A 71,640-nucleotide genomic window follows, 5' to 3' on the forward strand; every position below is an offset into this window, starting at 1 on the left:
TGGCGGATACTCTCACAATCAAACCTAGCCTACTGGTGGAGACTATCTGTTTTTGGAAACTTGCATATGACGGACACGAGCACAATTGCTCTGCATATACACCACTTTTGCGAACTACCCTAATATAACTGTCAAATATACTGCTTACATTTCATTCAACGTGCACTCTTTATTTTACACACTTGCACTATTTTTTTCCTACATACTTCATTCTTTGTGCTAGCTTCTGATCCTAGTTTTGAAAAACTATTTTGCCTGTATCTTCATACCACTCATTAGATTTATTTACTAGTCATAACCTCCATACCCCCAACATCCCTTATTGTATTCGAACATGTAGGTGTTCCCCCGCAAGGTCGAATTTTCACCTGTCACAGATACAGAACTTGCGCACCAAATGAAGGAGTATTTATACCATGAACATACCAAACTTTTGTGTTTGTTTAATAGTTTATACCTTTGTATGCACCAACTCCTTAAACACATTTCCTTAGACACGAGTACCATAACTAAAGAACAGAGCCACTTACCTCATTGTATAGTGATAAAGGTTAAATGAAATAACACAGATAATAGACTCAATGTATGAATGAATTCACCAGAACTCTTTACTCAGAGCTTTATCTACTCTACAGGTTCCTTTCCTTTGGCACTGGGACTTTCTCTCATTTCTTTGGCTAAAATAATAAAACGACTTCTTTAAACATCAAAAACAACCAAAACTTTATAAAATAACATGAATCTGTAGACATGCAAACAATTTCTGGATAGAAGTTTCCTTGCTATCCAGTAACTAAATGAAAATCCTATTGAACCTATCTTACAACAACTTCTTTCTATCTAGTAAAACTTAAAGAAAAGTTTAAAAGTTTACTGGGAGATAGCTTAAGACAGAAGCTCAGACAGCACCTTCGTTAAAGATGAAGAACTCTTCTGGTTTTCTTCGATAATAACAAAGACTAGCAGAGAAGATAAAACAAAAGTCTTCTCTCCACTACCGGACTATCTTATTTATAGAGAACTCATATCTAAATCACATACAGGTTAACTCTAATTAGTAATTATTCTCACACGCTTTCACTAATTAATCACATCCTAAGAGACTCGCCTTGTGTCTTATTTTTTGACACATTACCTCCACTAGTAGGGGTGTGCAAAATTAGGGTAAAACCGAAAAAATTCGGTTAATCGGTCGGTTAACTGAATTTTTTCGGTCAGGGGTCGGTTAATTATTTTTTAATTTTTCAGTTAACGGTTAATTCGGTTCGAAACCGGTCGGTTAACCGAATTTTTTTGGTTTAACCGAAAAAATTAATAAATAAAATTATAATATATAAATAGGCCCACTATTCACCTAAACCCAATTCAAACCCAAGTATTCAACCCAACTCAATTACCCAACCCAACCCAATCAAATTACAAATAATTTAATAAGTAAAAATAAATTTCTAAAACTAAAACTAAAACTAAAGTCTGAAAGTCTAAAAATAATTTAATTATGTAGTGATTTAATTCGGGTAATTTGGTTAATTCGGTTAACGGTTAATTCGGTTAATTTTTAACCAAAAATAAAAAATATATAATTTTCGGTTAATTCGGTTAACCGACCGAATTAACCGAAAAAATTTCGGTTCGGTTACTTTTTTTGAAAAAATTTCGGTTCGGTTAACGGTTAAAAAATTTGAAAAGTCGATTAATTCGGTTAATATTATTTCGGGTCGGTTAACCGAATGAACACCCCTATCCACTGGGATGTTAAATGACTAAAACGCGTCCCACTAATTACTACACTTACATTAGTAGCGACACAAAAAACACGAGTGGCAGGCTTATTAGGGGAAAAGTCCGCCTAATAAAGTTCCCTCCACAACAAATAACTTGCCAATTCATGAAGTAGAACTCCGCAATATCGGCGAAGTTCTACGAAATACTTCACCACAAAGTTACCAACTTTATCCCATCTGAGTCTTACGGCTTAAGCAGTCTTTACCAGCGTAGTCTCTCAAACAATACTAGTTTGCCAAATGAGAGTGTAACAAGTGCAATACGATAATATAATTAATTTTTATGAAGCACACATTCAAAACAAAAAGCACAACCACCTTGTAAAATATAATAAAAAAACCAAAACAAAACAGGTAAAAATGGTAAAAGGCAAATTCACCGAACTTTTTTTATATTGGAGTTCCTTGCTTTAGTTAAAAACCGAGTGCCCAATGCGATGAAATCTCTTCATTGGCAAAATTTAATGTCATTCAAATAGATGATTGAAGTGCGTTACACCATTTTCAAGAACAATCGTATTTCACTGGAGGCAACCGAGCATCCAAAAGAGCCTTTAATCTCTTTGGATTGAGTTATCCTTAAGATTCCTGAAAATCTAAGAAAATGGTCGAAAAGAAAAGCCAAGTTGTTAATTTGTAATATGTAAAAGTGTTGTCAAATCTTTTTTTTAGGTAAATGATAAAATATGCAAAATATATATATTTAAAAAATTTTATGAGATAATATTTGCTACAATATTAGTATATAAATTTCATGTATCATTATTAAATAATAACATGACATATTATCATTAAATTAAATAAAAGATATAGAGGACTTGTAAATAAATATTAATGATTTTATTTAAGCATAATTAAACATTAAATGTAGTTATTATAATTAAATATTTATAATATTCGGATTTAGGATATTGAGTTTAAGAGTTTAGGGTTTATAAATTTAGCATTTATTTATAATTAATTATTATTTAATTATGTTCTTATAAAGTTATTAGTATTTACTTATAAATACTCCACTATTTTTTGTTTTATTTATTGATGAAATATCTTATCCACGGATAGTGCATCAAATATTCTCCTATATTTTATAGTATTTAAGCTTATAATATTATTTTGCTCCTATCTCAAATTCTATATTCATTCTAGTAGTGAAAAAAAAGATTTCTTTTTACGAGAATAATGTTTTCTGTTCTCAAAATATAAATCACAATTATATGATTTTGTTATATATTCTTGTGTAAAATGACATAATACTCAAAACTACTTATAGTCTCTTCCCAATCAAAAATAGGAGTATAATGCGTTTCAACGTCTTAAAATACATGTTTTAGTTTCTTCCGATCTATAAATAGGAGTATAATATATTTCAACGTACTGAAATACATATTTTCTTATATTGACAACATTACTTATATTAATCGAGTTAGGACACAATAAACTTCGAATGACATATTTTCACAAGCAATATTAACAATCCTGCAAATATTTACCCTTTCAAATTTGTAAATTACTGGGCATAGAATACAAAGCCAAGTAATTCACACTAATTTGGTATATTAGAATTTTACTACGTTTAACGACAACAACAAACAAATACAAACCGAAGCTTAAATATTATCGCAAGCTTATATATGCGACATTAGCATAAATTGAAGGTTTAACTTAAGACTTTTAGAGCAATCATTAGCTCTTTCAAACCTGTAATTTTGTTTTGAAGGAAAATCTGTAAACTTAAGAGTGATTAATGGGGCATTAATTTGCCCAATTTCCATGGTAAGTCCCTAACCAGGTCATCACGAGGATGCAGTTTCCTCGAAAATCTATAAGTCCGTCGATGCGGTTCCCATGGAGAGCAGTGCCAAATCAGCCCGCACGCCTTCTATTGCCTTGGGACAAGACAACAGATGGGGTCCATCCCCCACCCAACACACATTCATTTGCCTCGTGATTTGAGGTTGGCATGCAGGCAAAAGAGCCACTCATGGGCCCGACTTGTGGGAAGAGCTGGGCTTGGGAGAGTAAGAGATTGCTGTGCACATGATTTACCATCATATCTGATGGATTTTCAAAGATCGTGGTCCCTGCGTGTAGGGGGATTGCAGCTGCTTTTGCTGTCCCATTTATTCACATCGGTCAACCAGAGAGAAAGCCGCTTTTTAAGCCAACTTCATTACCCTCCCCAAGACAAGACCTTAACATGATTAATAAAGTTTAAAGATCTCAGTTACAAGTAACACACTTACACACACATCTTAAAGTTCAGCCACGGAGCGTACTTTTTCTAAAACCACAGTTAGAGTTTGAATCTATGGTCAAAAGTGCGTTGAGTTAATTCATGCAATTGCAAGCTCAGCCAAGGGAAAAAAGTTATATAATCATGATTGAGCCAATAGGGTCACTGACATAAGTTATGATTTGAATCTATACCCCATCTCTCTCCTTCTCTGGCTCTGTTTTATCTCTATATATAGACCCATCCTTTCCCTGTTCCACTGCACCAAAAGCAAAAAGGCTGTTAAAGCTCAAGCAATTTTCTACCCTTTATTTCTTCCGTTTTGTTTTTTCTCAGAAACCAAACACAGAAGGGAGAAAACCCAGAAAGAAAGAGGAAACAACAGAGAACTTCGATTGGTTTTGCTCTGGAGAAAGTGAAAGTTTTTGCTGGTTTTGAAAGACAAAAAAGGAGAGATGGGTGATAAAGATGACGGTTTGGGGTTAAGTTTGAGCTTGGGATGTGCTCAGAATCAGCCCTCGTTGAAGCTAAATCTCATGCCTTTAGCTTCACCTTGCATGCAAAACCTTCAGCAGAGGAACATTTGGAATGAACTGTTTCAGTCTTCTGGTATGTTTTTCTCCCCTTTTCTTTCACCAGTTTACGGGGTTGTTATGTTTTTCTCCCCTTTTCTTTCACCAGTTTACGGGGTTGTTATGTTTCATTCCTGTTTCTGTTCCTTAATATGTTGAGATCTGATGTTTTATCGTCTCTTTCCATCTTTGGATTGCATTGCATATCTCTTGCATTCATCACTGTGATTTGACCAACACAACGAAATCAGTTTTTGTGATTGACCGTATGCATGCAGATGGACAGTTGGAAACAAGATCAGTTGCTGGTGGAATTGATGTGAACCAGGCACCGGCCTTGGCTGAATGCGAGGAAGAAGATGTGGTCTCCTCGCCTAACAGCACCGTTTCAAGCATAGGTGGAAAGAGAAACGAGAGAGACCCTGTGTGCGATGAAACCGAGGCTGAGAGACCGTCTTGCTCTCGTTCCAGTGACGATGAAGATGGCGGGGGTGCTGGTGACGATGCCTCGAGGAAGAAGCTTAGGCTTTCAAAGGAACAGTCGTTGGTGCTTGAAGAAACCTTCAAGGAACATAGCACCCTTAATCCGGTTAGTTAACGATTAGTCTTTAACAATTTGATATTTAACAATTTGATATTTGAAGTGAAATGTTGGAGTTGTGTTTTATGATACAGAAACAAAAGTTGGCACTGGCAATGCAATTGAATCTGAGGCCTAGGCAAGTGGAGGTTTGGTTCCAGAACAGAAGAGCAAGGTGAGTTTGTTATGTTTTGTTTCTTCAATTAATTGTTGAGGGTATTCTGAAGGGAAATGAAAACTCAGCATTGTTTTTCTTCATTGGTGCAAACTTTCAGGACAAAATCGAAGCAGACGGAAGTTGACTGTGAGTATCTAAAAAGATGTTGCGACAATCTAACAGAGGAAAACAGAAGGCTTCAGAAGGAAGTGCAGGAGCTTAGAGCATTAAAACTCTCCCCACAGCTCTACACCCACATCAACCCTCCCACAACCCTCACCATGTGCCCTTCTTGCGAACGTGTGGCTGTTGCTTCTTCTTCGTCTTCATCCTTGGCTGCTTCCTCTGCCCCTAACTCAAAGCATCAAAGGCCGGTACCCGCTAGTTCTTGGGCTGCATTGCCATTGCCTGTTACTCATCGACCCTTCAATGCTCCTGCTTCTAGACCATAATTCCAATGGTTTTGGGAGCATATAACAATCAAAATATCAATTATCGTGGTTAGGACGGAGTTAACTCTGATCAGATTCCTGTTGTTTTCCAGAGCTCTGTTAAAACGTTTCCCAACAAAGGATAGCATAGGATGAAGGAAAAATCTACTAAATTGAAATCATAATATGATTTGTTCATGTCATCTTATCTCTTGGATAGTTTCAAGAAAAAAGATGCCATCAACACAAAATCTCTTGAATAGTCTCTAGGAAAAAGAAGCATTACAATGATGAAAGCAATAACTAGCCATCTGTCAGCTTCTCATGGATCACATATGGGAGGCTTTTTTACGCCACTAATTCAAAACTAAATAAATATTTATAAGAATGGTCCAATTTGAAAAATTATGACGTAAAGGAACTAAAAATATATAATGTCGACACCTTGAAGGCTGGCACCCAAGACAGTGTTATTATTTCTGTTGGTTGGGTTGGGGGTTAAAAAATATATACTTTAGTCTTGGCACCGTAATGTTTGGCATATATTTTTTTTATTGGTTGTCTGTATTTGTGTGATCGTCGTTGCCAAAATAAATTGATAATTTTTATTTTTGGTGATTTTTGGTGTTGGCACTCATGTTAGGTAAAAAAAATGTCTTGTGGTTTACATGGTCGTGATAAAGTGGATAGTGAAATAGGACTGCAAAAGTAATAACAGTACGGATAATGATTTGATTTGCTATTGGATAGAATGTGTCTTGAAAATCAATACCTTCCTGTTGATTGTAATCCTGGGTGATAAGTCGAGCTTTGAACATTTCAACTGAGGCATTAGAGTGATATTTCACCTTATGCATACATTTACAACCAGTGAGACTTTTTTTGGGAGGTAAAGAGACCACTTTTCAAGTGCCATTGGATTCCAAAGCTTGTATTTCTTGTTGCATAGCCTTTATCCAACACTTATGTATTACAGTCTCAGAATAAGATTGTGGTTCAACAAGGTGTGATATGGTGGCAGCGAAGTGTTGTGTATGGAAAGGTAAATGAGCATAAGAAAGAGTAAAGAGGATACGAACCTTGTATCGCAAGTGAAGAGGACGGATGTGAACATACAAAGCCTTAAAGCTAAGATGGTTGTGTAGTGGTTCTTGTGGATCTTCGAAGAGGAGGAAATGGGTGTAAGGGTGGAAATGATGAAGGATCCAAAGTAAAAGAGGAAGAAGAAAGATCGAAAAAGGTAATGGGAGAACGTATGGGGGTTGGAAAGGAAATGTGAGTCTTCTGTGGGACCAAAACTAGTGATGGGAAACATTGGAGTAGCAGGAAATGAAAGTTTGAAAGGTAAAATAGTCTCATGAAATGTGACATTTCGATTAACAAAAAGTTTATTCGAAAGAAGATTGAAGAGAATGTACCTTTTTTGAACTAGAGAATAACCAAGAAAAACGGAAGGAATGACTTTAAGGGAAAGCTTATCGTGATAATGAGGTACGGTGGTTGTAACAGCCCGTTTTCAATGAAATCAGAACAGTAGTTTCGAGACCACAAATACAAGTCTGAAAAGAAAATTATTTTAATATTATTTTATGGTCTGCGTTATGTTAGAAATGTCATATGAAAATTTTGTTAAGAAAATTTTACCGATTACATGTTTAATTGATAAAAGGACCAAATTGCATAAAATGCAAAAGTTGAGTTCTAGTAGCTATATGTAGCAAATAGCTATGGAAATCAAAGTTTGAGGTCCTTATATGGCAAATAGACCATTAAGAGAAGTTAGTAAATAAGGATGATGATTCATCCATGGAAATTTAATTAAAGAAAAGGATGAAATTGGAAATAAGAGATATTAAAAGATGATAATTGATTAAATGATGAAAATATCATCTTTTTCATCATCTTTCCCAATTTTTTTTTATGAAAACTTTAGCTAAGAGAAAAGAGTTCAAGCAAGCTTACTTGGCTTAATTGGGTAAGTATTCAAGTCCCGTTTTTATTAATTTTTATATTTTCGAGATCGTAATTACCTAATATAGCTATCTTGAGGATTTAATTGCAAAGTTATTGAGGTATTAAAGTTTTGCCATGGATGAATATAGATGAATTATGAAGTTTTATGGTAGAAAATGAAAAGTTGTTGATAGATAAACAACTTTTGTTAAAGGAATTTTGATGAAAATGTGATTTAGGGATTAAATTGTAAAAGTGTAAAATTCGTCTAGGCTTGGAATAAGGATTAAATTGCATGAATTTCATTTTCCGAGCCTAGGGATGAAATTGAAATTAATTAAAAGTATAGGGGCAAAATGGTACTTTTGCCTAAGATGTAAGTTGGATTGAATTGAATATGAGATGTGTTAAACTGATTTTAAATTCATTTATATAGATCCAAAAAGATCAAATAAAGAGTTAGATTGAGGAAAAGAAAAAGTATCGGATTAGTAGATCTTCGTATACGAGCAAGTGGCGAGGTAAGTTCGTATGTTTCATAAGCATTAAATTATACATGTTTCAATTCTTAATTGAGATAATTATGGTGAATGATTAATTATTAAATTTAATTGTGATTACAATTATTTGGAAATGTTTAACGGAGATTCGACAAAGTAAAAGTCCCGGTTGAACCTTAGGAATAGATAGGATACAAAAGTCATGGCATTAGGGTTATCGAGATTACGTGTAAGACCATATCTGGGATTTGGCATCAATATGAGAATTCGTGTAAGACCATGTCTGGGTATTGGAATCGATATGCGATTTCGTGTAAGACCATGGCTAGCATATTGACATCGATATGAGATTACATGTAAGACGATATCTGGGATATGAAATTGTTACGGTACTATGTGTACGAGATCCCCGAGTATCATTTAGTATTCCAAATGGTTCAACGAGAAAAGTGGATGAAACATGGTTATAAGTGATGGTACAACGAAAGCAAGGTATTCGTGACAGAAATTAACAAGTAAGTGAAAGTTGAGAATAAAAGTACGATCGAGTTAAGCAAGACAGGTACGTACAGAACCTATGTGAGAATCAAATGAAAGTGAATTGGTGAGTTGATGAGAATCGAATGAAAGTGAATTGGTGAGTTGATACTGTATCATGTATATAAAATGAGAAAGGTATGTGTTTAAATATGTTCTATACAAAAATGTGCTCATTTGGCTATATGGAAGTATGAATTGAATACTGTATGAGAATTAAATTGATTAAACTTGTGAAAGCTAAGGTTAGCTATGTAAATGATTATATGATTGAGAATAAGATGAAATATGATATGTGTTATGAGGACGTATAGAACTAGAAACGAAATTTTATGAAATGTATGAAAGAAATCATGAAAGTGTAAAATTTGCAATAAAATAGTTCTAGACAGCAGCAATTGTATAAATTTGAAAAATCACTAAAATTGTAGAAATCCCATTAGAGGTTGAATAAGACATTAAATTAAAACTTATTGAGTCTAGTTTCACATAGAAGAAACGGTGTAAGCAAAAGAATCTTGTATTATGAGATATTTGAAGTTTTGTGAGATAATGGTAGAATGATTTTGGAATCCCCTATTCTGACTTTCGAAAATCATTAAAAATTGTATAAAAATAATTATGAGTTATAATTTATATGATTAAAATTCTAAATGAGTCTATTTTCAAAAGAAACAAATAGGAATATCATCTGAATCCCGTACTAAGAGATAATTTTTAGAGAAGAAGGGTCGGAACTGTTAGACAGCAGAATAGGGACGACTTTGAAGAATTAATTGTACTTATTGGCTAAACAAAAAATTCTAAATATTTTATGGTAAGAAGACATGTGAGTCTAGTTTTCGGAAAATAAAGCGGATCTTAATTTGGAGTTCCGTAGCGCAAGATATAAATAATTTAGTGACTATGAATCGAGTAGACAGCTTGATGTGAACATGAGTAAATAGTGGAAATATGTACAATTTTGATTGTATTATCTTGAGAAATGTTGTGAGGATTGGTAAAAACAGGGTAACAGATTACTTATTATTTACATATCAACTTACTAAGTTTTATAGCTTAGTTTCTGTTATTTTTCAATGTTAATAGTGTTTCGTAGGCTCGCTCGGGTTGGAAATCGTCAGAGATCCCACCACACTATCCAACTATGGTTTCGGTATTTAAAAGGTTTGTAATTTTGGTTTTGTGGCATGTATAGGCTAGTTGGTTTGTTAAGTGTAAAAGTAATTTTAGCTATTGGTGCCTATATGTTTGAAATATATTGAGCCATGAGATTTGGCTTGTTTATAATGTGAGGTTTGATGTGTAGATGGCCTTATAATTGGAATGTGCTTGTGTAGGGTTGACCCTTATGGTTGGCGAATTGGCCTTGGAAATGGCCTATTATCGCCCACGCGGCTGTTCACACGGGTGTGAGACGTCTGTTACTTAGAAAATTCTTAAAGTTTCAGAAATTTGTATGTGAAACTAGTTTAGTCCCGAACCTTCTTAAAAGCATGTTTTAGATCTCGTAAACCTATTTAAGGGACAATGTGATTATGAATAAATGTGATATGATAATACATGATCAATGTATATGAAATGTTTGTATAATGATGTGAATTGTTTGGTAATGCCTCTTAACCCTAGTCCGGCGACGGATACGGGTTAGGGGTGTTACAGTAGCATAACATAAGTAACCGAAAACTTTAAGATAATGGAGAGATGGAGGAGTTTTGTGAAGTTTTTCATAAGGAGATTTCCAAGACAAAACAGAAGTAGGTAATCGATTGATAATTTCGCAAGCTGTTAGCACATATTCTCCCGAAAATTTAGAAGGCAAATGAGAGTGAAATTTCAAGGCTCTGGCAAGTTTAAGGAGATGGCGTTATTTGCGTTCAGCAACCCCATTTTATTGTGGAGTGTCGATGCAAGAGCTTTGATGGATAATTCCAAGTGAGGTGAAAAAAGGTGTGCATGTAGAGTTCAAACATTCAGAAGCATTATCACTCCGAATGACCTGTATATCAGTTGAAATTTGTGTTTTTACAAAGGCAACAGTTTATTTAAGAGTGACAGAAGCATCACTCTTGGTTCGTAAAAGGTATACCCAAGTCATTTGAGTCAAATAATCAACTATAGTGAGGAGAAAACGATGACTACTCTGAGTTGAGATTCTATAAGGGCCTTATAGATCAATATGAATTAAAGCAAATGCACTAGTAGTTTAAGTGTGACTACGAGGAAACGACAATTTAGTTTGTTTAGCTAATGGGCAAAAAGAACATGAAGATATCTCATTAAGATCATGTAAAACAGATTTTAATTGAACTATTTTTTCATTGTGGAAGCAGATGTGTGACCATGGCGAGCATGCCATATATGTGGATCATTATGTAAAGCCATAAAAGAAGAAATAGTGGACAAAGAAATATTGACAATTTTGTGAGGATAAACAAGACTCAAAGAGAGCTGATGTGGGTGATAGTAGTAGAGACCAATATGTTCTTTACCAATCCTCAGCATCCGTCCACTACAAAGGTCCTATAAAACGCAAAAGGAATGGTAGAAAGACACAAAACAATTGAGGTCTTTAGTAAGTTGAGAAATAGAAAGCAAATTATAATTAAAATCATGTATGTATAAAACATTAGTTAGCTTATAAGTGGAGGAAAGGATATGATGACCAATATGAGTAACAGAGGCTAATTTCCCACTAGGCAATTGAACACAAGAGTTGTTTGGAGTAAGAGAAACAGAAGAATTCAAGCATTGAAAATCAAATGTCATATTGTTGGTGGCTCCTGTGTTAAGGATCCAGCCAGACGATGTAGAGGAAGAGAGCGTACCAGCCATGTGAGCAGTAGCAAAAATAGATGAATCCTTCGGAAAAATAGTCATAAGTTCCAGGTATTGTTCCGATGTTAAAATAGGAGCAGATGAAGCCTAAACAGATGATGAAATCACAGGTCCAGCTGAATCAATCGAGAATGTGACATTAGTAGCAATTGATTTCTTGCGAGTGAACTTAAAATCAGGAGGGAAACCAATTAGGATGGAATCACGTTTGTTGGCACTCATGTTTGAAAGAAATTATATTTTTTCTAGTGCCAGCTATTTCGTTGTTGGCAGAAATAGAGTATATATTGGATTTTTTTGTATTTTGGTTGAGTTTTTTTTTTTTGCTTTAACAGTTTAAGAGAAAAAAAAATAAAAATATCAATGTTTTGTTGATGAGGAAATAAATTTTGTTGATGAAAAATAACTAGATGTTAGTGTATGTACATTTTGATGGGCTAATGATAAGTACAACTGAAGAAAGTATAAATAGGAATAAGATCCAATAAGCGTGCAATGCTAGCGGAAATGAAACGGAAGATCAGTATAAAGATAACTACTCGTTTTGGGAAGCAGATGCCAAGATTGTTCTACAAATTTCTTTTAACAACCCGTTTTTGGGTTAAATCAGAACAGCAGTTCTGAAACCACAAATCCGAAGTTAAAGTATAAATTTTATTATTATATTAAAGTTTGCATCATGATAGAATTATTAGGTGAAAATTTCGTGAAGAAATTTTATCGTTCGCATGCTTAATTTGATAAAAAAGGACTAAATCGCGTAACGTGTAAAATTTAGGTTCTATTAAAAAATGTGCCAATTTGCTATGAAATTAAAACATGAGTGGCCTTAAATGGTAATTAGACCATAATTATTTTTAGTGGACAAACTTGGACATTAATTAAGCATTATAAAGAATTATAAGTAAGGTTATTATGGTAATTAATAAAATAAACTTAAATTAAATTAAGGAAAAGAAAGACATCATCTTTCTTCTTGATTTTACTAACTGAATATTATTATCTTGGGAAGCCATTAAAGACCATCCAAGCATTCGGCCATCCTTAGTTCTCATGCATGTGAGTATTTTTCGTCCCGTTTTTAATGATTTCTATATTTTTTGAGTTGTTGTAGCTTAATCTAGCTAGCCCGTGTCTTCGATTTCAAAACTGTTAAAGATTTTGGTAGTTTCCATTGATGAGCTTATGTGTTCTTTGATGTTTAATGGTGAAATATGAATATTTGATGTTAGATTTTCATATTTTATAAAGTGATTTTTTTAATGAAAATGCAAATTATGGATTAAATTGTAAAAAGATGAATATGTGGGGTTAAAAGTGTGAATAAATGTGAAATATGGGCTACTAGGGGGCACTATAGTAATTCGGCCATGCATGAGTCTTGTTGAATTTTATGCATTTTGTGTATTTGTGAAATAGGGACTAAATTGTAAGAAATGTGAAAGTTTAGGGTCAAAGTGCAAATTGGCTTAAATATGTGTTTTTGGACTGAATTGAATGATTATATGATTAAATGAGTTAATTTTGAATACATATAGATCAAGAAAAGAGGAATCCGAAATGAGATTGGGGGAAAGACAAAATTATCGAGTAATCGATCTGATTCGTCAATTTCGAGCACGAGGTAAGTTCGTAATGTGATTTCATTATACTGTATGTTAAATGCTTTGATTATGCCTAAACTGTGATTTCGATATTTTCATTAATGTATGAATTGTAAATATGACTTTACGGATATACTCGAAGATAGAATCGACAAGCTAAAAATCTTGGTTGAAGCTTAAGAATAGAATTGGATACTTGTGAAATGTTATAAGTTGATATACCGATTTGACTTCGGGCCATGATATTAGAACTTCGGGTGCGATTTATTCCAATTTGGCTTCGGGCCATGCATATCGGATAAATTAGTTTCGGGCCATGATAATAGTTCTTTGGATAAGTTACCTTGATTTGGCTACGGGCCATGGTATAGGTACTTATCATATGAGACATTTGAGTATCTGATTTCTATTCCGAATGGTTCAACAAGTAAATGAATGAGATGATTGAGAAAAAGGTTAGTACGAGACGATACAGGTACATACAAAACCTATTCGAGTATTTAATAGAGAAAGATAATGCAATGGTATTTGATCATGTTTTAAGACATGAGAAAGGTTTGTTGTAATTGTATATATGGTGATGTTATGTACAATTAGTTGAATTGCATGTATTTGATGTATTGAATTATTCACTTACGAGCTTACTAAGTTATGAAGCTTACTTCGTGTTATTTTCTTATATTTTATAGAGAATAGCTGGGATCCAAAATTCGTTGAGAACATCATCGCGCTATCGGACATCTAAGTTGGTACTTTTGAATTATATATCTATGGTATATGGCATGTATAAGCTAGTGTCATCTTGGTATGTTTTGAGTTATAATATTAGCCATGAGGTTTGGCATATAAAGGTTGGTGTGTATTTGGCCATATGAATTGGTTGTTTAAGTGTTGAGAAAATGCATGTTTGAACTTAAGATGAATTGATGGTTATAGTAAGTTAAATTGATATACTTTTGAGTTAGTTTGATACTAAAATTGAAATGAAATGAACAAAGTTTATTAGATAACTTTTATATAGTATTATGAATGTTGTTGATCAATTTGATAAGTAAATGTTTTAGGCATGATTTAAATATGTTTGAATGTGAAAATGTGTTGGTTTCCATATTAATTGTAAATTGTCCGATAGGTCCACTAATGCTCCATAACCCTGTTCCGGTGATGGACACGGGTTAGGGGTGTTACATTTCCGTTTTCAACAGATCCATTGAAGTTCTCAGATATGAAACTTGTTCAACAAAGATCTACGATATGTTCGTAGATGATGATGATATGGCCACAATGATTGTAATTTATTCCTTGAGACTGAGAACCTCCCAACCAGTTGAGTTATTTGGAGAGTTAGTCGATCCCGAACCCGTTTAATTTGTCCCTCCAGTAAGTCAACATCACGAATTTAACTTTGATCTTAATGTCTGTTTTTAAGATAAGTTAGACTATGGAAGGACATCACAAACGCTCGGAAATCCAAACTACGGTGGAAGTCCATCTAACAACCCAATCCCAAGTCCTCGTCTAGAGATACATTCAAATGTATTAGGCACCATAGCAGATAGTGATGAAGGGTCTGATAATAAAGATCAGTTCCACTATAATCTTGAAGAATTTAGTAACCCCGATTTGGATGAGGTCCCGAAATTTATATACGATGAAGGCGTGGTGGAAGTTCAAGATGTACACCTCTTTTAATCGAGAACATGGGATTTGATATATTTATACGGAATGATCTTGTGGCCCACATGTCGAGCGTAAACCCCAATGCGACACTTGCACGTGAGTTCCCCGAATACCCATATATAGTTCCTGCTCACTTGATGGGAGCAGCTTTAAAGGATAGAAAGTTGTTCGTAGGTCAACAATTCGATAATAAGAAAAATTGTGTTTATGCAAAAAAGCGATAAAATATGAAGTTGCTAGTAAACTACAAAGTATTGAAGTCTACACAGACTTCATATGTTGGAGAATGTCGAATGGCTGATAGCGGTTGCACTGGCGAGTTCGGGCTACATTAATGCAAATGAACTCAAATGTGGAAAATCAGAAAATTAAAAGGGCATCATACATGCACAACTACACGTATGACGTAAGGACCCCCGCAAACTAAATGCAACAGCAATCAGCAACTGCATCAAGCTGCTGGTAAAAGACACGGCCACCATTCCTGTATCAGTCATTATTGTCGAAATGCAAGCTTAATTCAATTACAAGGTGTCTTACAGAAAAACATGATCAGCGAAATAAATGGCGATGGAGCAGTTGTATGGTAATTAGGATGTGTCATACAATGAACTTTAAGGATGGATAGTCGCGATGCAACAGTATGTGCCAAGTACCGTGATTGATTTGCAGACATAGTCTTACAAAGGCCTAAATGGCTAACTACAAGCGAGGAGACAAGTTTTCCACCTATTGTTTTGGATGCTCGATCCATGTGTTAGGGCATTATCCCACTGCAAATCGTTGGTGCAGGTTGATGGTACCTGACTTTATGATAAATATACGCAAATACTCCTAATTGCGGTTTACAGAAGTCGAAAAAATGAACCTATTGTCGATCATTTTTGTCATATTGGAGTCCGATAAATTCGAATTGTGAGAATTTTTCCTAAGGAACTTACGGAGGCATGTTGTTAGGTAAGACAACATTTGCATTATTCTGACAAATCGAAAGAACTAATTGTTGCGATTAGAAGTTTTAGGATTTCGTTGGGTACTTCTTAGATTTGGGTATAATTGTTTGTAATTACACCAAGGTGACATTTTTAGGTAACCATAGTAATTGGTTGGTCCCACCGAATTGGATGTAATTGGATCACCTCAATTACAATTTCCAATTCTTAGGGGGGGAGTGAGAATAAAAGTAATTATACAAGGAATTACATCCAAATCATATTTTAAAAAATTATTTTTATACAAGTTATAAATTTTGTATTACAAACATGAACACGAATGAATGTTTGGGTTAGTTATAGTAAAAAAAAATCTTTTATTATAAATTCTAAAAATATATTATAAAATTAATTTGTGTATATTATAAAATTATAACAAAAATTATATCATTTCAATCCTAACAAATTTCTAGAGTTACAACTAAAAGGTTTATTATAAAAAACAATTTATAAGTTATAAAAGTGTTATATATTATTAACATAATTTATTTATGTGTTCATGTTATATATTATTAAAATAATATACTTATTTTAAAAATGTTATAGCTTTTTATCATAACTTTGTTATAAATAATAATTTAATAAATTTATGGAAAAAATTATATTTTTATACGAAAAGTTACGAAAGTTATTGGACGATTTAAGGTTATATATTATAAAAATATTAATATAATTTAATATAAAATATTAAAATAATTTAATATAAATTAATATAAAATATTTTACTATAATATTAAGATTAATATTAAATATTAATTTAATATAAAATATTATTTTAAATATTATTCTTTTATATTAAATTGATTTGAAAAATACATTAAAATATTAAATGGTATATTTGTTATTTGAGTTTTTTTTACTATTACATATCTATCTCCTCAACTAAAATGTACCATTAACAAATTTTCGACACGGATACATATGGATCCTTATCATCCTAAAATGACTACTGTTATAAGTATTAAATCAATATCGATTCATACGATCAATAATTGGGCCAAAGAAAGAACTTTTATTTAATTAGTTTCTTTCTATCATTATCAAGATGTTTGGTTTTAGTCAAAATTTGACCACAATTTTTACATCATTTAAAAATACTGCATTTCTATGCATACCATTTTATTCCTTGAATTGAAAGAAATTCATAATTCTTGCTGGGTGGCTAAGGGATAAAATATTTTCAAGAACAAATAAATCATAAACTTTTTGTCTTTTTGATCTCTTGCAATAAATTCATAAAAATAATTTTTATCAATATAAATTTTTTCTTCGTGCATAAATACTTTTACCATACTTATTTTCTTTGATTTAACCAATTAACCAAATCACTGTTATAAATATTTAATTCCGTTAAATCCCTATTCCAGTCAAACAAATCTTTCATGCACACATCTTCAAAGTTTAGCGACGGAGCGAACTTTTTCTAAAACCACAGTTGGAGTTCGAATCTATGGTCAAAAGAAAGTAAGAGGTGTTAAACTACCCTTGAGTTAATTCATGTAATTGCAAGCTCAGCCAACAGAAAAAAAAGTATATAACCATGATTGAGCCAATAGGGTCACTGACATAAGTTATGATTTGAATCTATACCCCATCTCTCTCTTTCTCTGGCTCTGTTTTATCTTTATATATAATCCCATCATTTCCCAGTTCCACTGCACCAAAAGCAAAAAGGCTGTTAAAGCTCAAGCCGTTTTCTACCCTTTCATTTATTCCGTTTTACTTTTTCTCAGAAACCAAACACACAAGGGAGAAAACCCAGAAAGGAAGAGGAAAAAATAGAGAACTTCGATTGGTTCTGCTCTGGGGAAAGTGGAAGTTTTTAAGACAAAAAAGGAGAGATGGATGATAAAGATGACGGTTTGGGGTTAAGTTTGAGCTTGGGATGTGCTCAGAATCAGCCCTCGTTGAAGCTAAATCTCATGCCTTTAGCTTCACCTTGCATGCAAAACCTTCAGCAGAGGAACATTTGGAATGAACTGTTTCAGTCTTCTGGTATGTTTTTCTCCCCTTTTCTTTCACCAGTTTACGGGGTTGTCATGTTTCATTCCTGTTTCTATTCCTTAATATGTTGAGATCTGATGTTTTATCGTCTCTTTCCATCTTTGGATTGCATTGCATATCTCTTGCGTTCATCACTGTGATTTGACCAACACAACGAAATCAGTTTTTGTGATTGACCGTATGCATGCAGATGGACAGTTGGAAACAAGATCAGTTGCTGGTGGAATTGATGTGAACCAGGCACCGGCCTTGGCTGAATGCGAGGAAGAAGATGGGGTCTCCTCGCCTAACAGCACCGTTTCAAGCATAGGTGGAAAGAGAAACGAGAGAGACCCTGTGTGCGATGAAACCGAGGCTGAGAGACCGTCTTGCTCTCGTTCCAGTGACGATGAAGATGGCGGGGGTGCTGGTGACGATGCCTCGAGGAAGAAGCTTAGGCTTTCAAAGGAACAGTCGTTGGTGCTTGAAGAAACCTTCAAGGAACATAGCACCCTTAATCCGGTTAGTTAACGATTAGTCTTTAAAACGTCAGGTAGTTTAACAATTTGATATTTGAAGTGAAATGTTGGAGTTGTGTTTTATGATACAGAAACAAAAGTTGGCACTGGCAATGCAATTGAATCTGAGGCCTAGGCAAGTGGAGGTTTGGTTCCAGAACAGAAGAGCAAGGTGAGTTTGTTATGTTTTATTTCTTCAATTAATTGTTGAGGGTATTCTGAAGGGAAATCAAAACTCAGCATTGTTTTTCTTCATTGGTGCAAACGTTCAGGACAAAATTGAAGCAGACGGAAGTTGACTGTGAGTATCTAAAAAGATGTTGCGACAATCTAACAGAGGAAAACAGAAGGCTTCAGAAGGAAGTGCAAGAGCTTAGAGCATTAAAACTCTCCCCACAGCTCTACACCCACATCAACCCTCCCACAACCCTCACCATGTGCCCTTCTTGCGAACGTGTGGCTATTGCTTCTTCTTCGTCTTCATCCTTGGCTGCTTCCTCTGCCCCTAACTCAAAGCATCAAAGGCCGGTACCCGCTAGTTCTTGGGCTGCATTGCCATTGCCTGTTACTCATCGACCCTTCAATGCTCCTGCTTCTAGACCATAATTCCAATGGTTTTGGGAGTATATAACTATCAAAATATCAATTATCGTGGTTAGGACGGAGTTAACTCTGATCAGATTCCTGTTGTTTTCCAGAGCTCTGTTAAAGCGTTTCCCAACAAAGGATAGCATAGGATGAAGGAAAAATCTACTAAATTGAAATCATAATATGATTTGTTCATGTCATCTAATCTCTTGGATAGTTTCTAGAAAAGAGATGCCATCAACACCAGATCTCTTGAATAGTCTCTAGGAAAAAGAAGCATTACAATGATGAAAGCAATGACTAGCTCTCTGTCAGCTTCTCATGGATCACATATGGGACGATCTCCGGTTGGGAAATCCTCTCTATACAAGTATCTGGAAAATAACGTAACAATCATGACCTTGTTAGTCATTTGCAATGTCAAATCCACAAGTACGGAGCATATTCGATTTGGTCATTCTAGAAAAAAACTATCAGGTAATGATTAGTCAACAGAAGGAGAGGCTAGTTAGTAATCGTAGTTTCAACATTTTTTTATAGCCAGCAAGCCCCAATGAACAACTATCCAATTCACCGTCTGCAAAGCCAAAATCCAAAATAGAAAAAAAGTTTGTATTTCTGTGATTATATAAAAGGAAATCTGTTTTTGTTTTTTTGTCAAATCTTTGCATTGGTTGTCCTGGGTCATGGGGGCAGAGCCCTCGAGTGCAATTTTAAGAGCTTCAACGGGTTCATCCCAATTTAATTAAGGTTTCTTTTTATTTCCTTCCAACGACGTCGTCCCCCCACTTTGACCCAAAAGGATCACCCTTTTTTCTCTCCTGGAGCGACAATGCAACGTAGGCCAATTTGGTCATTTAACTCAACGGCCATGACATTTATTACAATAGTTATTACTTTTTAATTCCTGATGTTTGTTTGTGTTTTGAAATAAATGCAAGCCAGCTGTTTTTCTAAAAATAATAATAATTTAACTTTACTCTCTTTGCAACCGGACCATTATTTTCCTTTCTTTTGTTTTTCTAAAAATAATAATAATTTAACTTTACTCTCTTTGCAACCGGACCATTATTTTCCTTGCTTTCAAAGTCTTCCTTCCTTTCCTCAATCAATCAAAGTATCGTTTAATACATCTTCCCCCCCCCCCCCCCTCATTTTCACTTCACTTACCAAAAGAAGAAGAGAAACCCAACAAACAAGCTGAAGCAGAGAAGCTTTTGCACTTTATTAATGGCGGATTCAGATCCTCCCTTCACAAGGGCCAACAGCATACACAGAAACAATGATAGTAATAACTACGCGCTCTTTCTTGGTAAGTTGCTGTTTTTTGCTTTCTTACTCATTGCAATCCCATTGTTCCCTTCCCAACCTCCAGATTTCATAAACCAAACAGTACTCAACAAGTTTTGGGAACTTCTTCATCTTATGTTCATTGGCATTGCTGTTTCTTATGGCTTGTTCGGTCGTAGATATATTGATAATGGTAATCTTGATGATTCTCAATCGCATGCTTCTGGAATGTTCCATGTTTCGTCTATATTTGAAGATGGTTTTGATCATTCCATGCACTGTAGTGGACAGGGTAAAGCTGGATGTTTTAATGTTAAAAATGGTAGCTTTGACAACCCTTACGAGGAAAATGTTGTTCAAGCTTGGAGTTCAAAGTATGTCCAAGGGGAACCCACGGTTGTGCTGGCTCAACCACATTGTGGTGTCGAAAAGTATGGTGAATTGATTTCGTTTAGAGATGATAAACCTTTGGGGTTGCCTGTTAGGAGTTTAAAATCCAGGGCTATGAGTCCTGAATTTGGCAATGGATCGAGTGATTCTTCGGGTCCGAGTGTGATGGATTCATCGGATGGTTCCGATAAGAGTGAAAATGGGAGCTTTAGTGATTTGACTCGCGAAAATTTGGAGGGGAAGTCGAACAAGAGTGGTGCTTTGGGTTCTCCGATGCCTTGGCGTTGGAGATCAGGAAGGGTGAGACAACGATTTGACGGTGGTAGTGTCACACGCCCTTCTCATTTCAGGCCTCTCTCAGTTGACGAATCTCAATTTCAATCACTCAAATCACGGTCTTTACACTCCCAACTCGCTTCCCAATCACATTCACCGAGTAGCTTGTCTCCCTCGCATCCCAGTTCTTCAGAACCACCAAAATCCAAAATGATTGAATCCCTGAAGGAAAGGAATCCCAGCCAGTCTTTTCCTCTGCCTTCACCATTAAAAAGACGGAAGCCAGTAATTGCATCGCATTCTCGGCAGTATAGTGATGGCTCCTTATTGGGGACCCGCTCAAGGAAATGCTTTGAGGATGAATGGGAGGAATTCTGTGACAGCAAAAAGGATGATGGTTCATCAACCAACAAAGAAAGGGTCTCAAGTTATCCCTTGAAATTTGATGCAAAGCCTATAGCTCCTCCAAGGCTTCCTCAAGAGGGAAGTCTGTTCGAACCTTTAGAGGCAGTGGCATTACCATAGTTGGGTCTGGGGATGCCGGAGAGAAGCAGGAAAATCATACAAAGGGATGTGATGAAATTGAAGAGGTTGAGGGTTACAAAGGTGGAAGTGACCCAAAATTAGGAGATTGTAATCCCTCGGTTGTGTTCAACAGGCAGAATCTTGGAGGTAATGCTTACATGCCAAACCCAACATATTCCAGAAACCGGAACCAAGAGTTTGCGGAGAATTCCGAGTCGGAGAGAGAGGATGAAGATTTTGGAGAAAGGTCAGATGAAGCAACCATGTCCGGAGCTACGAGTGTAGCAGGAAGTGATACTTATGAGGTTGATAGGAAGGCTGGTGAGTTTATAGCCAAGTTCAGAGAGCAGATTAGGCTTCAAAGAACAACATCAATTGAAACACTAAAAGGGTTCAACGTGAATTTTTTAGAGTGAAAGTATTTGGTGGCTGTAAATTTCTAATAGAAGAGTTATATCACTCGTCACTCTTAGGAAGTTGAGGATTCTTCATTCTCGTAGTCCTAGCGTGGTGACCTTAATATTTGTCATTCTATAATGTCTTTCTTTATATGGTTGAAGATATGATTTGTTAGTATTATTCTTTTTTGTTTGAGCAAGTTCATGAAAAACCATGTTCAATTAATTGTTACAAACATGTGTTGGATAATTAATTCAAAAGCTGGACAAATTTATTGAGTTTTCGTGTATCGCCCTTTTGATACATTCATTTTATTTACAGATGGATATGAGATAAGTGTCGCTAGAGATGCATGGGTTGGGTCACCAATCTCAGGAAATTTTGAACAAAAATATAAATTCAAAAAGTGTGATTGGACAAAATAAGAGAGATCTATTTTCTAAACGGGTTGATTTTTGGGTAAGTTTTTTTTACTCAGGCTTGATTCGACCCGAATTTGACAAAAAAAAATAGTTGCTTTTTGTTGTTATTTTGGTGTCATATTATTATTATATTATTATTATTTTGTTGTTATTGATTGAAAATTGTATAGCTGTTGTTTTATTATTAATTTTACTATTATTTTAAAAGTATTTGCTTGTTAAGTTGTACCTTTCTTAGTTTATTTTGCTCGGATTTTTTAAATTTTAAATTTTAAATTATTCAATTCATAATAGTTAATCGAATATCCACAAATATCCAAATTCATATATCCTTATTTGTGTTTAGGTGAGAGCTTATAATTTAACCAACTTAAATTTAATAAATTAATTTACTGACATATGCCTTAATTGACCTAAACGAACGACTTAATATCGGTGGGTTAATTAAATCTAAATAAAAACCAATTAAAAAACTTTTCACCCAAATGCAAAAGCTAGGGTTTAGCTGCTTTTGCCTTTTAACTTGTGTTTGAGAGTGAAGATTATTAATTGAATTATTTAAATATTTCATGTATAATTATGTTAAATTATTTAAATCTTATTTATTATTATATTTAATTTTAAAAATAATTTATATTAATTACTTCAAGATTTTTAAAAATTTTATTTTATGGTTATATTAAATTATTTAAATATCATATAATTTAACTAATTTTTATATATATTTTAGAAACTTAAAATTTAATTACCATTTAAAATGTTTATATATATGATCAACTTAATACTATAGTTAGTTTTATGAATATGAATTTAGTACAATATTAAAGAAATCCCAAACAATTAAGCTCCATCTGGAACACCATCTATATTCCATAGTAAGAGGTATATCGTTTTCGAGAATTTTCCTTACGTAGAACGGAGGATCCACGAAATCACGCAGAAGTCCAGGAACGTCCCTTGCCTCCTTCATGATACAATCTGCAACTTTATTTTTGTCTCTCAAAATGTCTCGGAATTTCACCTGCCATTCTTTAGAACACCATGCATGAATCTTCAAATTTCAGTAACCATGACTGCTGCTAGACCATTTCGCAGAGTACCGATTAACGGTGTGTTATCACTTTCTATCCCCATCTGTCTCAAATATTGTGCCCAAGTTGGTTTTAATCTTTCAAGCATTGTGTAACAATTTTATTTTCAAATATTATTTTGATACATATTTGTGAATATTAATATTTAATATTCACGAATTTAGTATAAAAATATAATGAGTTTTTATTATTTAAAAAGTTAGACAAGAAACAAATGTATAGAGACTAAGTGAGTGGTTTTGGAAATTGTTTTTGGAAGAAAGAAAAAGGTGTTGAACTTGCGTTAAGTTAATTCATGCAATTGCAAGCTCAGCCAAGAGAAAAGGGTTATATAATCATGATTGAGCCAATAGGGTCACTGACATAAGTTATGATTTGAATCTATATAAGTCATGATTGAGCCAATTGCAAGCTCTGTTTTATCTCTATATATAAGTCCCACCCTTTCCCTGTCCCACTGCACCAAAAGCAAAAAGGCTGCTAAAGCTCAAGCCATTTTCTACCCTTTCTTTTCTTCCGCTTTGCTTTTTCTCAGAAACCAAACACACAAGGAAGAAAACCCAGAAAGGAAGAGGAAAAAACAGAGAACTTTGATTGGTTCTGCTCTGGGGAAAGTGGAAGTTTTTAAGACAAAAAAAAGGAGAGATGGGTGATAAAGATGACGGTTTGGGGTTAAGTTTGAGCTTGGGATGTGCTCAGAATCAGCCCTCGTTGAAGCTAAATCTCATGCCTTTAGCTTTACCTTCCATGCAAAATCTTCAGCAGAGGAACATTTGGAATGAACTGTTTCAGTCTTCTGGTATGTTTTTCTCCCCTTTTCTTTCACCAGTTTACGGGGTTGTCATGTTTCATTCCTGTTTCTATTCCTTAATATGTTGAGATCTGATGTTTTATCGTCGCTTTCCATCATTGGATTGCATTGCATATCTCTTACATTCATCACTGTGATTTGACCAACACAACGAAATGAGTTTTGTGATTGACCGTATGCATGCAGATGGACAGTTGGAAACAAGATCAGTTGCTGGTGGAATTGATGTGAACAAGGCACCGGCCTTGGCTGAATGCGAGGAAGATGGGGTTTCCTCGCCTAACAGCACCGTTTCAAGCATAGGTGGGAAGAGAAACGGGAGAGACCCTGTGTGCGATGAAACCGAGGCTGAGACACCGTCTTGCTCTCGTTCCAGTGACGATGAAGATGGCGGGGGTGCTGGTGACGATGCCTCGAGGAAGAAGCTTAGGCTTTCAAAGGAACAGTAGTTGGTGCTTGATGAAACCTTCAAGGAACATAGCACCCTTAATCCGGTTAGTTAACGATTAGTCTTTAAAACGTCAGGTAGTTTAACAATTTGATATTTGAAGTGAAATGTTGGAGTTGTGTTTTATGATACAGAAGCAAAAGTTGGCACTGGCAATGCAATTGAATCTGAGGCCTAGGCAAGTGGAGATTTGGTTCCAGAACAGAAGAGCAAGGTAAGTTTGTTATGTTTTATTTCTTCAATTAATTGTTGAGGGTATTCCGAAGGGAAATGAAAACTCAGCATTGTTTTTCTTCATTGGTGCAAACGTTCAGGAAAAGGTTGAAGCAAACGGAAGTTGACTGTGAGTATCTAAAAAGATGTTGCGACAATCTAACAGAGGAAAGCAGAAGGCTTCAGAAGGAAGTGCAAGAACTTCGAGCATTAAAACTCTCCCCACAGCTATACACCCACATCAACCCTCCCACAACCCTCACCATGTGCCCTTCTTGTGAACGTGTGGCCGTTGCTTCTTCTTCGTCCTCATCCTTGGCTGCTTCCTCTGCCCCTAACTCAAAGCATCAAAGGCCGGTACCCGCTAGTTCTTGGGCTGCATTGCCATTGCCTGTTACTCATCGACCCTTAAATGCCCCTGCTTCTAGACCATAATTCCAATGGTTTTGGGAGCATATAACAATCAAAATATCAATTGTCGTGGTTAGGACGGAGTTAAGTCTGATCAGATTCCTGTTGTTTTCCAGAGATCTGTCAAAGCGTTTCCCAACAAAGGATAGCATAGGATGAAGGACAAATCTAAAAAGGTGGGTTTGGACGGGAGATAATGCGCTTTTTAGCTTATTTTTTGTGGTTAGGACGTCGTCCCATCCTTTGACCCTAAAGGACCACCCTTTTTTCCCTCACGGAGCGACAATGCAACGTCGGCCAATTTGGTCATTTAACTCAACGGCCATGACATAATTACGATGGTTATTACTTTTTAATTCCTGTTGTTTGTTTGTGTTTTTAAAAAAATGCAAGCCAGCTGTTTTTCTAAGAAAAAAAAAACTTTACTCTCTTTGCAACCGGATCATTAGTTTCCTTGCTTTTGTTTTTCTAAAAAAATAAAAAAATTCAACTTTACTCTCTTTGCAACCGGACCATTATTTTCCTTGATTTCAAAGTCTTCCTTTCTTCCATCAATCAAAGTATAGTTTAATACATCTTCAGACCTCCCCCCCCCCCCCCATTTTCACTTCACTTACCAAAAGAAGAAGAGAAACCCAACAAACAAGCTGAAGCGGAGAAGCTTCTGTACTTTATTAATGGCGGATTCAGATCCTCCCTTCACAAGGGCCAACAACATACACAGAAACAATGATAGTAATAACTACGCGCTCTTTCTTGGTAAGTTGCTGTTTTTTGCTTTCTTACTCATTGCAATCCCATTGTTCCCTTCCCAACCTCCAGATTTCATAAACCAAACAGTACTCAACAAGTTTTGGGAACTTCTTCATCTTATGTTCATTGGCATTGCTGTTTCTTATGGCTTGTTCGGTCGTAGATATATTGATAATGGTAATCTTGATGATTCTCACTCGCATGCTTCTGGAATGTTCCATGTTTCGTCTATATTTGAAGATGGTTTTGATCATTCCATGCACTGTAGTGGACAGGGTAAAGCTGGATGTTGTAATGTTAAAAATAGTAGCTTTGACAGCCCTTACGAGGAAAATGTTGTTCAAGCTTGGAGTTCAAAGTATGTCCAAGTGGAACCCACGGTTGTGCTGGCTCAACCACATTGTGGTGTCGAAAAGTATGGTGAATTGATTTCGTTTAGAGATGATAAACCTTTGGGGTTGCCTGTTAGGAGTTTAAAATCCAGGGTTTTGAGTCCTGAATTTGGCAATGGATCGAGTGATTCTTCGGGTCCGAGTGCGATGGATTCATCGGATGGTTCCGATAAGAGCGAAAATGGGAGCTTTAGTGATTTGACTCGCGAAAATTTGGAGGGGAAGTCGAACAAGAGTGGTGCTTTGGGTTCTCCGAAGCCTTGGCGTTGGAGATCAGGAAGGATGAGACAACGGTTTGACGGTGGTAGTGTCACACGCCCTTCTCATTTCAGGCCTCTCTCAGTTGACGAATCTCAATTTCAATCACTCAAATCACGGTCTTTACACTCCCAACTCGCTTCCCAATCACATTCACCGAGTAGCTTGTCTCCCTCGCATCCCAGTTCTTCAGAACCACCAAAATCCAAAATGATTGAATCCCTGAAGGAAAGGAATCCCAGCCAGTCTTTTCCTCTGCCTTCACCATTAAAAAGGCGGAAGCCAGTAATTGCATCGCATTCTCGGCAGTATAGTGATGGCTCCTTATTGGGGACCCGCTCAAGGAAATGCTTTGAGGATGAATGGGAGGAATTCTGTGACAGCAAAAAGGATGATGGTTCATCAACCAACAAAGAAAGGGTCTCAAGTTATCCCTTGAAATTTGATGCAAAGCCTATAGCTCCCTCCAAGGCTTCCTCAAGAGGGAAGTCTGTTCGAACCTTTAGAGGCAGTGGCATTACCATAGTTGGGTCTGGGGATGCCGGAGAGAAGCAGGAAAATCATACAAAGGGATGTGATGAAATTGAAGAGGTTGAGGGTTACAAAGGTGGAAGTGACCCAAAATTAGGAGATTGTAATCCCTCGGTTGTGTTCAACAGGCAGAATCTTGGAGGTAATGCTTACATGCCAAACCCAACATATTCCAGAAACCGGAACCAAGAGTTTGCGGAGAATTCCGAGTCGGAGAGAGAGGATGAAGATTTTGGAGAAAGGTCAGATGAAGCAACCATGTCCGGAACTACGAGTGTAGCAGGAAGTGATACTTATGAGGTTGATAGGAAGGCTGGTGAGTTTATAGCCAAGTTCAGAGAGCAGATTAGGCTTCAAAGAACAACATCAATTGAAACACTAAAAGGGTTCAACGTGAATTTTTTAGAGTGAAAGTATTTGGTGGCTGTAAATTTCTAATAGAAGAGTTATATCGCTCGTCACTCTTAGGAAGTTGAGGATTCTTCATCCTCGTAGTCCTAGCGTAGTGACCTTAATATTATTGTCTGATACTTTTTTTTTTCAAATTTAACCATTATGAATTGAAATAATAACGAATAATCTAATGCAAATCATATATAATTATCTGGTACGTGCACTATGTTTGTTACAAGTGGTGCATCCCATTTTTTATTTTAAATATAATTGTTGCTTCTTTTTAAGCAGAATAAAATTTTATAAATTGAAATATACATTATTTTTTAAATACTATGAGTGACATATTACATTCTTTCCATATTTGTTTGGTATAAATAATGCTTTATTGGGTAAAATACCAAAAAAAGTCTCTTTTTTTTAAATTTATCGAAATAGGCCTGGTATTTTATTATTTACCGGAATGGACACTTTTTCCCCTAAATCGCGTCCACGTCAGCGCGAAGTCAGGGGACATGTTAGCAAATCGCGTTGCTGAAATCGTACAAATTTTTTTTTGCCCTTTCATTTGTTCGACGGATATGTGCTGCTTTTCAAGACGAGTCAATTCTCTAGCCATTGCTGAAATCGTACAAATTTTTACGATTTAAAAAAATTTAAAAAATAATTTTTTTAAAATTATTTAAAAATAGGGATTTAAGAGCAATTTGAGAGCAATTTGAGATTAAATATGGATTTGAGAGAAATTTGGAAGGAATTTGAGAGCAAATTGAAAGCAAATTTGAGAGGATTAGTTTGTGAAAAAAAACAATAAAGGGTGGGGGTATTTATTGATTTCTTTTTTGACCCGTTGGGGGGCAACGGTCAAAAAAATGACCGTTGCACTGGTCACGCGAGGGGAAATCGCGTCCCCAAGGGCGCGCTACGTGGCAGCAAATCGCGTCCACGTCAGCAAAGCGCGTTGACGTGGACGCGATTTGCTGACACGTCCCCTGACTTCGCGCTTACGTGGACGCGATTTAGGAGAAAATGACCCATTCCGGTAAATAATAAAATATCGGGTCCATTTCGGTAAATTTTAAAAAAAATGGCTTTTTTTGGTATTTTACCCGCTTTATTGTTTAACATAATTTTTCTAAAAAATTAATTAGATGTTTATCAATTAATAATCAATACCTAACAAAATAAATAAAATTTCTTTCATAATTTCACTAAATAAATCAAATTTCTTTCATAATTTCACTATTTTGTTACTACTATTTTGTTGTTATTATTTGGATATTATATAAATCTTATTTTATTGTTAATTTTGTTATTATTTTAAAGACCTTTGTTAATTTTGTTATTATTTTAAAAGCATTTGCTTGTTAAGTTGCGTTTATCTTAGTGTTATTTAAAGTATACATATTTTTTAAAATTTATTTTCAAATTGTTGGGAAATATTTATTTTGATATTTTTAGTATTTTTGATGTATTGTATACATTTTAAAATTATATAAAAATATAAAAATTAATATTGACGGGTCGGGTCGTACCGAGTTTTAACATTTTTATCCGGGTTAGGCTTGAGCACAATTTTAGACCCATTTTTCGAGTCGGGCTAAGCCTAGGCCTAACAAATGGGCCTAAATTTTTAGTTGAGCCCGACCCGGCCTGACCATGCACATCTAGAGCATTCCATCAATAAAAAAATTAATAAATAATATAACAAGGTATATAAGTTCATATTGCGCCAAGTGACCCTCTCTTATTTTTTTCATTTAATTTCTATTTTTTATTTAATATTTTCATCAATTTAATAACTATATTTATTTTTTAATTACTCCATGAATAAAAATATAAATATTTATCCAATACCTTTTACACTTGTCGTCTTAAAAATATTTTACAAATAATCAAAAGTTAATTTAGGGGTAGGTAGGTGTTTAGTACTTCAAAATTGTAAAATTGTTTTCAAATCCTTTAAAATTATAAATTTATAAATATATATAATAGTAAAATTATCTTCTGACTCCTCCAAAAAATTTATTATTCAGATCTAATCCTTCCTAAATTTTATTCACACATTTTCCCTGAAAATAATTATGGCTATTATGATAAATTCTATTTTTGTTAGAGCTCATTCTCCACATTATCGTGTTTAGAAATAGTTCAAGAATTGTGTAATTTTGTTGGAACATTTCCAATATATATATAATATTTCAATTGTTGCAAATGAAAAGTTATAAGCAACAAAAGTTATATCACTTGCTTATTAATCAAGAGTTATCACATTTCATAAAGATGAATTATGTCTCTTAAATTCAAAAATGATATCACTTTATTATTAACAATGAATCATGATTATTAATTGAGTAATTATATTTATTGGTAAAATATGTGATTATCCATTTAGATAGTTGTGTTCCTATGATGAAACATGAGAACTCCTATAAATAGGAGCTAAATTTTATTTTGTCTGACACACCTTAAATCATAGAAACAAAATTTCTTTCTACTCTCCTACCATAATTATTTGCATTGCTAGTTGTCGAAGAACCACTAATCATTACAGTTGAACTGCTAATGATAAAAATATATTGGTGGATGAACTATCCGTTTATGCAAAGAAAAGTTGATGTGGATAAACCATTGGTCAAGCATATGACTGCCACAAAAATACATTGTGGATAAATCACTAGTTGAGCATATAAACTGTGACTACTTCCTCCGTTCAATTGTCCCACCCCGTGCAATGCAACATGGCTTGTTCAAAATGGATCAATATGGTAACATTTAATTTTGATTTTAACAGAACAATACGATAGTAATCAATATGCTTATTATGTATTCGATTTAATAGTAACATAAGACATGTTGTACGTACAATCTCAAATACAGATACAATAAACATACGTATTAGTCACAGTTCATGCAAATATATATACTTATAATATTAATTCAATCAATCAGATCATAAATTCTAACATTATTCATATCATCATGGTTTTAATTGAATAAAATAAAACACTAAAAACATACCAGGAACCATTCAGGGATTAAACTGAACAAATCATATCAATAACCACCCATGTGGGTTCTCAAACCCACCTAATCCCCACTATACCTACTTCGGGACCCACTTCATATAATATATTTATAAGTATCAGTTAAATAAACATAAACCAAAAATTTTTTTTTTATGAAAAAAAGCATGAAATACCTATAATTTGTACTCCCACCGCATATGAGACATTATTTTGATTGTCGCCATTAAAAAAAAAGTCATCGTGACCCTTTAATTGGTAAATAAAATATAACTTCAACACGAGTTTAAAAATTCAAAAAATAAAATCCGTACATACTATCCAAATACAAACAATGTCTCAAATACATCATAAATGCCTTCAAATGCAATACAGGTGCACAAATTAAGTACTATTAAATTAATAAAATACTATTAAGGTAATCATTAAATTAAATTTTTATAAATGGTTTTTTTTTAAAATTCGCTTATTATATTATGCGGGGTGGGCGGGTGGGGATGAGGTGGGTACAATGTCATACCCACACCTGCCCTACCACCCACGACAAGTCTAATTTTTGTCCCATCCCCGCCCCACCACCCACGAAACCTATACCCATCCTCGCTCAATTGGGTGTGAAGTGTGGCGGGATCCTGAGAAACCCGGGCCATTGACACCTTTTTATGCTATTATCAAATTTTTAAAGATTTTTCCGTAATGTTTTACAGTAATATTAGTTTTAAAAATTCACTTCTAAAATATTGTACATTTATGATATTAATATTTTATATTATCAAATAATTTATTCTTGAATATATACAAAACTTTTATCAAAACATGAATAAAATGTTGAATTTAAAATTATAATATACATTTAATTAATGCATGGCACGAGTATGCAAATTAATTTGTAATATATTTGAGAGCTCAATCTAAAAAAAACTTTAAAATATATTCAATGTTATGTTGAATATTTTCAATAACTTTTCACAATTAACATATATTTATTCAAGGATATTTTTTGGCCATAATGCAATGGTAGTTTAAAATTAATATTTAATTTTTTTAAAATAATCTTTAAATAAAATTTAACAAATATTTTAAAAACAAGTTATTATTAAAATGTAAAATCGGCGGATTCAATTACAAATGTGATTGATCCACATGACTTAACTATTTTCATGTACTTTTAAATAAGTTTAATTAAAATAACAAATAAAATCGAATATGTAGATTTGATGGATTTACTTTACCTTCACGCACCCGAGTGAGATTTATGCGCCTAGCGTTGAGAGATGTTGTTTGTCTTTTAGAATTTTCTACCATTAGACTTTTTAAAGAATTGAATTTGCATAAAACCCCGCAGTTTATATTTTGGTAAAACTGGAATTATATTTTATTTTTATTACAAAATGTATATATTAAATTAATTGTTTTTGTTAAAAATTTTATTTATTTTTATATCCATTTTTAACAATAAATTTTAGGGTAAACTACAAAAATAGTCACTTTTGTTTGCCTCAGGTTACATTTTAGTCACTTATATTTGAAATGTTACGTTTTATTCACTTATGTTATTATTTTGTTACGAAGTGATCACTCTTCCGTTAAATTCTGTTATCTCACTAACGCTAATCCTACGTGGTAGTCCAACTAGATTTTAAGTGTCAACTTATCTTAATTAAAAAACTGTTCATCTCCCTTTTTTTTGTTTTATTTTTCGGTTGACTAAGAAAGCAGTCATGCCTTTGAGCAGGCCTCAGTAATCATCAAAAGCTTGACTCCATATATTTAAGAACATAAAGCTTCTGCCTTTTTTCTGTAACATAAAAAAGATAAACGGAAAAAGAAGGAAAACCCCACACCAAATTTCTCTGCATTTTTTTTTTTTGCTTCCACTTTAACCCATTGAAGTAGACATGTTGGCGACCTTATGGATGGAGGAGCTTTCACCAACCAAGAGTAAATAGCTCTACCAAACAGCAGCAACAACAATATCACCAGTTCAAGCTTTGAATGCCTGCGCCAAAGCTAAGAGCTTTTGGGTTTCAAAATCTTTTAGAAGCTTGTGTTACAAAGCTATGGAGTCCAATGTGTGTTGCTCGCAGAGGTTAGAGTATAGTGGTATGATAGTAAATCACTCTGTGTTTTGCCCTTCACCTGGTCCTTTTGAAGAACAGCAAATTGAAATGGAGGGTTTGGTTGAGAAAGGAGGACTCATTAAAGAGAAAAATGAAAGCTTAGTGAGAATGGGGTTCAAATGGGAATATTTGCCGAGTTGCTTGAAGACAAAGGTAGGGAAAGTAATTGAAGTTCTGATTTTTTTAACATCTGAAACAACCGGGCATGAGGAGGAACACAGTCACAGTAGTTCCGAGGAAGGGTATGCTGAAAAAGAAAACTAAAAAAAAGGGGGAGATGAACTCTTTTTTTAACTAATATTTAGGGTTTAAAATTTTTAATTAATTAAATTTATTTAATTAAAATTTTATTCTCATCCCATTAGGAAATCTAAGTTGGCACTTAAAATCTAGTTGGACTGCCACGTAGGATTACCGTTAGTGAGATAACAGAACTTAACGGAAGAGTGATCACTCCGTAACAAAATAATAACATAAGTGACTAAAATGTAACCTGATGTAAACAAAAGTGATTATTTTTGTAGTTTACCCTAAATTTTAATAAGGATTAATTTGGTATTTGATATATAGAAAAGTAAAATGCAGAGGATTCTCGTTTGTACTTTTACTATTATATTTCAACAGTGGATGAGTAGGATATTTTGTATAATTGCACCTTCTCAGCCTTCAGTTGAGTTCACTCCTTATCCTTTGCTTTCATAGTTTCGTTCCATTTTCCCTAACAAACCTGCATCAGATCCGATCAGATTTAACTCAGATCCATCTGTATCGGGTCTTCTAAATTCCAGATCTTTACTTTTCTCAAGTAAAGGAAGAAAGAGGAAGGGAGAGATGAGAGAGATTATTAGCGTCCACATTGGCCAAGCTGGGATTCAGGTTGGGAATTCATGCTGGGAGCTTTACTGTCTTGAACATGAAATCCACCCTGATGGAACAATGCCGAGCGACACCTCTATGGGCGTCGCACACGATGCTTTCAACACTTTCTTCAGCGAAACGGGTTCGGGAAAGCATGTGCCTAGAGCTGTCTTTGTTGATCTGGAACCCACTGTTATCGATGAGGTCCGGACCGGCCCTTATCGCCAACTTTTCCACCCTGAGCAGCTTATTTCCGGCAAGGAAGATGCTGCTAATAATTTTGCCAGAGGCCACTATACAATTGGGAAGGAAATTGTGGATCTCTGCCTAGATCGAGTTAGGAAGTTAGCTGATAACTGCACTGGTCTGCAGGGCTTTATGGTGTTCAATGCTGTCGGCGGTGGAACCGGTTCTGGTCTTGGATCTTTGTTGTTGGAGCGCTTGTCGGTGGATTATGGAAAGAAATCAAAGCTCGGGTTCACCATCTATCCTTCGCCTCAGGTCTCAACTGCAGTTGTGGAACCTTACAATAGTGTTCTGTCCACTCATTCCCTTCTTGAGCACACAGATGTGGCCGTGCTCTTGGACAATGAAGCAATTTACGACATATGCCGGAGATCCCTCGATATCGAGAGGCCAACTTACACCAATTTGAACCGGCTGATTTCTCAAACCATATCGTCCTTGACGACTTCTTTAAGGTTTGATGGAGCCATTAATGTAGACATTACAGAGTTCCAAACCAATCTTGTGCCATATCCTCGGATCCATTTCATGCTCTCTTCTTATGCGCCTGTTATCTCAGCTGAGAAAGCATACCATGAACAGATATCAGTTCCTGAGATCACAAACGCTGTGTTTGAGCCCTCAAGCATGATGGCCAAGTGCGATCCAAGGCATGGCAAGTACATGGCTTGCTGCCTGATGTATCGAGGAGATGTGGTGCCCAAGGATGTGAACGCTGCTGTTGCTACCATCAAAACGAAGAGGACCGTGCAGTTTGTTGACTGGTGCCCAACTGGTTTCAAATGCGGTATTAACTATCAGCCCCCAGCTGTTGTCCCTGGAGGAGATCTTGCTAAGGTGCAGCGAGCTGTTTGTATGATAAGCAATAACACAGCAGTGGCAGAGGTGTTTGCACGCATTGACCACAAGTTTGATCTGATGTACTCGAAGAGAGCTTTTGTGCATTGGTATGTTGGAGAGGGCATGGAAGAAGGTGAATTCTCGGAAGCCCGTGAGGATCTGGCTGCTCTTGAGAAGGATTATGAAGAAGTTGGTGCTGAAGGTGGAGATGATGAAGAGGAAGGTGAAGAATATTGATGCTACTATCGCAATATCATTTATTTTGAAGATGATGGGTTCACCCTGTGAGGGTATCCTGTTCTGTCTTATTCGTGTGAGGTTTCTCAAATTATGCCTACGGAATAAATTTAGAGTCGTGTTTGCTTGTCATTTTTTTGTTGTTAGAAATGCTTGTCTTTTACTTATGATGCTCCATAAGAACATGAATAGCCTTACAAGCTATTGTTCTGTTTTTCATGTTGTAAGATTTGTCTAATGCCCTTTTATGCTATCAACGGAGTGATATTTTATGTTAGAAAAAAAAAACAACCAGTGGATGAGTATGATTCTTCAAAATAAATAAACCGTGGGTGAGTATGATTAATTGTTTTAGGTACAACCCATTGCTCGATGGGCTCTTATTTAATTTCTTTTGTTTTTAGGGTTAAAATTGTTTTTATTATCATATCGAATGAACAAAAAAATAATAATAATGATCATGGCAGCCAACTATTTCCAAAATCCAAATAAATCAATTCAATCCAACTACCAATTTAATAACCACACGACATTATCGTTTACTGGAAAAAGTACTGTAACTTTGAATAAAATGTTTTGTTTCAATAAGTGAAAAGAAAATTACTGCTACGCATTTGACATTTAATATTGTATATGTTAAAAAATATTAATACGATCTATTTAATTTTTAACAAATATATTTGATATTGTGAGATTAAGCTTATTTATAAATATTTTATTATTATGTGTATCGATTAAATAACAATATTTAGTAAAATGATTGGTGGAGATTAAATCATATTAATATATACGTCATCCATTTTGTCAGCAATCAATTAGAAAAAAATAATATCCAACAATTACTATTGGTTCACGAGCTTGGTGCCGTCGTGATCACACAAAGAATAGGACGAAAGTTGTCTTCCCAGCGTCGTCGTTTAACAAGAAAATCCCAGAGTGGCGTTAGGTTTGCTGGTTTCCTTAATTAAGGAGATTAGATAATAATTAGAGTTTAAATAGAAATATAAATTACGGAGCGTTACTTTCCAGAGTTTGTTGAAGAAAGGGAAAGCGAGAGAAAAATAGTAACTGACTCTGCAAGAAAAGGGCCAAAATTAATGCTTTGTCTTTTAAATCCTTTAATTTAGGATTCTTTTTTTCTCGACATCTCTTCTTTATTTTCTTTACCGCCCCTCTTAACATTTTCTCTCTCTTTTTTTCTTTCTTAATTTTCGAATATCATGCATATTTTCAGGTCAAACATGTTTTCATCTTTCCATAGTCGGATTTTGCTTGAAGATCTTAATTATTGTTGTTTGATTAAAGCTTTCATCTGTTTTAGTTGATTGTCGTCCTTGTTTTTCGTTGATTTCCATGTTAATTTTTTTTGTAGATTCCAATTCTTGGTAATTAAGGTTAAATGATACCTTTTTTCTTGTTAATCTGAGTTTGTTGTGTGTAATTTTTAGGGTTCAAGGGTAAATTGTCTTCTTCTTCTTCTTCTTCTTTTATGTCTGCATCTTTCTGAATTTATTCGAGATAGAGAAAAAAAAAAAGAGATGCATATTGAGGAATTGAAAGAAGGGGAGCAGCAGGATCAAGATCAGAGTCAATTGTGTGAAGATAGATTGGTTGTTTGGGACGCAAAAAGGGTTTTGGTGGGAGCGGGAGCACGCGCCCTTTTTTACCCAACGTTGTTGTACAATCTTGTAAGGAACAAGATCCAGTCTGAATTTAGATGGTGGGATAGAGTTGATGAGGTATAATATTTGACCTTTTTTATGCAAGTTCTTTTGCTGCAAAACTATGAGTATTTTTTCTTGCAAGTTATGTCTCTAGCGGGCAAGGGAAGGGAGGGGGTAGTGCTTTTCTGGAATCCTTTTTGTTAGGTTTGCCAGCGCTCATAGATTGGCCGAAATTTCACTTGAATGTTAAATTATGCTGAAGCTGGATGTTGTTGCTTGTATGGCTTTGTGGTTATCTGTTTAAGTCCTTATTTTTAGCCTACTTTGCCATGGATTACTTATTTGTTAGTCTGTCAATCATGCTGAATATGCATGTTTTATGGTATCTGTTGAATCCTTTTTCTCTCACTGCCTTGAATTCAGTTTATTTTGTTAGGTGCCGTACCTTTCCCAGCAGATGTTCCCCGGTTGAAGGATCTTGGTGTCTCTGGAGTTGTGACCTTAAATGAACCATACGAGACTTTGGTCCCAACATCGCTATATCATGTGAGTGTGCTCCTATGTTAGCATCTATGCTGATTCTATAGATGAAATGTCCGAACATGATACATGTTTAAATAAATAATTATAAATTTTCGATAATAGCGGTTTCATTGGAGATATAACTACTCACCCTTGAAAAGTTGATCAATCTGATCTATCTTTTAGTGAGTGGGAATTTCAGATGTTGAAGAAGGAGCCCTTTATGTTGAACACCTTTTCATCTTTACTCTCAAGGTACTAGTGTGTATTTTAGGTATGATAAGAACAGTGGAACCAATGGGATTTATTTTTTATCTCCAATGCACAGTTGAAGGTGGTCAATGTTTCTTTCAGTGAAGAAGAATTTCAGAAATGATGCATGTTACTTTCCATCTGAAACCCTTTTTTCAGTTCAGTCATAGATATGCCTCAGAGCTCAAATATTCATTATTTTTATTCTTGTTTACTCCGGTAGGCACACAATATTCATCATTTGGTGATTCCAACAAGGGATTATCTTTTTGCTCCTTCATTTGCTGATATTTGCCAAGCTGTAGATTTCATACATGGTATATTTCTTCTGGCCTTTATTGTTAGTGAGTATTAACTTTTTGTTAAGTAGTAACACATTCACTTGTTTTCGGCTCTATGAAGAGAATGCTTCTGTTGGAAAGACTACGTATGTTCACTGCAAGGCAGGTCGAGGACGCAGCACAACCATTGTTCTCTGCTACTTGGTATGCACCAAGTAAAAACCTAAAATCAATTTCCTGAGTTACTTTATGAATTAATCTTACTTTTCTTAAAATTATATGCATATATATTAAAAACAGGTGGAACATAGGCATATGACTCCTGATGCAGCTTATGAGTATGTGAGATCTATCAGACCTAGGGTCCTTCTGGCACCTGCACAGCAGCAGGTATGTGAGATCTATCTTGATGATTTGGCAGATTATTTTTTGGGACTTTTGTGGTTCATATAATCTATTTCTGTTAATTTTAGGCTGTTCAAGATTACTATCTTCACAAGGTCAATAATAATGGAATCTGTGGAGACTCTTGCTCAATGATAATAAAGAAAACTCTAGTTGTACCTGCAAAACAGGATACAGCGGTCTTCGATGATGGCTCTGTAGTTGTTGTAACAGAGTCGGACCTTGATGGGTATGACGCTAGCTTTGACACAGATGTGTTAAGCAACGAGATGTTGGATGAGGGAAGCCTAGCTGGCAGGTTGCAGTTTGCTAGTCAAGCAGCTATGACCAGGCTTTCTTGCCTATGGTTACGCTGCCGTGCAGAACAAAAGGCATCTAGGAAGTTATTGAGCAGTCTTGGTATCGACATTCGGGTTTATTGATTGTTGGTATCCATCAATTCAAGTTGTTAAATTGAGTGTCTTTTTGTATCAACGTTTCAAGTTTTGTTTTTCCGAAGTGCATTGTGTTTGCTTTTGTGTTATTTTCATTTTTGGTCGGGTTATACAGAGAATGGAGTATGTATGTATGTATGTATGTATGATATTTGATTCCTGTTTGACTCAAGTTGAGACGGTCATGTAAGAGAGACAGAGAGCAAGTGTAGTTTTCCAATCTTTCTTGAGGCAGAGATAGAGGAAGAACCTGCCTATTGATATTGGTTGGTATGATTTTTCATCAAAATGCTTCAATTTTTACAACGGAAGTTTAATTGTTTAAGATGGTGAAAGTCTTCCAAATTTGTAAAATGTTTGTCTTTTAGGCAAAGAACAAAAATGCTTTAATAATCAAAAGAAAATGTCTTTTAATTGTCATGGGCCATAGCTTTGAATTTGGAATTATTTTAGTTTATGGGTTGTGTTGGATCAATCCCATCTGTAAAGATTTTGTTTGATTAAAACTTTATCCTTGAAAAGATATTTATTTTAATAATGTCTAGAACTATTAATAGTTTATTCTCAATCCATAAATAGAAAGATAATGTGTTCAATACCCATATGAATCAATTAAGATTTAATTAACAACCCTTGAAAAAATTAGCATTGATTTTTATAATTAAATTTAAATATTAGTATTTATAAAATAGAATCCAAGACTAGTCAATCCAACCTAGATTTGAAAATATTATTTTAAGTTGAATTTAATTTATGTCAGACCCAATAATTGTAGTTGAAACTTCAAACTCTTATTGCATATATTTTAATTAAACTTCAAATATTTCAAGTACGGTTCAATTCAATCGTTGAAAACTAAATAATAAGCGCACTTATTTTTCAAGTTTCTCAATTTCATTTTATACAAAAAAGGACAACCATACACAGAATTCAGAAGGGTCATCAAGGCCACCAATCAAATGAAACAAAGTGAAGGAAGCAATTAAGGCCTCAAGGGCCCGAGCTCCATAGGGGCAAAGTTAGTAATTATGTGATCAAGAGATATAAAGTAAAAAAATTTGAATTTTTAAACTTTTGAAAGGGGTGAAAAATACCAAACTGCTTCAACAAAGCATGTCAAGACCCCTGTTCGCCTCTTTTGGCTACGCCCCTCCTCGAAAGGTGAGTAACCCCACTATGGCAGAAAAAAGATTATCGTTGCTTGAATCAAGCCTCCCTGCCTAGAAAGAAGAAAAAAAGAGACCGCCAGAACTCACGACATGAAACATGACACACTCAGCCATTGAGAATATAAACCTTGATGTGGTGAGTCTCTGAGTAGGTCCTTGCCTTCGGCAGTGGATGCAATAGGATTCTAGCCAAAATCATGTTCCCACTGAAGCTTGATAAACCAAAAGTTACTAAGAAATTAGAGAAATTGAGTCACCATGGGACTTAAGAGTGTCATGGCAAAACATCACATGACACCAAAGCACAACCCGGTCCGTGTGCCACACAATTTTTATTATTATGATGGCTTGTCCTCATCGGCTCATCCTATCAGAAAAAATGGGTGGTTTCTAGCATCGAGACAAAGCCAGGGGCAGTATGACGGCTAGTGGCCAGTTGTTCAACAGTAAAAAAAGCCAACCACCATGACAAAAACCAAACCTTAAAGCTAAAGGCTAAAACACAGTTGCTCAGGATCTCTAATCTAAAGATTTAAGTGATCCAGAGACCGAGGTGGAAATTCGGCAAAGTAGAGCGGCGTTTGTGTGCTTGAACTCAAGGACGCCCGTCATAAGTTGAGAAGGGGATGGTGCTCGGCGGACGCAGGTGGTGGATTGAAACGACGATAAAGCTAGGCAAGGAGAGGGTGATTGCAACACATTGGCCATCTGGGATGAGATGCGATGCTGACAGAGACTTAACAACCAGGCAAGGAAGCAAGAGTAGAGCAGAGCAAAGCAAAGGAGCAGCTAAAGACTGGTGAAAGGGTTGCTAAGCGCCGTCAAGAGGGAGAAATGAGAGAGAGAAAAGAAGATAATATTTTAAAAGCACATCGATCTCTCGTATGCATTCAAGCTGTATAGGATTTCTTGTAAATTTCATGCACATTTTTGGTTCCTCGAATTGCCTAAACAGATTTTTGGTTGCTTCTTAATTTGACCCCAAAAGTGTCGCTCAGTTTGTTGGAAGAGTGAATCAATTTTTCAAGTTTTTGATGTTTAAGCTCTTTAGTAACTGTGATGCATCTGATGAGGTGACTTATTATTCATTACAATTTAGGAAAAAACACTGCTGACATAAGTCCTTAACGTCCTACTGTCTGAGGTGTTATTACAATGCTCTCTTATTTTTACTTTTTATGCTCAGGATCAGGAGTTTCTAGTTCTAATGATTCTTTTTTTTGGAAGTGACATGCTGAAAAAAATTAATTACACAATAATTCTCTGAATAAGACTGTCACTTGTTTGTACAACAATAGTCTCCTTAAAAATGTTCAAACCCTATCGGTCATTTATGATTGTGTTGTATGACTCAAATAAATACAAAATTCGAAATTATCAAAGAAAAATGGCGAATATGTCTATCCTTAAAAAGAATGAATTAATTAATGTCTTGAGTAATTATAATAATTTTGTTATTTTAAAAAAATACTATGATTGGATAGAAGGAAAGAAATACAGTAAGGAAAGTAGTGGGATTGAGGGCGGCAGTAATTAAGAAAATAATGGGTCACAAATAGCAAAGCTGATTGTAAATACACTAAACATCAATTTATGTTTCAAACACTTGGTTGAGCTTACAAAGTGCAGCAAATTTTCATCAAACTCCTCTTTATTACAACATGTGCGTGCTTCACAACTATTCCGACACAAGTACGACATATGGCTAATAATACTTGAATAGGTGGCGGTATGCGTCTTGATGGCTTCCATCTTAGTGGATGCTGACAAATTACAAAGTAGGAAAAGGAAACTTTAGTTATTAAGCACCATATAACGTTAAGATTGGTAAACATAATTGACAACTTACTCCTCGCAGTTGGTATTCTTGGAGATTGGGAAATCAACTTGGACATGGCACTTTGCAGGGAGAGTTGCGGCGTCATCTTCTTTGATAGTGGGGATACGAGCGGCGGCTTGTTTAACACAGTTGCAAGCTGCTTGCCTGTCTGCCGTGGTTACGGCACTAGTCCGGAGTTCCCCTACACCATTACAACACGGAGTCGAAGGAACCCGCCGCTGGTAAGGTAAGGAACGCAGGCTGCCAATGCATCATCAACTTGTTTGCAAGTTACGGCGGCCTGCCCTTGCTTCACCACGAATAGAAACATGGCTAGCATCACAAAAACTGAGATAACAGCACTCTTCATTATTTTATTTTTGGTTTCTCTAGTAGGAAGATCACCAGGTATTTGTTGAAATGTGTAGGCGAGCTTGAATCTCTCCCTGGAGGGATGATGATGGGGAATAGCAAAGCCCAGATGCATGGCGTATATATAGCAAAGCTGGGGACTATAAGAAACAGGGTATGTGACATTGCATAACAATGGCAGTTACGGAACCTCGGCTTTCAAATGAAAAAAGTAAAGAGGATATGCTTTTTTGCATCATCTCTGCTATTTCGGTTATTCTTTAGCCGCTCTCATCGCATGTTTCCTTCGCTTTTTCCTTTTCTTGTTCACCCAAGGCACCATACATATCCTTCTCATTTAAATTTTAAACTGTAAAAAATAAAAACCTAGGTATGGATCGCCCAGAAGAGCATAGGCCACCCATTATAATTTTACATATGGATTGGCCCAATTTTGAGCATAGTCCACCCATTAGAAAATTAAATTTCAAAAATTTTAATATTATCTTTAAGTGATTGAAAATTGATACTAATAATAGGGTAAAAGTAAAAAAGAAGTCTTCAAATTTTCTTCACAAATCTCACCCTCCTTCGGCCAAATCTTTGCTCCAACTTTTTCTTCTATAATTTTGAATTTTCGAATCAACTACCCATCCATTATTCACACATCATTTTATTGTTGGGATTTCTTAATTCTAACTTTTGATATTTCCAAATTTAGGATTTATTTTTTCTTAATTTTTTTATTTCAATAATTTAACCAATATTTCTAATAAATAATTGGATTAAAAAACATATTTGACAATTGCTACAAACTGTTTCATGGGATTTAGAATTTGCTTCACAAAAGGTATAACTTTGGAAATATTTTATTACTCTTTTTCTTTTGTACGTAATTATCAAAATCAGTGAATTTTGGTGGTGATTTATTTATTTAATTTATATATATATATATTAAGGTCTATTGTAGTTTTTTTACCAAAACTTTTAAAAATACAAAAAAAGTTAAAAGTAAACAAATTTTAAAAGTGTGTTTAAAACAGTGAAATCTTATACCAAAAGTTATTGACCGGTACACATAAGTACAAAATCATGTTTAAGCTACTTGGTATCTCAACAACTTTTAATAAATACTAGAAATTCTATCAAATTTTTGTGCATGTGGAAACTATATTTTATGTTTAAAAATAACAAAACATGTGATTTGAAATTAATCAATAACTATAACCCATGCAACATGTGCAATATTAGAATAAAAATTAGATTAAATTGTGAATAAAGTAAATTTTAAACACGTAAATATACGATATTAAGAATATTTAATGCATGTGGTAAAGAACTTGTTTATATATCTATTAAACATGCGTTTGGTTCTTTCATTTAATAGAAAGGGTAAATTAATCTTTTTCAATTGGTTGTTATCGATTAACCCGTAACACCAATTTAATAAACGTCATAATTGTAGTGTATATATATATATACATTTCCTAAGATTCCATTAAATATTTACCACAAATCTTAAGAATAGGGTTATAATATTTTCAATGATTAAGGGTTTATTTTCTTTTTAGTCTAACATACAACACATTTTAATTTTTACAAACTAACCGATAAAAATTGAAAAGTGCTGCATACATTTTCTAGAAACAATTTATTAAATTAAAAAAAATGCATTTGCTTTAAAAAATGTATCACAGGAATATAAATTTTGAAAAAGAAGTTGATTTTAAGAAAAATATGAGGCATATTGTTTAAAAGTTTCTCAGTTATAGCATTTTAAGTTTGAAGTTAGCCTGCAGCGCTGAGGCGCAGATATATAGTCATGGGAGAGGGGGTGTACTTATTGTTGTTAAGGACAACCTTAATGGGTCAGAGTTGCAGTCCAAAACAACAACATGAAAATTGAAGTTGACATTAAATAGAGATGTTAAGGTAAAAAATGATCATGATTTCCACGTGCTATATAGGAAAGCAATGAGTTATTATAATAAAATTGTGAAATTCCAAGTCTTTGCTTTGAATATTGAAATAGAATCTTGTCTTATTTTAATAATATTCCAAATCGCCATCTTTTATTTCTTGTTTTCGTTTTGTTTTAATAAAAACGTGGTGGTTGGTTCAGATGAATAATTTAGTTCAGGGGAAAGATATTTAAAACATGTGACCAAAAAAACCCTCCAACTTCAATGGCGTCGGGGGAACATTCATGGATATGTCTTTCATGTAAAACTAAAACATCTTACTTCTCTTCAGATTGTTAGTTTCCTCCTTATATATAAACCACAACAAATCTTCCTCACCATACTGTAAAAATCACCGACAGATGACCCAAAAGAAAAACAATGAAAAGGTTTGTGGAGAATAATATATCAGATTCAGAGCTCAACATGTATCTTGTCGATGGTTTTGACGAATGTCCAGCAACAACAGCTTTCACCGGTGTCGTTCCTGAACCTTTCTATAACAGAAGTTCAAGCTTTAGTGGTGTTTTTCTGAACGAAAGCCGGGGTGATTTGCCCTTAAAGATTGATGATTCCGAGGATATGTTGGTCTATGGTGCTTTGCGTGATGCGGCGAACCCCGGGTGGAGTGGTCCGAGCGAGGTTGATTTGAAGACGGTGGCAGAGGCGGAGGTGGAGGTGGCGGTGCCACAGCAGGAGATGCGTTTTAAAGGAGTGAGAAGAAGGCCATGGGGGACGTACGCTGCGGAGATTAGAGACCCTAAGAGGAAAGGTGGGAGGATTTGGCTGGGGACTTACGAGACGCCCGAGGATGCTGCATTGGCTTATGATAAAGCCGCATTCGAAATGCATGGGGCTAAGGCTAAGCTCAATTTTCCTCACTTGATTGGAACTGATTGTAGTTGGGAGCCAATTAGAGTAGGGTCAAGGCGCCGCTCACCGGAACATTCAGCTTGGACGGCGTTATCCGGATCCACCAATTGTCCCGCTAAGCCCAAGAAGAAGAAGAATCGCGAAATTAGCATTCAGGCTGAGGCAAGCTTAGCTGCGGAGATGATTGAAATGAGTCCTTTTATTTAACCAGTGTTAATGTACCCCTGGGATTTCATATATTAAGTTTATCAAATATCACAAAATTCTTTAAATTTTACATTATTAAAATTAAATTAAAAACATTATAAGCTACTCCTATTTCGCTTCCCATGCATACATAAGTCATTTATAGTAATAAAATTAAATTAAAAAATATTAATTTAAACGACACCATAGATTATTTTAAGTCAAATTATGATTATGGTTTGTCTACTATGTCTAAATTTATAGTTTAGTATTTATGAAATTGTTGACACACTTATTCTAATTAAAATATTAAAATTAAAATTTTTTTTAAGAAAAATTGATGTCACCGTTTTAGCCAAAATAATGAAAAGGAGATCTATAGGGAAGCTGAAGGCATCTCAAAGGGTGCACCAATTTTTGTGGATCTTAAGTTGCAATTGATTGTTGATGAATGATGAGCGATGAGGTGCTGAACCTTTGAGATCCCTAATCAGGATAATTCAATTCTACAATTCAGTGGAATTGGAAGATCAAGTTGGCATTGGCGAAGAGTACCAAGGATTCTTTAGCCCATTACTAAATTGCTGGTCTTTGTTATTAACTGATGCTGCTATGAAAAATGTTTTCTAAGGATACATCCCTTACTAACAAAAACAAGCTATTATAAAAAGTAGAGGATGAAGTTAAGTTAAATTAAAAATATAAAAATTAAACCTCAAATGTAAGCATAGTAGAGTGATTGGAACTGCAATTTACCATTATCTTATAATACTAATAAGAGAAAAAGAGATGTCATTAGTTAATCTAAATAATTAGCACTTTAATGATTTCAATAGATGACATTGATTTTTAAAAATTACTTATTCCAACTCATCATACCAAATATATATAGTTCATGGACAAGTAATAGGACAAAAAGAGAGAGTAAATTTTGTCCATTTACCTAAAAAACAATAAGGAAATTGAAAAAAAGGCTCTTATGTCACGGGCCGTGGCTCATGCCTGTAATTATTGCGCACAGAACGCTCCATAGAGGTTAACTTATTAAATGAGACTTATTTGATCCACATGAACTGGCTCGACTCGTGGAACCCGTGAAGAAGCTCATCTACTTGAAGCATTGGTGGCCCAGTAAAACTAGAGTTACCAGGATAAATAGTGTAAATCCTAAAGTGATAAGATTATATACAGTTTAAATCCCTTAAAATTCTTAGTTGTAGATAGACTCTAATCTTGACCTCGATGCAACTCAATATATATTGTTGGTTCTGGGGGAGCTCAACTATATATAGAAGTCTCCCCCTTCATTTGTAACCACTTCATTCATTCCATTCATAATGTGAATATATTTGATAGGATTTATTCAAACACTTGGCGTGCTATTTTCCTTTTTGACTTTTTTTTTGTTTCTTGCTGCTATTTCATTTCAGGTGTGCTTCCGTTATATTTTCTATGCCCCAAAGGATTTTTGTGAGAATTCTCTTTTTTGCGAGAGCTTGGTTGACTCAAACAAATTCAGAGCGAAGAAATTATGTAAGACCGTGCGATTTACGAGACGAAGGATCTAACCCTGTGACACTTTGACCTTCTTTATATATATACTTCATAGGTTGGACCCAAATATAAGAATATTAAGAAAATCATAGTAGTAAGTAATGATTAAGAAACTAATAAATTGTGGGTTGAGCTTTATGTTAGTTAGGTAATATTTTTTTTACCAAAAGACTGCTGATTTTATTGGTGGTATGAATGAAGGCTTTATTTTCAATGCATTTGATAATAGATTGTAAAGTTGATTTATTTGATTTGTTTTCAACAGAAGGCCTGTTGAGAAGGATAAATAAATAGTAACATTCAGCTTATGTTTTAGGGTCAATGTTGAAGATGATGGGGTCAAATAAATAATTTTATACGAAAATAAAGGTAAAAATATTCATCATTTAATATAAGTTTTAGTAAAATACCATTACTTTTTAAATTTTAATTTCAATACTAAAAATTTAGTACCTAGCTTTTTAGTTTATCAAACAATTATTATTGAATTTTAATACTAAATATTAAATAAATATTCTAAAATTGTTTGTTATATTAATAAAAATTAAATGCTAAATAAAAATACATTGGATGATGAAAGTATATCTTGATTTTGAAAATTATTAATTTTGTAATTTTAATAGTTTATATTATTTGGATAGTTTTGGGTAAATGTTAATTATAATAATTTAACTATTTTATTTATTTCAAATATGTTTTTTTAAAATCAATTTAACAATTTCAACATTAAGTGATGAGTAATTATCCACTTATTATCATTTTCATTTTGTAAAATTAAAATTTAATATCCTTATCAAACACATTAAAAAGTTAAACATTGGTCAAATGAATCTTAGCTCGATTAGTATAGACATTATTTCTAGTGCGGGAAGACGTGATTCGAGTATATTGAAGAACGAGATAATGAGATTAATGTTAAAAAGAATTAAACATTAAATTATCAATGATTTATCAAACACGTGATAAATATTTTGGCAGTACCATTTTATTTTTGTTGGGTTGAAAGTAGTTAATTTAATTAAAACATTATATATGGATATGAATTAAAGGTTAAATAATTAATTAGATGCATATTAAAATTATGGAGCATTATAGTTTTGTTATTATTGTGCAATTTTAGAGTTTAGAAATCAGAGAAGAAATGAAATTAATATTCAGACAACTTATTTTTTGTCTTTGATCGTGTAATAAAGTGTAGAGGAAGTAACATGGCAGCCACGTTCCTTGATTATTAATCCAAAGCAGAGGGAATCAATCAAATTATTTAATCTAAGAATACACCCGCAACTCCAAGTATTCTATATTTTCCCATTAAAATATAAGTTGTGTACCCAAAATAAATAGAACAACACTGAAGAAAGCACTTGAAAAACGTGATGCAAATATCACCACTGAGAAACTTCCTATAAAGAAAACCAGGATTAATATTAATAATTTAATACCAAGTCTGAGAGTATATATACTCTAAGAAACCCATCCTTGGATTTCCAATTAAATTCCACCTCTCCCAGTCCCTATTCCAGATCCTCCAACCAACAAACCAAAATATGTACTGTGAAGCTACTTCTGATTTTGACCTCCGCCTCTTGGACTCCATTCGTCGGCATCTTTTGGAAGATGATGATTTTGAAACCCAGTATCCAGCTACATTCTCCGAAAATTTAGCGAATGTTCAACTTCCGATTACTTCGGCTCAGATGGGTTGTTCCAAAACTGATGCTGTTGCAATTAACGTTGATCAATGGATGACCTTTGATCAGTTATTTGATGCAGCGGAGGCTGCCGCTGAGGTCTCATTTCCCAGCTGCGAAATGTCTTCTAAGGTGGACACTCCTCAAACGCCACCGAAGAAGGTGCATTATAAGGGTGTACGGAGGAGGCCATGGGGGACGTACGCAGCGGAGATAAGGGATCCCAAGAAGAACGGTGCCAGAATCTGGCTTGGTACTTACGAGACGCCCGAAGATGCTGCACTGGCTTACGATAGAGCGGCTTTTAAAATGCGTGGCTCAAAAGCCAAGCTGAATTTTCCTCACCTTATTGGTTCCGATCAGGTGCAGCTGGTGAGATTGAGCAATAACAAGCGCCGGTCACCAGAGCCCTGTTCGCCTTCCTCTTTGTCTTCCATGTCGGATGACGGAACTCCCAAGTCAAAACGGAGGATAAGCGAGTTAGGAAGTGATGACATACATCAATTGATGTCAACTGAATTTTGACGAACCGTTAGCCGTTTACGAAAAGTGTATATAATCATTTACATTTGAATGCTAATTAATTCCCTTTTTTGAGTAATTCAAAAAGCTATATGAACTAAATACTAGATTTACGAAAAGAAACATAAAGCTGTATATAAGGATTCTTCATGGTGCAGTATGTATGAAGGTCAGAATCAAAAGTTACAATAACTTGAATTTTAAATCTTGGGTAATTCTTTAGCCGCACCACCAGATCAAGTCCTTCCTTCCCAACTCAAAAAGGAATAAACAAAGGTTTCAACACAAGTTCGTATTTCTCAAATTTTAAAGCAACAATCACAAAAGCAGGCAGCATTATCACTGTCTCAAAAGCAGAATCATCTGTTGCTGAAAGGTTGTCAACAAAATCTGGCTGCTCAACTAAACATCGGGTCCATCGGTTGCATTCTCTATCTTCATGATCTTGGATGTCGTCTCCTGGATTATCCATCAGTAAAAAACAGTCAGTACAGGGATACAATCTGATCTTTCATTTTCTCCATCCGTTTAATAACTTTTAGAAGTCACAATAACCATAGTGAATTCAAGATAGTATAATAAAAGGTATCAATCAAAATCAGGACACAGATGACTTTAAAAACAGAAACCATTGGACGCCAGATATATAGTTAAAGTTCAAAAAGTAGAAAAAGAAATTACCTCTTTGGTCGGCTTCGGTCCTCTTCATAGTCCATCACTCCACCAGGTTCAGAGTAGATATCCTCGAGCCCTCGGAACTCAACTTCGGCCTGCTTACAGTTTGTAACTTCTGCCACAAAGTAAGCCACATCGACCAACATATCTCGATATTGAAAGAGTAAAGTCATGGCAAGCTAATCCCCGGTCCTCTTAAACTCTCTCCTTTGCATCTTAACTAGGAAGGAACAGCTTTAAACTCCCGTCTTTTTTTTCTTTTTTTTTTTTTGGGGGGCAAAGCTCTAATCTTTTTAGCATATGCATTTTTGCACCCAACCCCCCAATAGAAAAAAAAAGTTAGATATCAGTTGAGTGCATTTAGATCCACAACTACCATGGATGTTGAAAATCTAATAAGTTTAGCTCTCTTTAAACCTAAAAAACACAACAAAGAAACTAACGAAAATACTCTCACCCGCATTTAGCTTATCATACTTTTTAGTCCAATACCGAATTACTGCAAACGAGCAATCGATATAAAAAAGGAAAACTGGATTCAACTGACCTTGACAGATAAAGACTTTTTTACTTCTTCCACCCTATCTTCAACCTCCTTTCGATGTTTTTTGTCCAACTCACTCATAGTATCAGCCCATTTTATCTCCTCTTGAATTGAGACCAGTAAATTGTCTGATGTGCCCAACCTAGGTTCAAAGTTCAAATCCATAGACAGATGTTATACATAATATTGATTAATTATTATACATATATAGGCTGATATTTATCAAATTTAACTTTGTATTTCTATCAGGCCTACGGACTAACTAGCTCTAATGAACAAAGGCAAAAGGCAATACAAAACCACATGGTAGCAACTATGACTGCAGCACGGGCACAGCACTTAATGACAAGCTCTATTAGAATCAGAGAAGTTACCAGTTTGATAGTGTTTGTATCATACTCCCAAGTTGTCCTGGCCTCAAATCCCTCCCAGCAGCAAATTGGATCTTCCATAACAAAAATTAGAAAGTTCAATAAGTAAAGAATAATAAATCAAAAGCAAAAACTTTTGGAGGTAAGAACAATAAACTCACCTCAAAACATCTTCGCAGCTGATCCAGCTTTCCTCTTACTATACCCTAACAAAAAGAAACGAAAAAAAGAATGAAAATCAGCACAGCTTCAGTTTAACTGCACCCCCAGTATAACTCGCTGCCCTTAAAATTCAAGACACCCCACAGTTAAGGCAGGTGTCCCCCACCCCTTCCTTTCCCCTACTTCCCCAAACCCTTGTGAAAGCAGAATATGGATGCAACAACCAAAGGGAAACTTCAGATAGCAGTAGGGGGAGGATGGTGCCCCCTCCCCTTTTTCCCCTTCTTTCCTAGACCCTTGTGAGAGTGGAGTTTGATCTAAGGTATTGGGCACAACCGCCAAAGGGAAGTTCAGATAGCTGTAGGTACATGTTTGTAAAGCAAAACATATGAAGGTGATAAAATATCAAGATGCTTCTTTGGCATGCCATGTGTACAATGCAGATCCACCCTCAAAGGTTCAGATCCACACTCAATGTTAACCCTCCCTAAAATCAAGCATGAATGCGCAACTGTATGATTCTTTCACATGCCATTTGTTGAATGAAAATCATCCGTTAACAATCAAAAGATCACACCCCAGGGCTTTTCAAGGCTGTTCCAGTAGCTAAAGCAGGTCACAATGGAGTAAATCCTTCGATGAAAAAGGAATAGGAATAGAAAATTACACTGGGAGACTACCCACCGCATACATGCACTCATTGATAAGAAAATCTTCCAGTTCACGGACATTCGTGACATCTAACTCCATCATTAGTTCATCATATGGTAGTACCTGAGGAAGATATTAGAAAAGCTAAATGAACTGGATGAAACCAATATGAAAAACCTATAGAGTAATTGTCATACAAAGGTTCCCCACAAATTATAGATATACCCATTTTAGTTAGAAAGAGGAAAAACATCAATTCAGAAAAGGGTTAAATTTTTTTAAGAGATTCTAAAGAATGTGTTCCATCATGTTACGAAGTCAGTTATGCCAAAGTGGCATATTTGATGAATATCAAAATGACTGTAACCACAACAATGTAACAGACTGGCAATTAGCATATTTAGATGAGTAAACAACTCATAACTCAACTACATACCTTATTTGTCTCAGCTAGTGTAAGGACAGTGAGTTGCTTTAGCTTGAGAACTTGATCAGGGACCAATTGAGGAAGACTGGAACAGTTGCCTAATTAAATAGTTTTAAATGGACAAAGGTGATCACATTATGACGTGAAGAAGAATTATAAGAGCAATCTAGACAGAAATATACAAGTAGTTTAATGAAGTAAAGGACAAGTTTTGAAGACAAATTTTCAGGTTTAAATTCAAACAATGAAAATGACACATTTAAGATGTTTGTTATTCAATAACAATCTTAACTTACATGGTAGCGATACGTATTTAATGCAAATAATCTTCAAATTTTCTCGAATAGAAAACATATGGTGCAGAAAGGAACAAGTGCATTGAAGGCATTACAAACTTGTCACAAATAATAAAGCACAGGTATCCAGCTTACTCTTGTAATCACTCCATGTGCCATGGGCAAACAACTGAAGCACCTTGAGGTACACCGAGTTTTCAGTTCCTTCAAGCTGCAGAGGTATTGATTTCGTAAAATTACACATAAACTAAACCATCAAACCAAAAATGAAGCTATGAAGAAAACTAAAACACCATATTATTGACAACAACAACAATTTAATAGCACGTTCAACAACGATATAATTGCTAGGAAAGCATAATTCACATTTGTATAAACACAACATTTAACTTCTTTGACTAGTGATCAACCCACTGGTCAATACTGAAAAGCACAGGAAACCAGTGAAATAATTGCCCGACATAACTTCTAAATTGAACTTTAAAAAGCATATATATCTCAGAAGAGTGAAACCTAATTCCATCCATGGTATTCCTACACAATGTATAAAAAACATTAACCTACGAAGATAAGCAAGTAGTGAAGAGAATAGTGTACAAATATATCCAACTTCTAACCCCAAACACAATAATCAAAATATTTGGATAAATGATTTTCGTATTATCTAAAGAAAGAAGTAAAATAATCAAATTTTATTTTCTTTACTTTTCACTAAATTTTCTCATTTACCAAACAGGGCGATGACATGGCCAGTATTTATCGAACAGTTAATAAGCTATGTGCAGCAAGAAAATAATTCTTGACGGCTTTGATTTCTCAGATTGAAGAAAGAAGGGCAATAAACGAAAATGAGAATGGAATAGGTTCTGACCTCAGCGATTGTGGGCACGGCAAGAATCTCGGAGAAGGCAAAGAGGGAAGGATGTGACGTCGCTTCGAGGATTACGGAACCAAGGGCGGTTCCCTTCTGAGCCGACGCTTGCTTTACGAAGTTATCAATTAACTCAGCTTGATTTTGCTCGATATCCATCTTCAAAACTTGACCCCTCCGAGACCACACCAGGAGGGGGGGAAAGGGAAAGAGAAGATTTAAACAAAATGATTGAAGAAATATTCTTTGATAACAAAAACTACCGATAGACAAAGAAATGCATTGAGAGATGTATATACAAGTCAATTAAAACTAGGGTTTGGCGTTGGAGAGTGGAGACGGAGAATTAAACGACGGAAAAATTTAGGTATTAAAATAAAAAACAGAAAATTTAGGCGATGACAATGGAACTCAATGAGGACCTCCTCAAGACAAAAATACACAGAGTCCAAGTTAAAAAGGAATTTTTGCGATTTGATAGTTCCTGTGACAATGAAAATGAGAGAAATTGCTATAACATTTTAAATTTCATATAGGGTTTTAAGCATGATGTGCAAAATTATCAGAAATTGTAAGTAGCATTCTTTTCATTAAACTGCAGCTTTAAAACAATATATTATACGAACGCTTTAGCTATTTTATTATCGTAAAAAGATAAATTTTAGGAACGATCGGCAAATTTGAAATCACGGCATGGCATCACATTCACAGGTGTCTAGCGCCTCCAGGCTTTGCTTTTTGATGATGAAACTATCGAATTTATTAAATTGTTTTTTACAAATATAAAAGGACAAACAACAGCCCAATCCACCCCAGGCTCACAGACCTAAACCCAAACGGCAGAATAGAAAAGCAGAGTCCACCAGGAACAACATGTGTCTTGGTCAAGATGAATAGAGAAGTTCATCCACAAAAATGCATATACTATCATCGGCAAAAGTGTCCGATTATTATAACTTTTTCAAATTTTAATACTTTATTTTATTTCAATCAATGTGATATACCAATCCATCTTATTGGTTTCACTAATTATCAATTTTCCAAAACATTGTGCCTGAGCCCGAGCAATGGGTTAATCAAGTCATAATCTTAGGCTGTCAGCCACTCGTACGTGAGAAAATGGCGCAATAATTCCCAGACTACTACAAATTGTTAAATATCTTTCCCCTAACAAGGACCATCATAAAAGCAAGCATAAGCGTCAAACACACGCACAAAAAAAGAGAACTTGCCCGCAAGGAGCAACAATGGTTCAAAAATTCTACTCCCGCATAGCAAAATTTTTAATTTTTATAATTAAAAAAAATTATATTAACGCATATAAGAAATTTTTAACTTCTACCAAAAATTTTTAATACTTTTGTTAAAAAAATTATATTAGTATAAATAAGAAATTTTGATAAATACAAAATAAAAATTAATATCTTTTTAGAGCGTGCTTCAAGCTTTTAAAATTTCTAATTAATTTTTAATATATTAGTTATTTGGTTAGATGGTTAAATAGTTACAATTACATCCTTGAGTTTTGAATTTAATTCTTCTTCCACTCACATTTGTATTTTTTATTTCATCTTGCTTCAAACTTTTACATTTGGTTCACTGGAATGAAATAAAAGCTGTAATAATATTTTTGTTCTTGTTTGAATGGAATAAATTTGTAATAGCATAAGAAAAAAAGTTTAAATGACCAGTGTACCCTTTGCAGAACTTTTTTAGGTAGATGATTCTTGTTATTAAATCTTAATAGGATTATTATTAAATATAATTTAATAAAGATAAGAATAAAAAGTTTAATCATATTTTTATATAATTATTATTAAATATAATTAAATAAAATAATATATAATTTAATAACATTTTAATATAATTATTTTTATATTAAAATATTTAAAATATTTTATTTACCACATTTTAAAATAATACACTATTATTAGAATCCATTGCTTCTCTAAGTTATCTTCATTATAGTTGACACACAACAAACACATAGTGCATTTGCATGGTTTATTATGATCTTTAAACCTTCAAATCACAACCACTTGCACTGTACCTGCTAGAACAGGAGGTCAATTTTATGGCACAATATGTTGTTTCATTAGGAAAAAAAATGAAATTTAACATTACATAGATTAAGGTTTATCAACAAGTGATATGAACAACCTTGAATTTTACATTTCTTCCTCATTACTATCTAAATCAATGAGATAACAAGAAATGCAAAAAACAAGTTTTATGTTACTTACTTTGATTCGTGTAAAGAAGGGGTTTGGTTACAGGGAAATGTGAACAAAAAGGTTTAAAAGAAATCTATAATTAAAATTTATTTTGTGCATCATTGAACTTCACCATCTATGCGTGAGATGTATCATTGTGTTTAGCTGTCATTCGATTACTCAACTACATCATGCAGAAGATACCTCCAATTCAACGTCCTCTTCCTACCAAGTAGAAGTCTGCAAAAATTAATGACTTGGATTGTTGGTTAGTTTATTATATTTTCACAATGCTTAATCCCTACAATCTAATATATGTATATAAATCGAATTTCTCATCTTGTTTCCCTAAGTTCCATGTATCCATACTACGATGCCAAATTATGTATATTTTTCAATAATCCAATGCAAAATGTCCTCCTAATTTCTAAAAATACCAAGTTGAAGTGTTATCATATGGCCAAAACATGTAAAATTGAATGGAAGAAATTAGGATACACAAGTCAAGCAACATAAATTCCTTGTTGCAGTGCCAATACAATAAAAACATTAGATAATGAAGAGAATCACACCTACTCCAATAAATAAATATAAAAATATAACGACTCGAAAGTCAGTGGTGTTAGAACATATGGTTTCAGAATCCCGATTTCATAAATTGGGCTCGTAAATATTTTTATTTAATATTTACAGAGTTGCATTAATAGTGAATTAGAAGTAATTTTATCAAATTAGTACTTAATTTTAGTATAGAGACTAAATCGCATAAATGATAAAAGTGTGAATGCTATTAAATTATAAGGAAAAACATAGCTAAGAGACTTAAAAAGCAATTACACCCATGGTCTTATTGTAGTGGACGGTCATGAGGCAAATTATTAATATATATAGGTTATAAAGGTTATATTTAATAATATATGTTATAAAATCAATAAAATATAAATATAATAAAACTAAAATAGTGGGAAAACAAAACATCTTTTCTTATTCATTTCACAAAGTTTCGAAACAAAGAAGAAGGGAGAAGTACCAACCGCAAGGGTTTTAATATTTCAAGCTTGGCTAGTTTAATTTTTTTTTTGTAATTTTTATGTTTTTGGAATTCTGATACCTCGAGTTAGCAGACTCGTATCATATTTTTTGGTATTGTTAAAGTTTGAGAATGTTACTACAGTTGAATAGTTGAAGTTTTAGGGATTAATTTGATAGATTTTAAGTTTAGAATCAAAAAGTGACTAAATTGTAAAATCAATTGATGATTTGGTGCAATAAGGACCAAATTATAAAAAAATATTAATTTTTTGGGTAGAAATGAGAAATAGGGAGTTAAATTAGGTTTAGACTAAAATTAATATAAATTTTAGGGTTAAATTTGGAAGTTATGTTAATCTCGATTTTGGGGACTAAATTGAATAAATATAAAAGTTTCATAATTTAGCAATCAAATGAAAAAATGGTTGTACATTGATAATTTGATGTGTTGTTTTTAATTTGTATCTAACGTCGACCCGAATTCCTCGAGAAAGAAAGGAAAAACCAAAGTCATCAACAAATAGCTCAGAGTTTATGGTTTGTGTTTCTATAGTTCGAACTACTTGTAAATTGTTGCATTTTGAACTATATATGCATGTTGAGAATATAAGGTGAGTCAATTGGTGATGATGAGACGTATTTGGGTTGTTTCAAAATAATTAATGTTCTTGAGGACTAAATTGAATATATGTGAAAGATGCGAATATTTGTATAATTATGAAATTGAATACATATTGATATGTTTGATGTTGTCATATGATTTAAAAAATGAATTCATGATATAATTGAGGTAAATTTATATATTGATTGAGTATGAAGTAAGTAACAAAACCCTATTAAATGTTCGAGCTGAGTCGAATATAGATAGCATGCTATAGGATAGAAAGAGTTCAAGGTTATTTCAACTATGAGCCGATGAGACACTGGGTGTCAATTTGCTTCGGTTTAACCAATGAGACACTAGGTGTCATCTTATTTATAACATTGGGTACAACTATTTGCTTTGGATTTATCCGATGAAGCACTAGGTGCCAAACTGGTGTGTTGGTTGAATTCGTGTATCCATCCGAGTCCGGGTTGTGTTAATATGGATATAAACGATAAAATGAGTTATTTGATTTTGATATGTCAAAAGAATAAGAAATGGATTTGAATGAGAAATAAAATATGAAAGTGTGGATTGGTTTGTGAACATTGAAATATCATGTTCCATGAAAACATGAGAGTAGAAATTAAAATGAAATGAGCCATTACAAGGAATATGTTATAAAATGACATTTGAAATTTGATAGTCATATACTAATATCATATAAATAAATTGGTTTTGAATCTATGAATATGTGAATTGATATTTTGAATTTGTTAAGTTGCATAGCATTTTGGTTTTTAACTCATACATCTTTATGGTCTATGTTTTGCTTTTATGTTCAGATTATAGAAATATTACTGAGTTATACTTAGTGTATGGTTTGCTTTTCTGTGCACAAATTAGGTACTTATCGGTTTGAGTGTCAACTCAGCATCCAACAGCAATCCCGTACTCAAGTGTTGGTGATGTGTTTCCTTTTGGGCCTTGGCATTTACCTAATAAGTTTTATGGTTATATGATGTCCATTTTGGGTTATTTGGCATCTTGTGAATCATATGTATATATTTGTGTGTGTGATGGTAAAGATCATGATAATGATTGTAACACCTCTAACCCTTATCCTTCACCGGAACAAGGTTACAAAGTATTACCGGACTTTTCAGATCAATTATGAACATTGCATATGTAACACCCCTAACCCGTGTCTGTCGCCAGATTGGGGTTATGAGGCATTACCAGACTTAATGTGGCCCTGAATTCTTCGGCCCCGTATTTTCTAATACACGGATAGTGTTATCGAGCCAAAATTCAACTCACTCAGCATCATCATTAACTGTGGCCCTGAATTCTTCGGCCTCGTATTTTCTAATTTTATTAACATGGGGCTTATTAAATCTCATCGGATCAATCATCGGAGGTACCACAGGTATCAAAGATGGATTATTCTAGGGTGGGGGTTGTTGAACAGTCGGATTAGTTCGGATATACTGAGTAAACCAATCTTTCATCATTTGATAGAAGGCTTGTTTAGCCCCCCTCATGGCTACTCGAGGTAGGCCGAGAATCAACTGGCATTGTCCCTTGCGCAGGAACAGGCGCTATACTTTCAACATCATTTGCTATGGCTCGATCGGGATCCATGTACTATACAAAAACACATTTTCATTAGTCAGAAGTCATCAGACTATCATAGTATAAACTATAGCATGTATAGCTAGACTCGCATGCGCTACGTTAGTCATAGAATCGACTAAACCATAACTCTGATACCAATAAAATGTAACACCCCTAACTTGTGTCCATCGCCGGATTGGGGTTACGAGGCATTACCAGACTTAATGCCTATTTTTTTTCTAACAAAAAAAAAACAACTTATATAAAATGAAATAAACCCAAATATACCAAATTTGCATGCTTAATATTTAAACCAAATACATATACCAATAATTTACTATTAATTTATATACTTAAGAAATTTACTTCCAATTAACATTAAAAAACTAGTTATAATCTAGAACTAAATAAATAAGATCTAGAGTAACATACTCACATCAAAGCACAAATCATACCTTAATAAATTTATTCAATTCATTTTAAGAATATAGTCATAATATTAGGACAATTAAACATGCCTTAAAGTTATACAAGATATATATGTATACATGTTTAAACATGGTTTGATGTTCTTAGATGAATGCGTCATTAACCATTTCATATTACAAACAAATTTATTTCATAAAATAAATTATACAATTTACTATAATTATTAAAATGATCCGTCCACAATCAATGATAATATAGACATATATTTAATGGTTCCATCTGTAAAATAAAACGAATATAAATATGATTATATTAAAATTAGATGACCAAACCAATTTATCCTACTTATAACCAAATGTTCACCCAAGCATAGCTAAATTTAATCTACTAAATAATCGAATCAATGTGGTCCAACTATTACCAATTCAAATTGCATTATATGCTTATAATAAAACCAACCTTACTAACCAAATTATCTATCAAATTCCAATGCATATACAACTTTTCATGAATTTGTTTAAAACTTATAATTTAATTGACCATTTTTTTATGCATGCACATACTTGCTCATAATTAAATCACTTAATGCATACCGTAAAATTATATGCTATAAACAAATATCAAATTTATATCCATCGGCAAACTCATTAATTTAACAACATATTCATATAAACTTTCATTTAAATCCAACTCTCACATTTAAACATACCATCTTCAAATTTCATATCCAAACCACAAATCCAGATCAATACACAAACAAGCATATAAACATTCATTCACCCTAATAGTAATACTTAAGTAACTCATCATTGACATCTAAAAATACACTTCCATTTATAGTTCATATTATATATTCACTTTACTACTATTCCAACATGTCACATATAACTTCCACACATATTTACCACTATCCATAAAATGCCAAACCTGAATCAAAATATGTATAAACCACCATTCATCCAAAATCGAACACAACAAGCTAATTAAGCCATTTTCGCATGGCTTAAATATATATACACATTCGAATTTTAAGCAAACTTCAAAGCTAGTCTATACATGCCATAATCCCAAAATAATTTTCAATTTATAAGATACCGTAATTATTTGATAGTGTGATGAGCTTTACTGATGAATTCCCGAGCTCGTAACAACCTCCAAAAATCTATAAAACAAAGATAAAAAAAAATACAAAGTAAGCTAACTTAGCTTAGTAAGTCTTTAGCATAACATAAAAATATATATAAATCATATAATTCCTTTGATAATTTTACGAAGCCGAATAAACATTATACAACAACTACCAAACAATCATTAATCTCAAGACATTTTAATTATAATTATTTAATAATCTTTCAAACTTATACATATCAATCGCATAAGGCCGAATTTACTTAATATATACTTACACACATAAATATCTTTTATTTTATAATTAATCAATGTACTTACCTAGTCACCGAATAAGATATGATATAACACATACTTGGTCATTATACCTTTACAATTCTATTTGATATCACATTGTCATAGAATTCACCAGGCACATATCTTGAAATGATACACCGGCACAAAGCCTGCTAGGCTTAAAACCTGATTTAATACATCGGCATGAAGCCTGCTAGACATAAAGTCTGAAATATTTCACCGACATCAAGCCTGCTAGGCACATAGAGCCTGAATATCTTGGATACGAAGTTGATCTTTCACATAATACATTATAAGAAATTTCTAAATGTTCTTTAAGTTTCGTATAAAACTTTTCAATTATCGTATCTCAACAAAATCGAATTCATACCCAAATCTTCTTAGTAAGCATACTTTCGGCTAACATAAATATATATAATTCACATAATTACATTCAGCATATAAATCTCAAACATATATTCGGCTAAAGAATATATATATATATATATATATATATATATATAGTTTATAAAATTCATTTCAACTTATAGTACTCAAAACATACCTTGGCTCACACACATATATATATCTCATACTTTTAGTTTTAACTTATAGAATTCAAATATATATATTCGGCTATCATATACCTACAACTCCTTCACTTATTTTCAGCTTATAAAACTTATATGTAAATACTAATTTTTTTTATAAAGTTTATTTGCTAATAGACTTACCTCGGACGGTGATAAACCGGAACGAAACGATTAATCGACGACTTTAGTTTTCCCCCGATCCAAGTCTGATTGCTTTAATTTTTGATCTAAACATATTCAAATTGAACCCATTCAATCATAATTTCATTCAATTTAATCCAAAAACACATAAATGGGCAATTTATCATTTTGCCCCTGATATTTTACATTTTTATAATTTAGTCCAACTTGTACAAAACACAAAATATTCCAAATTAACCACACTATAGCTTGGCCGAATGTTCCCTATACTCATATAAGTCCATGCATGTCATTTATTTCACATTTTAGTCCCTCAATTTAATATTTTTACAATTTAACTCAAAATAATTAAATTCATCAAAAATTCAAAAACAAAACATTATAATCTTTCACATATCTTTAATATTTCATCATCAACCACTAAAACTACAAGCTATCATCAATGAAAATTCACAAAATAATCATCAAATTCAAAAATTAAGGCATGGGTTTTGTAGTATTCAAAGCAACGCTCACAAAAACGTAAAAATTATCAAAAACCAAAGCAAAACATACCTCAATTGAATAAGCACACAGCCGAATCCCTAACTTATTTTTCTATTTCGGCAAGAACAAAGTTTTCATGCATGAATATTTTGTTTTTATTTTATTTAACATAAGTTATTTCATGTTTTACCATTATAACCTTATAAAACAATATATAACTATTATATATTAATGTCAATGTCGTCCACTAATATTAGCTATGGCATAATTTCAAAATAAATGCATCATATTATAAAACAAGTTCAATTAGGCATTCACACATTTAACTATCAAATTTTCATTTTACGCGATTAAGCCATTTTCTTTAATCGGTCATTCAAACGATAAAATTTAAATACGAAAATTTTACACAATCAAATTCACACATTATAAACACACAAAATAATATTAAAATACTTTTCCAACTCGGATTGTGGTCCTAAAACCACTATGTCTGATTAGGGTCGAAATCGGGCTGTCACAGTATAACATTTAAAATACATATCAAAAACCAATCATAAATCACTCATATTCTCCCTTGTATGAGCCCTCAATGCCCAAAATACACGTTAAAAGTAAATCGAGACTAAACCGGAAACTTAGAATTTTTTTCCAAAATTCCAAAATGTTCCTTAGGTGCAGGGGACACGTCCGTGTGGCTCACACGGCCAAGAGACATGCCCGTGTCTTAAGCCGTGTCGGCATTCGATGTGAGGCACACGGCCGTGTCCCAGCTCGTGTCCATACTCGTGTAACACTCTGACTTGGATCACATGGCCAAGCTACATGCTAGTGTGCTAGGTCGTGTGAAAATACTTGGGCATTTTGTTTCTCAATTTTAAAGATGCAGGGGACACATAGCCACACCACACGCCCATGTGCTAGACCGTGTGCCGCACGCGGCTAAGACACACGCCCATGCCTCTGCTCGTGTGGACAAAAATAGGCCTTTTCAAGGCCATTTTTCTCACCCAATCTTGATTTCAACCTAAACATCTCAAATTTCATACTTATAAGCCACAACAATGCCTTCAAAACAACCAATTCCTAGCTCTAATATTTTCATATTATCACATTTATCCTAATATTCTAATTTACCACATTAGTCAATTCCCTTATATACCTATAAGTCATCCATCAACTAACTACACCAAACACGTATATCAAACATGATTAAACCATACATATATAAGTTGATTGGGAATTTAAACAAAATGTAATTCTTAAAATTTACACAAACCAATCCAACCCTATACATGCCATATAAACATTAATATGCGTTGTAAAAACTACCGGAACAAGTTGGATAGTGTGGCTTACTGTGTTAATATGATCTCCCGACCTCACATTAATCTACAAGAACATTAAATAACACAACTAAGCTTAATGAAGCTTAGTAAGTTCGATAGGTTAAACATAAATCTTACCGAACTTAATATAAAAAATTAAATAGTAAATTATTTATGCACTCTCCATTTCAATCACAACAGAAATTGATGAACACACTTCTTTCAAATCAAATTCAATAATAACAATAAATCTTTCAATTTCAATATCATAAGTCATTTACTAAATCTTACCGAATAAGAGAATGGCTTAAGGATATGGGTACATCATTTTTAGAAGCTCGAAAACTGAACAGAAGCACACAAGTGCTAAATAAAAACCCATAATGGTTGAACGGAAGCTCATAAGAGCTGAACGGAAACCCATTAGGGTTGAACTGAAACTCATATGAGTTAAACAGAAGCTCGCGAGAGTTAAACGAAAAGTAAACATGAAAGTTCGCAACAAATGCTGAACCTCAGTTTACTTGGGTAATTTTGCTGTAAATTCTTCCTTTGCTGTCTTTCGCCACAGAACGATTGTACTCAATCCCGCGTTTCATTTGTTTTGAACACTCAATTCAATTTCATAATTTCCATAATATTTTTCTTTCAATAATAGATATGAATACATACATAATATCATTCATCAATTTAATATATAAATATTAAATTTTAACCATACGAACTTACCTGGGTTCAATTGTAAGATTTGTAGTAGTTTAGGGACTATAATGCTAATTTCCTTTTTTTCACGAGTATCTATGGGCTCATGATCTAAAATATAAAATTACTCATTCATTAGCATATATTTCAGTTTCTATTAACTTTACAATTAATACCCTCAATTTTGAAATTATACAATTACCTCAACTTTAACAACTTTTGCAATTTAGCCCTTATTAATTAGTCTATCAAATGAACTAATTTTTCTCAATTGGCAATTTATATAAATATTCTAGTCTATCTTATAGCCATTGATACATAGAAATTTAATACCAAACCTTAATTGTTTTAATTCTTCATAATTTAGTCCTAAAATCAATATCTAACAAAATTAAAGCTCTAAATCCATGTTATTTCATCAAAAATATCCAGTATTCATCAATGGTAACTTTCAAAACTTCCAATAAAATAAAAAACTAATGAAATAGCTAGTTGGACCTATGTAATACCACCTACCCATATTCGTCGCCGAAACAGGGTATGAGGCATTACCAAATTTTACCGAATAAAATTTTCACAAAATCCCCAAATTTTTTTTAATTCAATATAACCCCTTTTACAAGTATCTAATCTTCCCTGCAATTTTAAACCGAGACCAATCCAACACAACCAATCAATTTCAACATATTTTCAAGATAGATTTAACGTATTCATCAGATAACCTCATCACATACTAAAAACAAAATTTGTTAGCCATACCAATGGCTAACCATACATTCATTTCACATTAACATGTACTTTACTAGCTTATACATGCCATTGATTTCCAAAATAAAGTTTCTTTATATACCGAGATCTTGAGGTTGATAGTGTGATACATCTCTGACTGAATCTGACGTCCGAGCTCTTAACACTACAAAACAGGGGAAAAAGAAATAGGGTAAGCACTTTGTGCTTAGTAGGTTCATGTAACAAGAATTATACTTACCTAATATTTTCAATACAATGCAATAAACATTCATACACTCATTCCATACATTATTCCCCTATCATGCACAAACTCAACATTCAAATTAGGCCAACAATTTCCATGTATCAATAATTTATACCATGATTGATGAGCTCATCAATTCCATGATTTCCATTTCCTTATTATTTTTCCATATTTATCCCGTTGAACTTCTCAGAATTTCGATGGATTTTCAGGGGTACACCTAAGTGTACAAATCCGGGTCCGTCAATTCATATTCATTTGCGCACATTTCCATTTCAGAGAGCACACTCCCGCGAACCTCATGCTTACAGCGGGATTACCAGTCCAGGCTAAATCCCCTGCAACGACAATTACTCTAATGAGCTTGGATCTGAATTACCAGTCCACGCTAAATTCAGACCCTAATTCAGATTACCCGTCTGGGCTAAATCTGTAACACCCCTTACCCGATACCGTTTCCGGAGTCGAGCACGAGGCATTACTTAGCTTATCTTACCAATTCGGAGCATAAAAACTAGGTTTGAAAATTTATTTCATTATTCGCAGCAAATCTGTCCAATCGCGCAGCAGTTACTAAATTAATTATAACTTGAGCTACAGAACTCGAAATTTAATTCCGTAAATTTTCCCTGAAACTAGACTCATATATATACTCACCATAAAATTTTTAGAATTTTTGGTTCAGCCAATTAGTATAGTTTATTAGTTAAAGTCTCCCCTGTTTCACCACCTGACTGCCCTGACCTCTAGTCACTAAAAATAAGTTTTCTCACTGTAGGATTTTCATATGAAGTTCTTACTTGTTTCTACAGAAAATAGACTCAATGAGAAATCTATACATATAAACTATAACTCATAACCATTTTTGTACAATTTTTAATGATTTTCTAAACTCAAAACAGGGGACACCAAAAACTGTTCTGACCCTGTCTCACGAAAATTCACATATATTAAAATATAAAATTCCTTTCGCTACACCGTTATTTTTTCATGAAAATAGACTCAACAATATTTAATTCCATATATCATTCACCCTCTAATTCATTTTATACTATCTTGGGTGATTTTTCAAAGTCACGTTACTGTTGCTGCCTGAATTCTGTTTCTTTGCAAAATTTCATCCTTTCATGATTTCCATACATAATTTATCACCTAGACTCTTATAACAACAAATACCTTCATACTTAACCATTTTAATAACCATACATCATCAAATACTTACACACCATTCTTTAGTAAAATCATAATCACAAACATTCAAAATAACTAAATCCCTATACATGCCATAACTCAAACGTGTTTCGATATAAAATACCGAGCAGTTGTGGTTGATAGTGTGGACGATCTCCGACTTCTTTAGGATCCTTGAAGTAGCTTTGCAATACTATAAGAGAAAGAGAAATAAAAGAAGTAATCATAAAGCTTAGTAAGTTTACTAGCAAATAAATAACAATATTTAACTTAAATAATTAAACTCAAATGTCTATATCTCTAGTTTACTCTTTAGTTAATCTCATACTAGTTCTCTTGCTTGTTTACTTAGAATACTTGTGTACATAACTTACTCAACTCTTGCTGCATCGTTGAACATCAATTGATAGTATAATAAGTTCTTAACTCTTATAACTTACCTGAGCTTGTCATTTATGCTTTAAACTGAACTTTCATGAACATGATTCGTTTACAAGCCCGTTGAGCTACATTGGAATAATAAGGATACTCGGGTCTCTTCTGATAATAACATGCCAAAGTCATGTCCCAGACATGGTCTTACATGGGATGTTCTCATATCGGTGCCCATGCCATGTCCCAGACATGGTCTTACGGGGGACCTCTCATCTCGATGCCAACGCCATGTCCCAGACATGGTCTTACATGGGACCTCTCATCTCGGTGCCAACGCCATGTTCCAGACATGGTCTTACATGGGACCTCTCATCTCGGTGCCAATGCCATGTCCCAGACATGGTCTTACATGGGACCTCTCATCTCGGTGCCAATGCCATGTCCCAGACATGGTCTTAATGGGACCTCTTTACCCAAATGTCATGACATTCGTATCCAGTACCATCCTTATGTATCAACGAGACTTTTTAATTTTAATTCTCTATCATTTCATGCTTAGATCATCATCAAATAAATTCATAAAATATATTCATAGTTGCTGAAAAATAACAGCATTGATAATAAATATTAAAATATTACATTTATTTACCGTAAACTTACCTCGGTACCAATTATAGCCAAATTCACCAACTTAGTCTTCAACTTTATTATTCCCTTTGTCTAACCTCGAGTTTCGTACTTCTTGATCTAAAATAGTAAATTTAACTTATTTAATAATCACATTCATCAAAACAGCCCTCGACTCTAACTTTTTCAAAACTACAATTTTGCCCCTAAACTTTACATAATTACATTTTTGCCCCAAGGCTCGGAAATTAAACTTCATCTCTTATTCTTATGTTTTATAACATTTTGAACATTTTTCCCTTCTATGGCAACATCAAATTCCCACTCTAACATGTACTTATGAACATTAGGTATTTTTACCGATTATGTCGTTTTACTCGTTTTCACTTAAAATCGCTTAGAAAAAGTTGTTTAACATAATTTCTAGCTTCATATTCTATCATAAAACATCAAAATAAACACTTTTCACCTATGGGTATTTTTCCAAATATAAACCCTAGGTTAAATTATTGCTAGAATAAGCTAAATTAAGCTACGGGACTCAAAACGTAAAAACATTAAAAGCGGGACTTGGGATCACTTACTATGGAGCTTGGAAGCTTGAAAACCCTAACTATGGCTTCCCCTTGCTGATTTCGTCCTAATGAAGAAGAAGATGATTTTGCCATCTTTTTCCCTTTTAATTCATTTTAATTACTAGATTACCAAATTGCCCCTAACTTAAAAATTTTCTATTTCACTTATCTCATGTCCATTTTGTCTACCAAGTTACCAATGGTATAATTACCATATAAGGACCTCCAATTTAAAGTTTCATAACAATTGGACACCTCTAACATGTAGAACTCAACTTTTGCACTTTTTACAATTTAGTCCTTTTGACTAAATTGAGTGCTCAAACGTCAAAATTTTCGAACGAAATTTTCACGAAATCATTTTGTGGAATCATAGACCATAAAAATATAAGAAAAAATAAATTTTTTCTCATCGGATTTGTGGTCCCGAAGCCACTGTTCCGATAACCTTGAATTTAGGCCATTACAACTCTCCCCCCCTTTTTAAGGATTTTCGTCCTCGAAAATCTTACCAGTAAAGAGGTTTGGGTATTGTTTCCTCATTGCCTCTTCCGGTTCCCATGTTGCTTCCTCAATCCCGTGCTTTTGCCATAACACTTTCACCAAATTTATCTTTTTGTTTCTAAGTTCCTTTGTTTCTCGTGCTAATATCTTGACCGGTTCTTCCCTATAAGTCATATCAGGTTGAATCTCCACTTCCGTCGGAGTAATAACATGTGAAGGATCTGACCGATATCATCGTAGCATAGATACATGAAAAACATTATGGATTCTATCGAGTTCTGGTGGTAAAGCCAATCGATAAGCAACTGGTCCAATTCTTTCTATAATCTCATATGGTCCGATAAATCTTGGACTCAATTTACCCTTTCGACCGAACCGGAGAACTTTCTTCCAAGGAGACACTTTTAAGAATACTTTATCACCCACCTGAAATTCAATCTCCCCTCGTTTAAGATCGGCGTATGACTTTTGACGATCGGAAGCTGCTTTTAAACTATCCCGAATCAGTCTTACTTTTTCTTCTGTTTCCCGAATCAAATCAACTCCGTGCATCTTCTTTTCACTGAGCTCAGTCCAATATAATGGTGTTCTACATTTTCTACCATACAAAGCTTCATACGGATCCATTTTAATACTGGGTGATAATCATTATTATAAGCAAATTCAATCAAAGGTAGATACCTTTCCCAATTACCTTGAAATTCTAATACACAACATCGGACATATCTTCCAATACGAATTACACGCCAGGATTGGCCATCATCGAGGATGAAATGCGATCTTGAAATACAACCGAGTACCCAAAGCTTCTTGCAATTTGTTCCGAAACGAGGCGTAAATCGGGATCTCATGCGATATAATGGAGACAGGCACTCCATGTAGTCTAACAATCTCGGATATATACAATCCACCAATTTATCTAAAGAATAATCCATACATCTTGGGATAAAGTCGCGGACTTTGTCAATCGATCGACAATTACCCAAATGGCATCTTTCTTCCTCGGAGATAACGGTAACCCGGATACAAAATCCATAGTGATTCTTTCCCATTTCCATTCCGTATAGTGATTGGTGAAGCAACCCGAAGGTACACGATGTTCACTTTAACTCACGACATACTAAACATCTTGATACAAACTCGAGATATCACGTTTCATACCCAGCCACCAATACATATTTTTCAAGTCATTATACATTTTATTACTCCCCGGATGTACAGACATAGTACCGCTATGGGCCTCGTGTAGAATCTTCTGTATAAGCTCGGAATTCTTCGGTACACATACTCTACCTCTAAATAATAAACAACCATCAGTCCCAGTCTGAAATTCTGAATCATTACCAGACTCATAATGTGCCCGTTTAGCCTGTAACTTTTCATCATTTTTCTGAGCCTAATATATTTGTTGACGAAACATCGATTTAGCCTTCATTTCAGCTATGATTGAACCATCATCAATCAGTGACAATCGGGTATTCGTAGCTCGTAAAGCAAACAGAGATTTCCGGCTCAAAGCATCAGCTACCACATTAGCCTTACCCGGATGGTAATCAATAACCAAATCATAATCCTTTATCGTTCAAGCCACTGCGTTGTCTCGATTCAAATCTTTACGTGTCATCAAATATTTCAAGCTTTTGTGATCAGTATAAATATGACACTTTTCACCATACAAATAATGCCGCCATATTTTCAATGCAAATACAATAGCAGCTAATTCGAGATCATGTACCGGGTAGTTTCTTTCATGTGGCTTAAGTTGTCTTGAAGCATAGGCTATTACTTTATCTTCTTGCATCAAGACACAACCCAAACCATTTAATGATGCATCACTATAAATAATAAATTCCTTACTCGATTCAGGCTGTACCAACACAGGTGCTTTCGTCAACAACTCCTTCAATCGGTCGAAACTTTGCTGGCATTTTTCTGTCCATTCAAATTTAACATCTTTCTGTAATAAACGGGTCATTGGAGAAGCTATCATAGAAAACCCTTGTACAAATCTCCGATAATAACCAGCTAAACCCAAGAAACTTCTAACTTCAGATACATTCTTCGGTGGACTCCAATTGACAATAGCTGAAATTTTACTCGGATCTACCCTGATGCCTTCTGCGGATACAATATGTCCGAGAAAACTTACCTCTCGAAGCCAAAATTCACATTTACTGAATTTAGCATAAAGTTTCTTTTCACGCAGAATTTGCAACACTATTCTCAAATGTTCTGCATGCTCAGTTTCATCCCGAGAATAGACTAAAATGTCATCAATGAAAACTACTACAAACCTATCTAGATACGATTCGAATATCCGGTTCATCAAATCCATGAATCTGCAGGTGCATTAGTCAACCCAAACGGCATAACCGAAACTCATAATGCCCATACACGGTTCGAAAGTCGTCTTTGGCACATCGACTCTTTTACCCGTGGCGATAATAACCCGATCGGAGATCAATCTTTGAAAATCTTGTAGCACCTTTCAGTTGATCAAATAAGTCATCAATTCGAGGCAACGGTACTTATTCTTTATAGTTACCTTATTAAGTCATAGATAGTCAATACACAATCTCAAAGACCCGTCTTTCTTTTCACAAAGCAATGGAGCACCCAAGGTGAATGACTCGGACGAACAAAACCTCATCAACAAGTTCACATAATCGTGTCTTTAACTCTTTTAATTCTGTAGGAGCCATACGATACGGAGCTATGGAAATTGGGGCAGTTCCCGGAATCAAATCTATAGAAAATTCCACTTCTCTTTCTGGTGGCAACCCTGGTAATTCCTCTGGAAACACATCAGAAAATTCACATACAATTGGCACTGTCTGTATCTTTGACTCAGATACTTTAGTATCCAACACATACACCAAATAAACATCATACCCTTTTCTAACACACCTCTGAGCTGTCATAACTGAAATCATATCGGATAATCCCTCTGTCTGATTAGATTTAACCCAAAGTAATTCTCCATTCTGGCATTTCAACACAACATATTTTTGTCTACAGTTTACTACTGCATCATGCTGAGTTAACCAATCCATGCCCAATATCACATCAAACTCATCAAAAGGCAATAACATCAAGTCAACCGGGAAACAAATACCTTTTACCATCGGTGGACAATTTTACAAACTTTATCCACTATCACAAAGCGGCCTGGGGGTTCGAGACTTTAACCATAAATTCATGGGTTCAATGACAAATTTTTAACAAATGCTAATTTTGTGCATATATATGAATGTGTAGAGCCGGGATCAATTAATGCAATAACAGTAGTATCATAGAGAAAATGTACCGCAATTATATCGGAGAGGGCGCCTCTTCACGAGCTCGAATAGCATATGATCTTGCAGTGCTCTAACATCCGATCTAACCGTGAATCTCTGGATGCACCCTATTACTCACCCCCACTCCTGGGTTTCTCTGCGGTCTACCTCTGGTAGAAGCATTACCTGATCTCGCACTTGTTATTTCTTCTCTTTTAGTTGTTTCAGGACAATCCCGAATAAAGTGATCGAATACTCCACATCTAAAACAAACATTTTCACCTGCTCTACACTCTCCGGGGTGGCGTCTCCCACATTGAGAACATTCAGGCCTAGGAGGTCGAGTCTTTTGTATTTGCAACTGTAGTGGTTTGAGCTCTAAAACCCTCGAATCTTCTACTTACCTTGGCGAATATATATGTGGAAAATGTGATCCGCTAGAGAGCTCCCTAGGCCTCTTAGATGTAGACTGAAATGATTTACTCATTTGCCTATTCTTTGTATCCTGCGCTCCAGCTTCAGCTTTGCTCTTCTCTTTTTCTTTTAACAAGTCTTCTACTTTACAAGCTCTTTCTACCAGAACAACAAACTCTCTGATTTCCAATACACCCACTGATAGTCGGATGTCATCATTAAGCCCATCTTCAAATCTCTTGCACATGTTGGCTTCGGTGGATACAAATTCCCGAGCATACTTACTAAGTCTGACAAATTCGCGTTCATATTCAGTCACGGACATCTTACCTTGTTTTAGCTCAAGAAACTCCTTCCTTTTCTGATCTATAAATCTCTGGCTGATGTACTTCTTTCGGAACTCCTCCTGAAAGAAATCCCATGTAACCCTCTCACTTGGTACTACTGACACGAGGGTCTTCCACCAATGGTAAGCTGAATCTCGAAGAAGTGAAACAACACACTTCATACATTCTTCAGGTGTACAAGATAATTCTTCAAAACCACGATTGTATTCTCAAGCCGAGTGCGCTTTTCGCATCATCATCTTT

The 71,640-nt window shown here is 34.3% G+C and overlaps 8 protein-coding genes, 1 non-coding gene and 1 pseudogene across 16 annotated transcripts; 8 read left to right on the forward strand and 2 right to left on the reverse strand.

Moving 5' to 3' along the window:
* The first annotated feature begins 4,193 nt into the window (after positions 1-4,193).
* On the forward strand, positions 4,194-19,612 carry LOC105802547 (homeobox-leucine zipper protein HAT3). 6 transcript variants are annotated; one of them, XM_052624158.1, is made up of 4 exons: positions 4,194-4,626; positions 18,029-18,366; positions 18,455-18,534; positions 18,635-19,612. In XM_052624158.1, exons 1-4 carry the CDS (start codon positions 4,473-4,475, stop codon positions 18,966-18,968), a joined length of 906 nt encoding a protein of 301 aa, XP_052480118.1. In that variant the 5' UTR covers positions 4,194-4,472; the 3' UTR covers positions 18,969-19,612. The 6 variants fall into 6 exon arrangements, with proteins under 6 accessions (XP_052480118.1, XP_052480119.1, XP_012489703.1 ...); XM_052624159.1 differs by having other exon boundaries at positions 4,200-4,626; positions 18,056-18,366; XM_012634249.2 differs by lacking the exons at positions 18,029-18,366; positions 18,455-18,534; positions 18,635-19,612 and adding exons at positions 4,841-5,178; positions 5,265-5,344; positions 5,445-6,375 and having other exon boundaries at positions 4,214-4,626.
* A 129-nt stretch (positions 19,613-19,741) lies between these two features.
* On the forward strand, positions 19,742-22,108 carry LOC105802548 (uncharacterized). Its single transcript, XR_008191099.1, has one exon. It is a non-coding gene; the product is annotated as an uncharacterized LOC105802548 (transcript).
* A 1,680-nt stretch (positions 22,109-23,788) lies between these two features.
* LOC105785051 (homeobox-leucine zipper protein HAT3) lies at positions 23,789-25,574 on the forward strand. Its single transcript, XM_052624160.1, is given in 4 exon segments — positions 23,789-24,142; positions 24,341-24,648; positions 24,737-24,816; positions 24,917-25,574. Coding segments are annotated over 4 exon segments (876 nt in total). The 5' UTR covers positions 23,789-23,988; the 3' UTR covers positions 25,251-25,574.
* Positions 25,575-25,903: 329 nt separating this feature from the next.
* Positions 25,904-27,571, forward strand: LOC105785050 (uncharacterized). The gene has a single exon (XM_052623703.1). It carries the CDS (start codon positions 25,904-25,906, stop codon positions 27,569-27,571), a length of 1,668 nt encoding a protein of 555 aa, XP_052479663.1.
* A 5,768-nt stretch (positions 27,572-33,339) lies between these two features.
* On the forward strand, positions 33,340-35,226 carry LOC105802543 (tubulin alpha-3 chain). Its single transcript, XM_012634244.2, has one exon. The coding sequence runs from the start codon at positions 33,531-33,533 to the stop codon at positions 34,878-34,880; it is 1,350 nt and encodes a 449-aa protein (XP_012489698.1). The 5' UTR covers positions 33,340-33,530; the 3' UTR covers positions 34,881-35,226.
* A 669-nt stretch (positions 35,227-35,895) lies between these two features.
* LOC105802544 (phosphatidylglycerophosphate phosphatase PTPMT2) lies at positions 35,896-38,763 on the forward strand. The gene is made up of 6 exons (XM_012634245.2): positions 35,896-36,619; positions 36,968-37,090; positions 37,542-37,635; positions 37,721-37,803; positions 37,900-37,989; positions 38,073-38,763. Exons 1-6 carry the CDS (start codon positions 36,419-36,421, stop codon positions 38,424-38,426), a joined length of 945 nt encoding a protein of 314 aa, XP_012489699.1. The 5' UTR covers positions 35,896-36,418; the 3' UTR covers positions 38,427-38,763.
* Positions 38,764-41,175: 2,412 nt separating this feature from the next.
* On the reverse strand, positions 41,176-42,148 carry LOC105802545 (non-specific lipid-transfer protein A-like; annotated as a pseudogene).
* Positions 42,149-43,944: 1,796 nt separating this feature from the next.
* On the forward strand, positions 43,945-44,883 carry LOC105802541 (ethylene-responsive transcription factor 13). The gene has a single exon (XM_012634242.2). It carries the CDS (start codon positions 44,120-44,122, stop codon positions 44,816-44,818), a length of 699 nt encoding a protein of 232 aa, XP_012489696.1. The 5' UTR covers positions 43,945-44,119; the 3' UTR covers positions 44,819-44,883.
* Positions 44,884-47,835: 2,952 nt separating this feature from the next.
* LOC105802542 (ethylene-responsive transcription factor 2) lies at positions 47,836-48,666 on the forward strand. The gene has a single exon (XM_012634243.2). The coding sequence runs from the start codon at positions 47,899-47,901 to the stop codon at positions 48,565-48,567; it is 669 nt and encodes a 222-aa protein (XP_012489697.1). The 5' UTR covers positions 47,836-47,898; the 3' UTR covers positions 48,568-48,666.
* A 7-nt stretch (positions 48,667-48,673) lies between these two features.
* On the reverse strand, positions 48,674-53,320 carry LOC105802540 (COP9 signalosome complex subunit 7). Of its 3 annotated transcripts, none has more exons than XM_052624080.1 (9): positions 52,562-53,320; positions 51,826-51,901; positions 51,404-51,492; positions 51,001-51,090; positions 50,316-50,360; positions 50,158-50,228; positions 49,787-49,925; positions 49,246-49,351; positions 48,674-49,023 (listed from the first exon to the last, which is right to left on the reverse strand). In XM_052624080.1, exons 1-8 carry the CDS (start codon positions 52,718-52,720, stop codon positions 49,280-49,282), a joined length of 741 nt encoding a protein of 246 aa, XP_052480040.1. In that variant the 5' UTR covers positions 52,721-53,320; the 3' UTR covers positions 48,674-49,023; positions 49,246-49,279. The 3 variants fall into 3 exon arrangements, with proteins under 3 accessions (XP_052480040.1, XP_012489695.1, XP_012489694.1); XM_012634241.2 differs by having other exon boundaries at positions 49,246-49,354; positions 52,562-53,318; XM_012634240.2 differs by having other exon boundaries at positions 49,246-49,334; positions 52,562-53,314.
* Positions 53,321-71,640: the final 18,320 nt, after the last annotated feature.

Source organism: Gossypium raimondii, chromosome 11 (assembly GCF_025698545.1).
Source record: "Gossypium raimondii isolate GPD5lz chromosome 11, ASM2569854v1, whole genome shotgun sequence".
Lineage (NCBI taxonomy): Eukaryota > Viridiplantae > Streptophyta > Magnoliopsida > Malvales > Malvaceae > Gossypium > Gossypium raimondii.

Bases quoted from the DNA above. Each gene is read 5' to 3' on its own strand.
- LOC105802547 (XM_052624158.1), top strand. From the start codon at position 4,473: ATGGGTGATAAAGATGACGGTTTGGGGTTAAGTTTGAGCTTGGGATGT. The intron at 18,367-18,454 runs GTTAGTTAACGA...TTTATGATACAG, and splicing joins AACATAGCACCCTTAATCCG to AAACAAAAGTTGGCACTGGC. The intron at 18,535-18,634 runs GTGAGTTTGTTA...GCAAACGTTCAG, and splicing joins TTCCAGAACAGAAGAGCAAG to GACAAAATTGAAGCAGACGG.
- LOC105785050 (XM_052623703.1), top strand. From the start codon at position 25,904: ATGGCGGATTCAGATCCTCCCTTCACAAGGGCCAACAACATACACAGA.
- LOC105802543 (XM_012634244.2), top strand. From the start codon at position 33,531: ATGAGAGAGATTATTAGCGTCCACATTGGCCAAGCTGGGATTCAGGTT.
- LOC105802544 (XM_012634245.2), top strand. From the start codon at position 36,419: ATGCATATTGAGGAATTGAAAGAAGGGGAGCAGCAGGATCAAGATCAG. The intron at 37,636-37,720 runs GTATATTTCTTC...GGCTCTATGAAG, and splicing joins AGCTGTAGATTTCATACATG to AGAATGCTTCTGTTGGAAAG. The intron at 37,990-38,072 runs GTATGTGAGATC...TGTTAATTTTAG, and splicing joins TGGCACCTGCACAGCAGCAG to GCTGTTCAAGATTACTATCT.
- LOC105802541 (XM_012634242.2), top strand. From the start codon at position 44,120: ATGAAAAGGTTTGTGGAGAATAATATATCAGATTCAGAGCTCAACATG.
- LOC105802542 (XM_012634243.2), top strand. From the start codon at position 47,899: ATGTACTGTGAAGCTACTTCTGATTTTGACCTCCGCCTCTTGGACTCC.
- LOC105802540 (XM_012634240.2), bottom strand. From the start codon at position 52,720: ATGGATATCGAGCAAAATCAAGCTGAGTTAATTGATAACTTCGTAAAG. The intron at 51,902-52,561 runs GTCAGAACCTAT...ATACCTCTGCAG, and splicing joins CCGTGCCCACAATCGCTGAG to CTTGAAGGAACTGAAAACTC. The intron at 49,335-49,786 runs GTCAGTTGAATC...AACTGTAAGCAG, and splicing joins AAAAGTCTTTATCTGTCAAG to GCCGAAGTTGAGTTCCGAGG.